Source organism: Bubalus kerabau, chromosome 9, assembly GCF_029407905.1.
Source record: "Bubalus kerabau isolate K-KA32 ecotype Philippines breed swamp buffalo chromosome 9, PCC_UOA_SB_1v2, whole genome shotgun sequence".
NCBI classification, from domain to species: domain Eukaryota; kingdom Metazoa; phylum Chordata; class Mammalia; order Artiodactyla; family Bovidae; genus Bubalus; species Bubalus kerabau.
The window spans coordinates 87,122,357-87,194,445 of NC_073632.1; the positions used below are offsets into that span (position 1 = coordinate 87,122,357).

At 36.5% G+C, this 72,089-nt stretch overlaps 1 long non-coding RNA gene across 1 annotated transcript; it reads right to left on the bottom strand.

The window, feature by feature from the left end:
* Positions 1 to 27,355: 27,355 nt before the first annotated feature.
* LOC129620085 (uncharacterized) lies at positions 27,356 to 30,385 on the bottom strand. The gene is made up of 3 exons (XR_008698368.1): positions 30,245 to 30,385; positions 28,889 to 28,949; positions 27,356 to 27,427 (listed from the first exon to the last, which is right to left on the bottom strand). It is a non-coding gene; the product is annotated as an uncharacterized LOC129620085 (long non-coding RNA).
* Positions 30,386 to 72,089: the final 41,704 nt, after the last annotated feature.

The following is a 72,089-nucleotide window of genomic DNA, read 5'->3' on the forward strand; positions in this document are numbered from 1 at the left end:
TTAAGTTGGTTTCTTCACAGAACATCATTTTGAATAGCACTAAATTGAAAAAAAAAAAACAGATGAAGGAATGTGCTTTCTCACGTATCACTAGGATCATATAAGATAGAAAAATAGTATAAAATTACTACATTCAGAAAAAAGTAGCAAGTATGAAGTCCATAAAAAATAGCATCTCTCTTTACAAAAGCTGTAATAGTGAATAAGAAGAGAAAAAAATATTTCTCAACTCTTTGTGAAATCAATTTCACTTTGATATCACAACTTGGCAAGTTCGTGATAATAAAAGTACAAAACACTTAGAAGCAAAAATTCAAAACAAATAGCCAATAAAACTCCATGATTTAAAGAGGCACTTACATCAAGAGCAAAGGAAGCATAATTTTAGGAATTCCAGAATGACTTACTATTTGAAAATTTATCAGTGCACTTCAATAATGTTGACATAATAATAAAAAATAATAATAAAATGATACAATTCATCAAAATATTCAGAAAAATAATTTTACATAGTCCAGTAGCCATTCATGGGCAATTTTTGGAAACTAGGAGTAGAGAATAACTTTATTAATATGATAACAAGACTTATAAAAGAGCCTCAAACTATATTACATATATATGTGAATCTAAAAATTCTGATTTATTCACATGGTATTCCATCTCCTTCAAAGTTGATATATTTTTGTTGTTGGGAACCACATTATACAATTAATTTTGTATTTGTCTTTGGCACTCTACTGGGAAACGTGTGTGTGTGTGTGTGTGTGTGTGTGTGGTGGTAGTTTAATCACTAAGTTGCCCCCAATGCTTCAAGTTCATGGATTGTAGCCCACCAGGCTCCTCTATCCATGGGATTTCCCAGCAAGAATACTGGAAAGGGTTGCCGTTTTCTTCTCCATGTGATCTTCCTGACCATGATATCACATCTCCTACATTGGCAAGTGGACTCTTTACCAACTGAACCACCAGGGAAGCCCAGCATATATATATGAAAATAAATATACATATATGTTTTTCCACTCAAAAATCAGCTTCTTAAACTTGGGTATATTTTCTAGAACCATTGCATTAAAATTAAGGCTGAATCTTCTGACTGATATATAAGTATCAACAATGTGGTATTTTTTTAATATTAACTTGCTTGTCACAGGTTTTCCCCTCAATCCTCGCTATTTATGAGAAAAAGCAATCTTTATATAGAAAAAAATAGATTCACTAAGAGAATAAATATTGAAAAAAAAGTCAGTGAATCTTCCATCTTAAACAATTAATTGGTAATATTTTATCATGATGGGCTAAGTTATACTGCAATAAGAAAGTCTCCACAAATCTCAGTAGTTTAATGGAACAAAATTTTTTGTTTGTTCTACATGTCATGTGTGAGCTAAAAATGAATTCTGCTTACTCCAGTTACCCTGGAAAGAATGCTGAGGGAGTCTCCATATTGACATATGCATCTAGTGTGACTTTGGTCGAGATAAACAGAATATGCTGAATTGCACACTAGCTTTAAAGGATCCAGCCAGAAGTGAGATAAATCACTTTTGCTCCCTTTACACTGATCAAAAGACGATAAGTGATCACGAAGAGTTTCAAGAAGACATGGAAGTGTAATCCCAGCATACACTTGAAAGTGGGAGAGCTAGAAACAGCCATAATGACCACGGTCTGTATTTCTGCAATCAAGTATTTATTCTTATTTTTCCATGCTATACAAATGTCAAGTTCTGTCCAAACCCAGAAATAAGTTAAAGTCCATTAATCCTGAGTGATCTGTGGTAATCAAAAAAGCAATACAAATAAACATTCTCTTGATAAAACAAGTTGAACATTCTCTTGATGACCTAAAATTAATTAACTAGGTAACAGGTAAATAAACACCTGATTTCTCACAAAAGTCTTGCATCTTTAAAAGGAATAGACACAGCAGACATTGATATGTAACAATTCTGAAATCTGCTAGGAAAATGCTTAGAATTCCTCTACTCAAAGTACAGGAGAATATTCCCTGACAATGGTCCAACTTTTTTTCCTTGGGATGAATTCTCTATTTCAATTTTCCCTGGGGCTATTGTTTTAGTCACTGGAAGATTCTTCTGTCTACACCGAACGTATTTAAGCCAGGTACTGGAGAACAAACTTTTATTGAGGAATGACCAATTTTTTTAAGCCTATTTCTACATATAAGCTTGGGATCCCAGGGATCTTTGTATTGAAGAGTTAAAGGTTTCTTTACATCAGGGATATACTTTGTTTGACAGCACAACTTTCCTAAAAACCCACTGGTTTCTTATTCATGGGATTCCAGTAATATCATAAGATAATAACTATAATTTCTTTCTAGACTTAATTCTCACAATCACTACATTTCTTATTCCCCCCCACCATGCCTGTTTTTCTCAATTTAATTGTGGGAATATTTCATAGGAGACTAACACCTTAGGCTCTGTTTCTAAAACCAGGAGTCAAAATGAAAAAAAAAAAAAAATGACTGAAACAATTTAAATCCATTCTGTAGTTTTAACATGTCTTTGACACTGAAAATATTTTTAAGTTTTATCTTTCACTGTTTAGGATTGAAAAGTAGTTGCCTCCTCTAATCCTAAATCTTGGAATTCTGTATCTCTCTATTACCCTTTATAACTGCTAGCAAACTAGTCAGTTCTTTCTTGAATTTTTCTCTCATATGTAATACTTTGCTTTGTGTAGCAAATACCAACAAATTCTTGCTAACTATTTTATTTTCTAAACTTTTAATTAAGGAATTCAAGTTCATAATATACAAGAACAGCCTTCCAAGTGATCTTAAGCTACAGTTTTAGCAAATGTTTTGCCTACTGCAGAACAGTGATCACTGTTTATTTAGACTTAAATAATAGACGCTTCACCACTCAGTACTCACTGTGTAAGCCAATGCCACTGCATCTTTCAGGGTTTGTTTCTGTTTTTGTTTTCTGTGTCTATTATAAAAGCAGCTCATTCTTGGTACCAAATTCTAAATTAATCATATTAGCCAAAGTTATGTTGTACTAATTAACAACTCCAAATCATAGTGGCATCACAAAATACAGTTTATTTTTCTTCCTTGCTACATTCAGAAGGGGTGTCTGCTTATTATACCTATTTACTTCAACCCTGTACACAAATGACACAATTTCTAATATGGCAAAAATATTAAATGGCCAGTGGCCACTTGAGAGCTCTTCTAAGCTCCAAAATAGCCCTGGCACACATCCCTTTCAATTAAAATCCTGTGGCCAAAATAGGTCACATTTTAACCTAAATTAAAAATATTAAGAATGTATCATTCTATCACATGCACCGAGTGGAAAAAAACAGAAAATTTTGGAGGATAGTACCCCAGCTAAAAAATTTAATGCTCTCTATTGTCTTTCTCTAGTGGGTTTATGTATTTATATGTACATATTCAAGTTATTTTGATATTTTGTTCTGTAAGAAAAACAATTTTAGGAAGAGCCTAGTAGCTACTGATCTACAGCCACTGGAAAGTGTTCTCCCATCAATTTCAAAATGAGTCCAATCACAATAATCATGTGTAGGCACCTAATAAAACTATAGACCTCTAGTCCTCTCAAAATAGATTCTGACTTAGCAACCAATACCTTATCTTCATCAAATATACCAGATGATATTCATGATCAGATAACTCTGAGAACATTTGTCTGCCATATAATGTGTGTAAAAGTACTTAGCCTTCCAGAGGAGATCTTGTATTTTTACCTTGTGATTTAACTTATTGTTATTTTTGAAATTACTTTTAAAATCTTATTTTCAAATATTAGACTTTATATGTTAAACAGGTTTAGATGTACAGAAAAAATGAGCAGAAAGTACAGAGTTCCCAAGTACCTCTTATGCCCCATCATTCCACCCCCATTACTAATATCTTGCATTAGTGAAATAATTTGTTATAATGAAAAAGCCAATACTGGTAAACAATTAACCCAATGTGTAGATTACAATATGGTTCAGTTTCTGTGTTGTACCTTCTATGGGTTTGACAAATATTTAATGACATGTATACAACATTAAAAGACGCTTACTCCCTGGAAGAAAAGTTATGACCAACCTAGATAGCATATTCAAAAGCAGAGACATTACTTTGCCAACAAAGGTCCATCTAGTCCAGGCTATGGTTTTTCCAATGGTCATGTATGGATGTGACAGTTGGACTGTGAAGAAAGCTGAACGCCGAAGAATTGATGCTTTTGAACTGTGGTGTTGGAGAAAACTTGCAAGGAGATCCAACCAGTCCATTCTAAAGGAGATCAGTCCTGGGTGTTCTTTGGAAGGAATGATGCTAAAGCTGAAACTCCATTACTTTGGCCACCTCATGCAAAGAGTTGACTCATTGGAAAAGACTCTGATGCTAGGAGGGATTGGGGGCAGGAGGAGAGGAGAATGACAGAGGATGAGATGGTTGGATGGCATCACCGACTCAATGGACATGAGTTTGGGTGAACTCCAGGAATTGGTGATGGACAGTGAGGCCTGGTGTGCTGCAATTCATGGGGTCACAAAGAGTCAGACATGACTGAGCGACTGAACTGAACTGAACTTATACAATATTAGGATATCATACAGAATTGTTCCAGTGCTTGCAAATTTCCCTGTGCTCTACCTATTCATTTCTCTCCTTTCCCTTCCTAAACCCCTGGAAACTACTCATCTTTATACTGTCCCCACAGTTCTGTCCTTTCTTGACAACATGTAGTTGAAATAACAGTTTGTAGCCATTTAAGATGGGCTTTCTTCCACTTGACAGTGTGCATTTAATGTTCCTCTATGTCTTTTGTGGCCTGATGACTTATACATTTTTTATTGTTGAATAATATTCCATTGCACAGTTTTACCATAGTTTCTTTATTTACCCACCATTTGGAAGACATCTTGGTTGCTTCCAAGTTTGGGCAGTTTTGGACAAGATTGCTATAAACATTCATTGCTGGCCTTTTAAAAGCTAAGTTTTCAGCACATTTGTGCAAATTCTAAGGCATATGATAGCTAGATCATAAAACTATATTTAGCATTGTTAGAAAACTGCCAAGCTGTCTTAAAAAGTAGCTGCACCATTTGTATCCCTTATGATTATACAGTGGAAGTGACAGGTTCAAGGTTTTAGACCTGATAGAGTGCCTGAAGAACTATAGACAGGGATTTGGAACACTGTACAGGAGGCCATGACCAAAACCATCCCCAAGAAAAAAGAAGTGCAACAAGACAAAATGGTTGTCTGAGGAGCCCTTAAAAATAGCTGAGAAAAGAAGATAAGCAAAAGGCAAAGGAGAAAGGGAAAGACAAACAATGTTAATGCAGGGTTCCACAGAATAGCAAAAAGAGATAAGAAAGCCTTCTTAAGTGAACAATTTAAAGATAAAAAGGAAAACAATATAAAGAGAAAGACTAAAGATTGCTCCAAAAAAATTAGAGATACCAAGGGACTATTTCATGAAAGATGGGTACAATAAAGGACAGAAATGGTAGGAACCAACAGAGGTAGAAGAGATTAAGAAGAGGTGATAAGAATACATAGAAGAACTGTACAAAAACGTCTTAATTACCTAGATAACCACGATGGTGTGGTCACTCACCTCAAGCCAGATATCCTTAAGTGTGAAGTCAAGTGGGCCTTAGGAAACATTATTACAAACAAAGCTAATAGAGGTGATAGCATTCCAGTTGAGCTATTTCAAATCCTGAAAGATGATGCTGTTAAAGTGCTGTACTCAATATGCCAGCAAATTTGGAAAACTTATCCGTGGCCAAAGGACTGGAAAAGGTCAGTTTTCATTCAAATCCCAAAGAAAGACAATGCCAAAGAATATTCAAACTACCACACAATTGTGCTTACTTAACATGCTAGTAAGGTAATGGTTAAAATCCTTCAAACTAGGCTTCAATAGTATGTGAACCAAGAACTTCCAGGTGTACAAGCTGGATTAGAAAAGGCTGAGGAACCAGAGATCAAATTGCCAATGTCTGTGGGATCATAGGAAAAACATGAGAATTCCAGTAAAACATCTACTTCTGCTTCAGTGACTATGCTAAAGCCTTTGTGTGGATCACAACACACTGCAGAAATTTTTTAAAGAGTTGGGAATACCAGACCACCTTACTTGCCTCCTGAGAAACCTGTATGCAGGTCAAGTAGCAATAGTTATAACCAGACATGGAATAATTGGCTGTTTCAAAACTGAGAAAGGAGTACATCAAGGCTGTATCTTCTCACCCTGCTTATTTAACTTATATGCAGAGTACCTCAAGCGAAATGGGTAGCTGGCCGAATCACAAGCTGGGATGAAGATTTCCATGAGAAAAATGAAAAATTTCAATAATGAAATGACACAACACTAATGGCAGAAAGTTAAGAGGAACTAAAGAGCTTCTTTATGAAGGTGAAAGAAGAGAGTGAAAAAGCTGGTTTAAATCTCAACATTCAAAAGATTAAGATCATGGCATCCAGTCCCATTACTTCATGACAAATAGATGGGAAAATAATGGAAACAGCATCAGATTTTATTTTCTTCGGCTCCAAAATCACTGCGGACAGGGACTGCAGTCATGAAATTAAAAGATGCTTGCTCCTTGGAAGGAAAGCTATGACAAATTGAGACAGCATATTCAAAACAGAGATGTCACTTTGCTGACAAATGTCCATATAGTCAAAACTATCATCTTTCCAGTAGTCATGTATGGATGTGAGAGTTGGACCATAGAGAAGACTGAGAGCCAAAGAATTGATGCCTTCCAACTGTAGTGTTGGAGAAGACTCTTGAGAGGCTTTTGGACAGCAAGGAGATCAAACAAGTCAATTCTAAAGACAGTCAACCTCAAATAGTCATTGGAAGGACTGACACTAAAGCTGAAGCTGCAACACTGACCACCTGATACGAAGAGCCAACTCATTGGAAAAGACCCTGATGCTGGGAAAGATCGAAGGCAAGAGGAGAATTGGGTGGCAGAAGATGAGATGGTTGGGTGGCATCACTGAAACAATGGACATGAGTTTGAGCAAACTCCAGGAGATGGTGAAGGACAGAGAAGACTGTTGTGCTGCAGTCCACAGGGTAGTAAAGAGTCGGATAGGACTGAGCAACTGAACAAAAACAATGTTACTTTGCACTTCTAGAATGATGGAAAATATTAGTTTCAATATGGTACACTAATTTCTAAAAGAATAATGATAATATTACAGTATTGAGCCACTATTTTGTACTTAACAGTTTCATCTCAATAATGATAACATGGTTGTTGTCATCATCATCATTGTTGCTGCTCCTGTTGCTATTGTGATCTGGGTGGGTTGCTTCTCCAATCACAATCATCTATCCTAAGGGAATCACATTTTTGTTCAAATATCGAATATTTTTCCATGAAATTGATGTGAATTAGGGTACACTTACTCTATCCAAACTTAATAGAAGCTATTTCAGTCTATGGTTGGGAACAGTTGAAGGTGATGCCTTATTGGACATAAACAATGATGCATCTTGTTCCAGTAGTTGTCAGGAATTATGGTACCATGATGAAAGACGGCCTACAAAAAGGATGGCAAGTCATGAAAAAATCAGAGAAATGAAGCTTGAATATTAAATCATGCAATTAACCTGCAGCATCTGAGCTTTCAGTAATATAATAAATTTCCATAATTTGTGCTGGCTTTTCTACTTGCATATGAAAGCAAGTTAGTTGATAAATATATGAAAGTAATATCCTTCTATTCTAAAACTACATGGATGTCATTCAGTAGAGTAATTAAATAAGTTTTGAAAAATAATGACTCATTATTAAGGATAAGCAAAAATAATTAAGGTAGGGTCATATACTATTGTGGAAAAACCATGGACAGAAGAAAAAATACTTTTACTATTAAAATCTAAAAGATACTAATTCTTTTAGTAAATAATTGAATTTAGTTTTCAAATTTTATTTATGCTTTCCTTATTTGGTTAAAAAAGTAAAATTGGTTTATAAATATTTCTATATTTTTTATTACTCAATCTGTTTTTTTTGTTTTGTTAATAGCTATTTTGTTTACATAAAATGAACAGACAATTGTATATCACTTTACCATATTTTGGAGGATGCTTAATTCTCAATTTAAACAAAATTGTAGTACACGTTCCTTTAGAATTTGAAAGAACTTTGACTAAAACCACAATGCCCTGAAAGTTTTACCTGAAGGAAGAAATTGATAAAATTTGTTAATAAAATTTTCCCAAGTATACTCCTCTAACGCCTTATCCTTTGTGGTCAGTTGATTAAAATAGGTTTATTGAGCCTCTATTTCACAGCATTCTGGATCTCAACAAAAATTGGCAATAACCTAAGAACCTATCAGGTTGATTTATTTTAACATCTGACTTCTATAGGTTTATTATTTTAATTTTTAATTGAATAAATTCAAGATATTTTCTTTAATAATAAGAGTCATAAGTATTTAGATACAATTTTGGTGTCAAAATGCTTTCTTTTTTCCCATTTTAAAACATGTTAAAGTTTTTCATTGTGAATTCTCTGTGGAAAAAAAGTTCTTAGAGAGTTTTAAATGCTTATTTTATAAATATCTTAAGGAAATTATATATTTCTTCTCATTTTAATTCTATTTAACACCATATGGGCAGTTAAGTTTAAATATAGATTGTGCAAATCCTCAATCGAAAGGAAACCTATATTTATTGTTGTTCAATTAGAAAAAGCAATTCATCGAACCTGGACTGGTGATTCATTTCATATATGATATTATACATGTTTCAATGCCATTCTCCCGAATCATCCCACCCTCACCCTCTCCCACAGAGTCCAAAAGACTGTTCTATACATCTGTGTCTTTTTTGCTATCTCGCATACAGGGTTATCATTACCATCTTTCTAAATTCCATATATATGTCTTAGTATACTGTATTGGTGTTTTTCTTTCTGGCTTACTTCACTCTGTATAATAGGCTCCAGTTTCATCCACCTCATTAGAACTGATTCAAATGTATTCTTTTTAATGGCTGAGTAATACTCTATTGTGTATATGTACCACGGCTTTCTTATCCATTCATCTGCTGATGGACATCTAGGTTGCTTCCATGTCCTGGCTATTATAAACAGTGCTGCGATGAACATTGGGGTACACGTATCTCTTTCAATTCTGGTTTCCTCAGTGTGTATGCCCAGTGGGATTGCTGGGTCATAAGGCAGTTCTATTTCCAGTTTTTTATGGAGTCTTCGCATTGTTCTCCATAGTGGCTGTATAGTTTGCATTCCCACCAACAGTGTAAGAGGGTTCTCTTTTCTCCACACCCTCTCCAGCATTTATTGCTTGTAGACTTTTGGATAGCAGCCATTCTGACTGGCATGAAATGGTACCTCATTGTGGTTTTGATTTGCATTTCTCTGATAATGAGTGATGTTGGGCATCTTTTCATGTGTTTGTTAGCCATCTGTATGTCTCCTTTGGAGAAATGTCTGTTTAGTTCTTTGGCCCATTTTTTGATTGGGTCGTTGATACAGGATGCTTGGGGCTGGTGCACTGGGATGACCCAGTGGGTATGGGGAAGGAGGTGGGAGCGGGGTTCAGGATGCGGAACACATGTACACCTGTGGCGGATTCATGTTGATGTATGGCAAAACCAATACAACATTGTAAAGTAATTAACCTCCAATTAAAATAAATTTATATTAAAAAAAAAGAAAAAGCAATTCAGTTCAATTCAGTCCCTCAGTCGTGTCCGACTCTTTGTGACCCCATGAACCGCAGCACGCCAGGTCTCCCTGTCTATCACCAACTCCCAGAGTCCACCCAAACTCATGTCCATTGTGTCGGTGATGCCATCCAACCATCTTATCTTCTGTCGTCCCCTTCTCCACCTACCCTCAATCTTTCCCAGTATCAGAGTCTTTTCAAAGGAGTCAGCTCTCCACATCTGGTGGCCAAAGTACTGGAGTTTCACTCTCAACATCAGTCCTTCCAATGAACACCCTGGACTGATCTCTTTTAGGATGGACTGGTTGCAAGTCCTTGCAGTCCAAGGGACTCTCAAGCGTCTTCTCCAACACCACAGTTCAAAAGCATCAATTCTTCAGTGCTCAGCTTTCTTTATAGTCCAATTCATACATCCATACCTGACTACTGGAAAAACCATAGCCTTGACTAGAGGAACATTTGTTGGCAAAGTAATGTCTGTGCTTTTGAATATGCTGTCTAGGTTGGTCATAAATTTCCTTCCAAGGAGCAAGCATCTTTTAATTTCATGGCTGCTATCACCACCCACAGTGATTTTGGAGCCCAGAAAAATAAAGTCAGCCACTGTTTCCCCATCTATTTGCCATTAAGTCCTACCTAATAATGTTACACTGTTTATTTTAAATTTAGATTTTTTAAAATAGAGGATACCCATAAGGAATTCTACCTACTAAGGAATACAATCATTTTGAAAATTCTGTTAAGAATTGATTGAAATGCTATTGACCTAAGAAACCATTCATCCATAAATAAATCAAAGAAAGGAAGATTTGCTATTTTCATGTCTGAAAATTAAGCTTTGGTCCACAACTAAATTAATGTCCTCTTGGAACACCTTCTCTTAACTTTCTAAAAATTATTTCTGAGGAATAGATTGTAGCATCAAGGTTCACTATTTTTATAATGACAGAAAAAAAAGAGTACTTTTTATTACCCTCATTGGATATAATTTTATCAAATATCATGTATACCTGGATTCTAGAGATAATGTAAATTTTGTGCATATTTGTAATTCAGGAGTACAGCAAAATATTTAAAATGTTCATCATTTTACTCAGTTGAATTTGAATACAATAAAGTCAGAATAATGGAAGTAGCATGAGGACAGGAAGAGGAAAGGAAGGAACACTGGCACTTTGTACAGCAAAAGCTGGTCTTAGTAAGATGGAATAGTCAAGACAGTACAATTACAGTATGCTACCAAATATTCAATCATTCATTCATCTCCTTTCATTTATCTATTAATTCAACACTTAAATAATGAGCATGTACTATGTGGTGGTCATTGTAATGACTATCACGTATGTAACGATAAGTAAAAAAACAAACAAACAAACACAAAAAGACAGTGCTTTCATGGAGATTATAGTATTGGAAGTGTTCAAAAGTTAACAAAATTCTCCATTAAAATGTGAGTCATGAAAGTGTTATATGTGTTATAAAGGAGTAATATTATGCTTTTAAGAGCTTATTTAATCTTGTTGGAAAAATAGAGAAGAGTTTCTGAAGAATTAAATTATTAATTCCTAACATTGTATGCCATGTTTATTATAGATCATAAATTCTTCTAGTCATTAGGATGAATTATCAATATCTTATGTTGCCCTTACAACAACCATAATAGCTATATACTTTTTTATGTTTAATTTTTGATATACAATTTTAAATGCTGTCTTTGCCCTAAAGATAAATGGTTCATAAAGAAATTATATGTGGCCCTAAAGGGAGTGAAGGAGGCTAATACACACCGACACACAGAAAAGATCTTGCCCTACCACAAAATTTTCTGACTTAAAGCAACTGAGCTATATACTTTTACCATCTTCCTTTTATTAGTACCTGTGAAGACCTAAGTCTCAGGCAGATTAAATAACTTGCTGAAGGTTGCACAACTGGTGAATGATACAGCCAGGAGTAAGATCCATGAATACTAGTGCTAGAGCCTGCAGTTTTAACCCCTGTAATGCACTCCAGTGAGAACCTAAGTATAATATCGAGAGGTGGAGTTTATTAGCAAGCCTCATCATGTAGATCAAGCAGCAGTCATCAAGAGAACAGTAAAAATAATTCAGGAGAGAAGAATAATTATAATAATTATAAATCGAATATGCAGCAACCTCATGAATTAGGAAAGGCAGCATATAAAGAATATATACATACATATATTTATATAAAAAACTAGGCTTGAATCTACCTGATGAAAACAATCAGTAGTTTTCTTATATCAGTTTGCATAGGAGTCAACATAAACTCAAATTACAGAATGAAGATCAATCGTATAACAGAAAGAACACTACTCTATGACAGAACACTGTGTCTACTCCTAACCTTACCACATAAAACTGAAGTGCCTTAAGGAGGTCATTTTATTAAAACTTTATTTTTTTTAACAATTGTAACAGAAATTGAACCACTTTTTTCAATTCACAGATACACAGTGTTCTGAAATTGAATTTTTTAAGTTAACACACACACTTATATTTGCTTCTGTTTTGTAAATATCTATTGTTAAATCAAATCTAAATCTTAAAAAGTAATTTTCCATTTATTTATTCAACAAAAATTTATAAATCCTTATTAAAGATAGTAGACAGAAGCAGTGAAAACATAGAGAAGGGCAAAATATTGGAGCTCATTTTCAAGAGCAGGTGACAAAATTAGCAACTAAACAAAACTGTGAAGTGAAAGTCACTTAGTCGTGTCTGACTCTGCAACCCCGTGAACTATACAATCTATGGGATTCTCTAGGCCAGAGTACTGGAGTGGGTAACCTTTCCCTTTTCAAGGGGATCTTCCCAAGCCAGGTATCGAACCCAGGCATTGTAGGCAGATATTTTACCACGGGGCCACAAGGGAAACCTAAGAATACTGTAGTGGGTAGCCTACCCCTTATCCAGCAGATTTTCCCACCAGGGATGGAACCACAGTCTCCTGCATTTCAGGCATATTCTTTACCAACTGAGCTATCAGGTAAGCCAAACAAAATTGTATACAAATATAGTTTAACTTAATAATTGAATATGAAACTTACAGAGCCATTATCAAATAACTCTGGTATAGGTAAAAATTGTTGTTGTTGTTGAATCGCTGTTATGTCTGACTCTTTTGTGACTTCATGGACTCCTCTGTCCATGGGATTTTCCAGGCAAGAATACCAGAGTGGATTGCCATTTCCTTCTCCAAGGGATCTTCCTGATTCACCCAGGGATCAAGCCTGAACCCATGTCTCCTGAATGTGTCTCCAACATTGCAGGCAGATTGTTTACCACTAAACCCACCAGGGAGATTGTTTACCACTAAGCCATCCTGTCAGCTACCTTCATCCAATTCCCAAACAGCTCTTTTAAATATATCAATGGGATGTCTGCATTTATAAAGGAATATATAAATATTCTTAATAGAAATATAAATTATGGGGTAAATACTCTGCTAACAGGTTTCACTTTCTTTTTTTTTTTTTTTTTAATTTAACAGGTTTCACTTTCTGAAAGCCACACACTGAAGAAAAATTACATTTAAAAAACAAATTCCTATATTTTACACAATCTTCTGCTGGATATTTACCATATTTGTATGATAAATATTCAATAAGCTACTCTATTGTATTAGAGTTTCTACAGAAGCAAAGCTAATAGATATTATAAATCCTATTTAAAAGTTTGATTTTCCTTAAGAAAAACAATTTCAATATCTTTTGTGAAAACTCATTTTTTTTTCAGTAAATATATTTGAGACAAATTTGTACTTCTAGTATTTTCTATTTCTTTTCTTCACTGAAAATGTATCACTTCAATCTATCAAGGGGATCAAAGTTATTAAGTGAATGAAACATCCAGTATCTCAGTAATCTCAAGTAAATGCAACATTTTCTAGGGCTTATACAGTATTTCTCATAACCACTCATTACAAAATAATGTTTTACAAATTCTCTTTACTTCTCAAAATTTCCCTTTATTCATTTTTTAGAAGTCCTTGTCCTGCTTTTCACTGGAAAAGTCAACTATTTTTCAGGTGTTAAGTTAAATATTAACTCTTAAGAATCCATGAAGATTTTTCTCTTTTATAGTATACCAATGCTTTCCTTTATGAATGAAACACATTTTAAAGTATTGTTTGAGTTTTCAACTATTCAGTATGCACTTTCTCTACCAATTATATGGTATATAATTGTGATCTCTTATATGGTATATATTGTGATCTCAATGACCATGTGTGCTTTGTCCACCCTTATCTACCAAAGGCCTATTGCAGTGCCTTGTACAGGATATAAATGGATGAACTTTGGGGGTTGAAATAATGGGAGGAAACCTACCCTTCATTTGTTACTTTCTTTTGCATAGGAAATGCTCAGAATTATGTCACTCACTTAAGTTCCAATATTTATACTTATTTGTGCCAGTGCTTAGTTCTTCCAGTTGCAAAAGACAAAGATGCCTGTGTTTGACAGAACAATTTGTTATGACTCTATTTCCTCCAGCAGTCTCATGGTGCAAATACAAAATACAGCAGAGATTGACAACCAATTTTTATCTTCTTAATCTACCATTTTCCTGTCCTTGTGGATTAATTTTAGTGCCCAAAATTTAGATAAATATGTCTACTGAGATTTTCCTTCCTCCAATTTTACTTTATCTAATTTTATGAGCTCAAGAGACTTCACTGTGCTTAATTAATTTCAATGGTCAAATTTCTAATCTTTCCAGTTTCCCTAAGTAGGTCTTTAAGGGAATAATTTTAATAAGCAGCAGATAATTTTTTCTTTGTTTCAGTATATCCTTCTATGCCTACAAAAAGATGCAGTAAATGTTTGGAAAAAAATAACATGAGTACTAATCAAGAATATTACTCATGCATGATGAGTTCACATGCAATTTAATAATTATTCTATTTTACTGTGTCTAAGCTTGTATTACCACCTCCACCACCCAGAAAACAAAAACAAACAAACAAAAAGGTCTATAACAAGGGAACTGGAGTCAGAGAACTAAAAAGAGTGAGGTACATAGGAAAAAAAGCCAATCCAAAAGTAATTTTTGAACGAGTTACCACTCTTATATACAAGGGGTTGATCTTTCTATAGACTATAGACACAGCATAGAATATACACTGTGATAGAATAGAATATGATAGAACAGAACAGAATAGAATAGAGCAGGTAGAATACACTTGAGAAATTTCTGCCTGAAACATGGAAGATAGGAGTTTTATGTCCATCATACCCTGACCCTTATCAGTTAAGTGTGGGTTAGGCTGTGTGCTGTGTCAGCACAGCCAAGCAAGCTTGGCAGACTCCCCATGCACAGTATAAAAGCCCTGAGAAAGAAAGCAAGCTCAGGTTGAGGTGCTGAGGGTACTGCTTATCCTTGCATGTAGCTGGATGCCATAGGAATAGCCAAAGATCAAAGAGGATCTCAGATATTGTGATATGTGATGTAAAATTCCAGTCCACATTATGACTACAAGAGTAATTTTTTTTTCTTTAAATTTTCTTTCTTTCTTGGCTGTGCTAGGTCTTCGTTGTTGTGCAGGTTTTTGTTTAGTTGTGGCAAGCAGGGGCTACTCTCTAGTTATGGTGTGCAGTGTTTTCATTGTGGTGACTTCTCTTATTGCTGAGCACAGGCTCAAGGGCATGCACACTTGAGTAGGTGCAGTGCAAGGTTCTCTATAGTTGTTTTCTTGGACTCTAGAGCACAGGCTAAATAGTTGTGGCACAAGGGCTTAGTTGCTCCACAGCGTGTGGGATCTTCCCAGACCAGGTATTGAACCCAGGTTTCCTGAACTGGCAGGTGGATTCTTTACCACTCAGCCACCAGGGAAGACTGTAATATATTTTAATTGTTCATTATTAAGCTATAAAAATAATTAAAAGAGATAAGAAGGAAAATAAAAAGCACTGATGATACCACCAGTCAGATAAATAACATCTGTAACTGGAACATTCCACAGAATATCTGATCAATATTCTTCCAAACCACTAAAGTTGTGGGGAAACAAACAAACGAACAAAAAAGCAAAAACAAAGCCTTAGAAATTGTCATGGATCAAAGAAGACAAAGGAGAAACAATGACTAAATGCAATGTGATTTCCTGGATTGGATCTTGGAAAAGAAAAAGACATTAGTAAAAAAAAAAAAAAAAAAAAAAAAAAAAAAACTGGTAAAATTCAAATAAAATCTGTCATCTAGTTAACAATAATATACCAATATTACTTTCTTGCATGTGTGTTCAGCCACTAAGTTGTGTCCAACTCTGCGACCCCATGGACTACAGCATGCCAGGCTTCCCTGTCCTCCACTATCTCCCTGAATTTGCTCAAATTCATGTCCGTTGAGTCAGTGATATTATCTAATCATCTCATCCTGTGTTGCCTTCTTCTGCTTTTGCCTTAAGTCTTTGCCAGCTTCAGGGTTACTTTCTTAGTTTCAACAAATATATCACTGTTATGTAAGAAGTTAATATTAGGGAAACTTGGTGAAGAGGATATGGAAACTCTTTGACCATTTTTGCAAGGTTCCTCCAAATATAAAATTGTTGCTGTCTCAGTCCAGTTGGGTTAGTATGACAAAAAAAGGACAGATTTGGTGAGCTTATAACAACAGAAATTTATTCCTCACAACTCTGGAGGCTGAAAAATCCAAGATCAGAGTGCAAACATGGTCATGTTCTATGTTTGGTGAGTACTAGCTTCCTGGCTCATAATTAACTGTCTTCTAGCTATAACTTCACATGACCAAAGCAACAAGGGAGCTTTTACTATTCTCCTTCATAAGGACACTAATTCTATTCATGAAGGTCCTACCTTCCTGACCTAACATCTCCCCAGAGGTGCCACGTCCTAATACTATCTCTTTGAGCACTAGATTTCAACACATAAATTTTGGAGAAAAAAAGCATTCAGTTTGCATACAAGTCTGAAGGACATTCCTGGTGGCTCAGATGGTAAAGCATCTGCCTACAATGCAGGAGACCCGAGTTCAATCCCTGGATAGAGAAGATCTCCTGGAGAAGGAAATGGCAACCCACTCCAGTATCTTGCCTGGAAAATCCCATGGGAGGAGGAGTCTGGTAGGGTACAGCCCATGGGGTCACAAAGAGTCAGACACGACTGAGTGACTTCACTTTCTTTTTACAAGCATTCAGGTCATAGCAATTCTGAATAAAAATTTATCTAAAGAATCAGATATGCATATGGCATGTTTCTTTTGCATCACTTTTACAAATATATACTAATACAGAAAGTATTTTGCATAGGGTTTCCCTGGTGGCTCAGTGGTAAAAGAATCCGCCTACCAACGCAAGAAACATGGGTTTGATCCCTGGGCCTCCTTTGTAGCTCAGTTGGTAAAGAGTCCTCCTATAATGCAGGAGACCTGGTTTTGATTCCTGGGTTGGGAAGGTCCCTGGAGAAGGAAATGACAACCAACTCCAGTATTCTTGCCTGGAGAATCCCATGGGTGGTAGCCTGCCAGTCTCCTCTATCCATGGGATCGCAAGAGTCGGACATGACTTAGTGACTAAACCACCACCACCACCACCACCAGGAAGATCTTACATGACTCGAAGCAACTAAGCCCATGTGGGGAAATGAACAAGATGGTGCCAGTCAGGCTATCTCACCCTCTAGCACCATGTTCTATAAACAATGACTTTGCATTGTTATGTAATAGCTGAAATCACTTATAGCACTGTGCATATACCTCACAGGGTACTCACTTGGTTGCGGGCTACTCCGTGTGGTGTGCCTGTGTGAGCTTCACCACTAAAGTTCTGGCTGCTGCTGCCTTGGGGCTACATTAGAACAATATCATGGTTATGTTATGTGAGGTTATGCTATGGATGGTTATGTTATGTTATGACTGCTGCTACAGCTGCTGCATTAACCAGGAGAGAGGCTGTGTTACGGCTGTGATGCCAGCCAGGAGAGAATAAATGTGTCTGCAGTTCCTGCGCTCCTCGAATTTCCTTCCACCTCTCAGCTCACATCTTGCCTACCCTGGGTTCAGCAAACAGTGTGCACAGTGAGATACACTGAGACAACAGGCTCTGTGAGCAGGATCAGCAAGACAGCTCATGTGTCACAACTATAGAACCTATGATCTAAAGTTTGGAAACCGCAACTACTGAGCCCATATTCTGCAACTACTGAAGCCCACATGCCCTAGAACCTGTGCTCCACAACAAGGGAAGCCACTCCAATGAGAAGCCCAAGCACTGCAATGAAGAGTAGTCTCCACTCGATGCAACTAGAGGAGAGCAGATACAGCAATGAAAACCCAGCAGAGGTAAAAATAAAACAAAATAAATTTACGAATTAATTAATTTTAATATGTGCATATGTGTTTACTAATCATTCAGTTCAGTCAGTTCAGTTCAGTCGCTCAGTCATGTCCGACTCTTTCCGACCCCGACTCTTTCCGACCCCATGAATTGCAGCACGCCAGGCCTCCCTGTCGATCACCAACTCCTGGAGTTCACCCAAACTCATATCCTTAGAGTTGGTGATGCCATCCAGCCATCTCATCCTCTGTCGTCCCCTTCTCCTCCTGCCCTCAATCCCTCTCAGCATCAGAGTCTTTTCCAAGGAGTCAACTCTTCACATGAGGTGGCCAAAGTATTGGAGTTTCGGCTTTAGCATCAGTTCTTCCAATGAACACCCAGGACTGATCTCCTTTAGAATGGACTGGTTGGATCTCCTTGCAGTCCAAGGGACTCTCAAGAGTCTTCTCCAATACCACAGTTCAAAAGCATCAGTTTTTCAGTGCTCAGCTTTCTTCACAGTCCAACTCTCACATCCATATATGACCACTGGAAAAACCATAGCCTTGACTAGACGGACCTTTGTTGATAAAGTAATGTCTCTGCTTTTGAATATGCTATCTAGGTTGGTCATAACTTTCCTTCCAAGGAGTAAGCGTCTTTTAATTTCATGGCTGCAGTCACCATCTGCAGTGATTTTAGAGCCCCCAAAAATGAAGTCTGATACTGTTTCCACTCTTTCCCCATCTATTTCCCATGAAGTGATGGGACTGGAGGCCATGATCTTCGTTTTCTGAATGTTGAGCTTTAAGCCAACTTTTTCACTCTCCACTTTCACTTATCAAGAGGCTTTTGAGTTCCTCTTCACTTTCTGCCATAAGGGTGGTGTCATCTGCATATCTGAGGTTATTGATATTTCTCCCGGCAAGCTTGATTCCAGCTTGTGTTTCTTTCAGTCCAGCATTTCTCATGATGGACTCTGCATATAAGTTAAATAAGCAGGGTGACAATATACATCCTTGACGTACTCCTTTTCCTATTTGGAACCAGTCTGTTGTTCCATGTCCAGTTCTAACTGTTGCTTCCTGACCTGCATACAGATTTCTCAAGGGGCAGATCAGGTGGTCTGGTATTCCCATCTCTTTCAGAATTTTCCACAGTTTCTTGTGATCCACACAGTCAAAGGCTTTGGCATAGTCAATAAAGCAGAAATAGATGTTTTTCTGGAACTCTCTTGCTTTTTCCATGATCCAGCAGATGTTGGCAGTTTGATCTCTGGTTCCTCTGCCTTTTCTAAAACCAGCTTGAACATCAGGAAGTAGGAATTTGATTTAGGTCATACCTGAATGGTCTAGTGGTTTTCCCCAAATTTAAGTCTGAATTTGGCAATAAGGCGTTCATGATCTGAGCCACAGTTAGCTCCCAGTCTTGTTTTTGCTGACTGTACAGAGCTTCTCCATCTTTGGCTGCAAAGAATATAATCAATCTGATTTCGGTGTTGACCATCTGGTGATGTTCATGTGTAGAGTCTTTTCTTGTGTTGTTGGAAGAGGGTGTTTGGTATGACCAGTGCGTTCTCTTGGAAAAACTCTATTAGCCTTTCCCCTGCTTCATTCCATATTCTAAGGCCAAATTTGCCTGTTACCCGAGGTGTTCCTTGACTGCCTACTTTTGCATTCCAGTCCCCTATAATGAAAAGGACATCTTGTTTGGGTGTTAATTCTAAAAGGTCTTGTAGGTCTTCATAGAACCATTCAACTTCAGCTTCTTCAGCATTACTGGTTGGGATATAGACTTGGATTACTGTGATATTGAATGGTTTGCCTTGGAAATGAACAGAGATCATACTAATCATTAACCTGGTATAAATACAGATACATGAGTGTAACATACACAATTGTAAATATACACTCATATATGTGTGTGTCTATGTGTTGCTGACCTGTTTAGAAGTTTATAGTGATAAAGAATTGATATAAATTAACAACAGTTTTTTATACAAATTAAAAGAGTAAAAGCTAAATTTAAAATGGCTTCTTTGGTATGATTAAAATTTATTCTTCTATTTTAGTCCTAGATTAGCCCTGTCTTTCAATAAAATAAATATTTGGCATTTAGACCACAGGGTTCTGATTTCATTTCATTAAGCTTCATATGTTTATCCTAAAAATCTCAAGTGCTTTTGAAGGGAATGCCTAGAGCTTGAGTAGGTCATCAACTCAGTCAACCAGATCATCACAGCTGACACCCAGCTAGTGCTGGCTGTGTCAAACACTCCTCCTAGGAGGTTTATATGTACTAATTCATTTAACCCTCATGAGAACCATGTGAAGCAGTTGCCAATGAGAAAATTGAAGAATAAAAATGTGCTCAATGTTATACAGCTAATAAGTGGTGGGTCTAGGATATGAAACAAGCTAACCTAGCTCCCAAATTCAGTTTACAATGACTCACCCACAAAAGTAGGTTTCTATATCAATTGTAAATAAAGTCACTACTTTATCAGGAACAACTAAAATAGTCCCTAGAAAATTCTGAGTTTTTGCTCAAGAATATAACTAGGCAATTTGATAGTTGTTGTTGTTGTTCACACTCAGTTGTGTCCAACTCCATGTGACCCCAAGTACTACCCCATGCCAGGCTTCCCTGTTCTTCACTATCTCCTGGAGTTTGCTCAAACCTATATCCATTGAGTTGATGATGCCACTCAACCATCTCATCCTCTGTTGCCTCGTTCTCCTCCTGCCCTCAATCTTTCCCAACATCAAATTTGATAGTAGTTAAAGCCTAATAAAAAGTCCACCTCAAGTGTATGAACAATCATAGGAGCCACTGATATTTTTAAAACACATTTGTAACACTGAAAGGCACAATTTTTTCCTTTACTTGTTGCTTATCGTGACATATTTTGCATATTGGAGCATAGTCCCAAGGAGATGACTCTTTTTGAAGAGAAATTTAGCTGAGATTAATTAAACAATTAGTTTGGTAATTAATTATTACCTCTCATTAATTATTATTATTAATGAGAGGTAATAATTAATGAGAGGTAATTAATTATTGCCTCTCATTAATATATTAAAAATATCAAATGGATCATAGACTTATCATGGGTTAATCAGAAAGGATTCAAATTTTTATATTTTCTGGATATATGCCCAGGAGTGGATTGCCATATCATACGTTAGCTCTACTTTTAGTTTTTTAAGAAACCTCCATACTGTTTTCCATAACAGTTATACCAGTTATATTCCCTGAACAGTATAGGAGGGTTCCCTTTTTTTCACACCCTGTTGAGCATTTATTATTTGTAGACATTTTGATGATAGCCATTCTGACTGGTGTGAAGTCATATTTCATTGTAGTTTTGATTTGCATTTCTCTAATAATTAGCTATGTTAAGTATCTTTTCACATGCCTCTTGGCCATCTGTATGTCTTCTCTGAAGAAATGTCAATTTAGATTTTCTGTCAATTTTTAATTGGGCTTTTTTTTATATTGAGATATATAAGCTGCTTGGATATTTTGGAAATTAACCACTTGTCAATCACATCACTTGTAAATATTTTCCCCCAGCCTTTGGTTGGCTTTTTCTTTTGTTTATTGTTTCCTTTGTGCAAAAGTTTTTAAGTTTGATTAGGTCTCATTTGTTTATTTTTTATTTTATTTCTTTTGCTTTGGGAGACTGACCTAAGTAAACATTGCTATGATTTATGTCAGAGAATGTTTTGCCTATGTTCTCTTTTAGGAGTTTTATGGTGTCATTTTGACTTTATTTTTGTGTACAGTGTGAGGGAATGTTATAACTTCATTGACTTACATGAGGTTGTCCAGGTTTGCAAATACCATTTGCTGAAGATATTGTCTTTTCTCCATTGTATATTCTTGCCTCATTTGTCAAAAATTAAATGATCTTAGGTGTGCAGGTTTATTTTAGGGCTCTCTATTCTGTTCCATTGATCTGTGTGTCTGCTTTTTGTGCCAATACCAAGCTGTTTTGATTACTGTAGCTTTGTGGTATTGTATCCAGCTTTCTTCTTTTTCTTCAGAATTTCTTTGGTAATTTGGAGTCATTTGCGGGTCCATATAAATTGTAGGATTGTTCTAGTTCTACAAAAACATGGCATAGGTAATTTGATAGGGGTTGGATAAAATCTCCAGTTTGCTTTGGGTAGTATGGCCATTTTAATAAAATTAATTCTTCCAAACCAAGAGGATGGAACATGTTTCCATTTCTTTGAATCATCTTCAATTTCCTTTATCAATGTTTTTTTCCTCACAGCATATAGGTCTTCCAACTCCTTGGATAGGTTTATTCCTGGTTATTTTTATGTGCTTTTAAAATGGATGTTTAAAAACATTTTATGTTATTTCACTGTTACTATAAAGACATGCAATATACTTCTTTATATTAATCTCATATATTGCCACCTTGCTGAGCTCATTTATCAGCTCTGAGAGTTTTTATGTGGAGTCCGACTCTTTTTGACCCATAGACCATAAAGTTCAAGGAATTCTCCAGGCCAGAATGAGTCCAGAAAGAGTCCACCTGCAATGTGGGAGACCTGTGTCTCCCACATTGCAGGTGGACTCTTTACCAGCTGAGCCACAAGGGAAGCCCAAGAATACTGGAGTGGGCAGCCTATCCCTTCTCCAGTGGATCATCCCAACCCAGGAATTGAACTGGCATCTCCTACATTGCTGGTGGATTCTTTACCAACTGAGCTATCAGGGAAGCCCAAATTTGAAAAGATACATGCACCCTAATGTTCACAGCAGCACTATCTGTGATAGTCAGGACATGGAAGCAACCAAAGTGTCCATTAACAGATGAATGGATAAAGATGTGCCATGCATATACAATACACTATTATTTGGCCATAATAAAAAAATGAAATATTGCCACTGTCAGCAATACAAATGGACCTAGAGATTATTATGGCCTTCTTGGGTGACTCAGAATGAAAAGAATCTGATTGCAATGTGGGAGACCTGGTTCAATCCCTGGGTAGGGAAGATACCCCGGAGATGGGAATGGCTACCCAATCCATTATTTTTTCCTAGAGAATTTCATGGGTAGAGAATTCTGGTAGGCTATAGTCCATGGGGTCACAAAAGGTCAGACGCTGAGTGACTAAAACTTTCATTTTCTTCAGAGATTGTGGCTCAGAGGTTAAAGCGTCTGCCTGCAATGAAAGAGACCTGGGTTTGATCCCTGGGTTGGGAAGATCCCCTGGAGAAGGAAATGGCAACCCACTCCAGTATTCTTGCCTGGAGAATCCCATGGATGGAGGAGCCTGGTGAGCTACAGTCCACGGGGTCACAAAGAGTTGGACACGGCTGACCGACTTCACTTTCACTTTCACTTTATCATACTGAGTGAAGTAAACCACAGAGCAAAAGACAAATATTATATGCTATCACTTATATCTGGAATCTATAAAATAATGGAAACAAACTTATTTAAAGTTGAAGGATATAAAATTAACAGACAGAAATACCTTGCATTCCTATACACTAACAATGAGAAAACAGAAATTAAGGAAACAATTCCATTCACCATTGCATGGGAAAGAATAAAATACTTAGGAATATACCTACCTAAAGAAACAAAAGACCTATATATAGAAAACTATAAAACACTGGTGAAAGAAATCAAAGAGGACACAAATATATGGAGAAATATACCATGTTCATGGATTGGAAGAATCAATATAGTGAAAATGAGTATACTACCCAAAGCAATCTATAGATTCAATGCAATCCCTATCAAGCTACCACCAGTACTTTTCATAGAACTAGAACAAATAATTTCACAATTTGTATGGAAATACAAAAAAACCTCGAATAGCCAAAGCTCTTGAGAAAGAAGAATGGAACTGGAGGAAATAACCTGCCTGACTTCAGGCTCTACTACAAAGCCACAGTCATCAAGACAGTATGGTTCTGGCACAAAGACAGAAATATAGATCAACGGAACAAAATAGAAAGCCCAGAGATAAATCCACACACCTATGGATGGACACCTATCTTTGAAAAGGAGGCAAGAATATACAATGGAGAAAAGACAATCTCTTTAACAAGTGGTGCTGGGAAACTGGTCATCTACTTGTAAAAGAATGAAACTAGAACTCTTTCTAACACCATACACAAAAATAAACTCAAAATGGATTAAAGATCTAAATGTAAGACCAGAAACTATAAAACTCCTAGAGGAAAATATAGGCAAAACACTCTCCAACATAAATCACAGCAAGATCCTCTATGACCTGCCTCCCAGAATATTTGAAATAAAAGCAAAAATAAACAAATGGGACCTAATTAAAATTAAAAGCTTTTGCACAATGAAGGAAACTATAAGCAAGGTGAAAAGACAGCCTTCAGAACATGAGAAAATAATATCAAATGAAGCAATTGACAAAGAATTAATCTCAAAAATATACAAGCAGTTCCTACAGCTCAATTCCATAAAAATAAATGACCCAATCAAAAAATGGGCCAAAGAACTAAACAGATATTTCTCCAAAGAAGCTATACAGATGGCTAACAAACACATGAAAGGATGCTCAACATCACTCATTATCAGAGAAATGCAAAAACAAAAAAACAAAAAAACACAATGAGGTACTATTTCACACCAGAGTGGCTGCTATCCAAAAGTCTACAAGCAATTAATGCTGGAGACGGTGTGGAGAAAAGGGAACCCTCTTACACTATTGGTGGAACGCAAACTAGTACAGCCACTATGGAGAACAATGTGGAGATCCCTTAAAAATCTGGAAACAGAACTGCCATATGACCCAGAAATCCCACTGCTGGCCATACACACTGAGGAAACTGGAAATGAAAGAGACACGTGTACCCCAATGTTCATTGCAGCACTCTTTACAATAGCCAGGACATGAAAGCAACCTAGATGTCCATCAGCAGACAAATGGATAAGAAAGCTGTGGTACATATACACAATGGAATATTACTCAGCCATTAAAAAAATACATTTTTAATCAGTTCTAATGAGGTGGATGAAACTGGAGCCTATTATACAGAGTGAAGTAAGCCAGAAAGAAAAACACCAATACAGTATACTAATGCATATATGGAGAAGGCAATGGCACTACACTCCAGTACTCTTGCCTGGAAAATGCCATGGGCAGCGGAGCCTGGTAGGCTGCAGTCCATGGGGTCGTTAAGAGTCGGATACGGTGGAGCGCCTTCACTTTCACTTTTCACTTTCATGCATTGGAGAAGGAAATGGCAACCCACTCCAGTACTCTTGCCTGGAGAATCCCAGAGATGGGGGGAGCCTGGTTGGCTTGCATCTATGGGATTACACAGAGTCGGACATGACTGAAGCAACTTAGCAGCAGCAGCAGCAGCAGCAATGCATATATATGGAATTTAGAAAGATGGAAAATACATGAACCGTGAAATTCCAGATGTTCAAGCTGGTTTTAGAAAAGGCACAAGAACCAGAGATCAAATTGCCAACATCCGCTGGATCATTGAAAAGGCAAGAGAGTTCCAGAAAAACATCTATTTCTGCTTTATTGACTATGCCAAAGCCTTTGTGTGGATCACAATAAACTGTGGAAAATTCTGAAAGAGATGGGAATACCAGACCACCTGACCTGAAAAGGAGTACGTCAGGCTGTATATTGTCACCCTGCTTATTTAACTTCTATGCAGAGTACATCATGACACCACCCTTATGGCAGAAAGTGAAGAGGAACTAAAAAGCCTCTTGATGCAGATGAAAGAGGAGAATGAAAAAGTTGGCTTAAAACCCAATATTCAGAAAACGAAGATCATGGCATCTGGTCCTATCACTTCATGGGAAATAGATGGGGAAACAGTGTCAGACTTTACATTTTTGGGCTCCAAAATCACTGCAGATGGTGACTGCCACCATGAAATTAAAAGACACTTGCTCCTTGGAAGAAAAGTTATGACCAACCTAGATAGCATATTCAAAAGCAGAGATATTACTTTGCCAACAAAGGTTTGTCTAGTCAAGGCTATGGTTTTCCCTGTGGTCATGCATGGATTTGAGAGTTGGACTGTGAAGAAAGCTGAGCCCCGAAGAATTGATGCTTTTGAACTGTGGTGTTGGAGAAGACTCTTGAGAGTCCCTTGGACTGCAAGGAGATCCAACCAGTCCATTCTGAAGGAGATCAGCCCTGGGATTTCTTTGGAAGGAATGATGCTAACGCTGAAACTCCAGTACATTGGCCACCTCATGCAGAGAGTTGACTCATTGGAAAAGACTCTGATGCTGGGAGGGATTGGGGGCAGGAGGAGAAGGGGACGACAGAGGATGAGATGGCTGGATGGCATCACTGACTCGATGGACGTGAATCTGAGTGAACTCCAGGAGTTGGTGATGGACAGGGAGGCCTGGCATGCTGTGATTCATGGGGTCACAAAGAGTCGGACATGACTAAACATCTGAACTGAACTGAACACCTATATGTGAGACAGTAAAAGAGACACAGATGTATAGAACAGTCTTTTGGACTCTTTGGAGAGGCAAAGGTGGGAAGATTTGGGAAATGGCATTGAAACATGTATATTATCATATGTGAAACAAGTCACCAGTCCAGGTTCGATGCATGAGATAGGGTGCTCGGGGTTGGTGCACTGGGATAACCCAGAGGGATGGGATGGGGAGTAAGGTGGGAGGGGGGTTCAGGATGGGTAACACATGTACACCCGTGGTGGATTCATGTCAATGTATGGCAAAGTCACTACAATATTGTAAGTAACCTCCAATTAAAAATAAAATAAAACTGTAGAAACAGACTCACAGACATAGAAAACAAACTTATGGGTACTAAAGAGGAGAGGGAAAATAAATTAGGAGTATGAGATTAACAGATACACATCATCATATATAAAATAGGTAAACGATAAGGATTTGCTGTATAGTACAGGGAACTATATTCAATATCTTGCAATAATAGCCCATAATTGAAAAGAAACCTAAAAAGAATATATATATATATATATATATATATATATATATATATAGAGAGAGAGAGAGAGAGAGAGAGAGAGAGAGATAAACAGAATCATTTTGCTGTATACCTGAAACTATCACAGTACTGTAAATCAACTACACTTCAGTCAAAAATAACAATAAAGAAAAGATTTGAGGCAGATTTCCTTAGTTCAGTTCAGTTCAGTCGCTCAGTCGTGTCCGACTTTTTGTGACCCCATGAATTGCAGCACACCAGGCCCCCCTACCCATTCACTCAAACTCACGTCCATCGAGTTGGTGATGCCATCCAGCCATCTCTGTTTTTGAACATGCTATCTAGGTTGGTCATAACTTTCCTTCCAAGGAGTATGTGTCTTTTAATTTCATGGCTGCAATCACCATCTGCAGTCCTTAGGTGACTTAAAAAATAGAGATTCTGCCTATGTGTGAAATAGAAAATCAGAAGTTTCAAATGCCCTTTAAATTTACATAAGCTAACAGGATTGTTACCTTTGAAAACAGTAACACAGAACAAAAGTTATTCTTCCGAAACACCTGCACAATTGGGGCAGGATAATATTCCAATATTTTTCAAAACAGTTCAGAAGGAATGTATTATCATTATTATATTATTGTTTCTTCAAAATGAGTTTAAAATTAGTATATAAAAAATTGTTGAATTTTTCCTTTACAATATGATAGGAATAAGCAGCAATAGAATAGACAGCTCATTTAAATTTTGCCAAGCCAGTCTGTCTTACTATCTAAATTTAACTCCCCTGACAACTTCAACGAATAGCTTAAAATATAATTAAGGGTTCAGTGATATTTTTCAATAATTTGAGAATTATGTTCATCAAATAACTTTTCTGATAGTTTGCACTTCTTTTTATAAAAAGTCAAACCAGAATTCCCTTGATACAGGTTAAAGCAGGGTTATTATACATACTATGTCCTTTCTGCAAAATCATCTTGGCAGTTAGTTATCATTCACACTTCTGTATGATTTAGGAATGTCAGCTTTTTCCAGGAAAAATCCTATTGAGAGGCTAACTGGAATTCTATTTAATTTATAGCTATTTTTAGAATAGCTATACTTCTAGTACTGATTCTGACTTTATAAAAATCATACTTTCTTTTTATTTATGACCTTTTAAAGGTCTTCAATAATGTTTCATCATTTTCTTTATACGAGATTTGAAATATATTTATCTCCCTATTCTTGTGCTTTATCACTGAAATGTATTTGCACACACTACTTCACTTCCTAATTTGTTTTAATTTTATGAATATTCAACAGTAATAGTTCACATAGAAACTTTGCTGAAATGATCAGTTCTACTCCATTTTTAATGGATTTTTATGGGGATAATATACACCATACTCATAGGCAATGAGTTTTACTTTCTTTTTGGTGAGAAGAGTCTCACTGTATGATTTAATTTCAAACACTAAGCATGGCTCCAAACACCTATCTAAAATAGAAGAATTATTTTTTGCCATTGTTCTACTGAATCCAAACTTCCTACCACTCTACCTGCTTCCAAACTTAGGAATCAGAAGATTAGAGAGCAGCATCACTCACTGCTTTGTGTTTCTTCTCATTTAGTTCCAATGGGTTCTCTTGTGTTTGAACAGGATATGCTTTTCTTAATATTTTTTATTTATGCATATTTGTTTTCATGAGTTTTATGAAGATAAATATTTGATGCATCAGTTCACAAAACTAAAATGAATAAAAGTTTCCATGAAATGTGTTATCACTTACATATTATTCAATAACTATCAAATCTTCCCAAGGTTCTAAAATCTGTAGTATAAGAGGCTAAATTTAGCACCCTAATACAATGGAAAGAGCACTGGTTCAAATCTCAGTTTAAATCACTAATTAGATATATTACCTTATAAATCTCAGTCTGTCCTTTGTTAAAATTAATACCTTTCAGGCATTCAGTTTCCTATCTGTGAAATAAGAGTAAAAATGATCTGATCTTGCAATCATTAAATGTTTTATTTAAATTATCTAAAACATAATCTCTTAACATTTATTCCTTTTTTAAGGGTACATCAATTGAATATCTGGAAAAACAAGTTGACTAGGAAGACAAGAAAAGCTTGATTTAGGTGACATTGCTGCAAAGGTGCCCTCTCCACTCTGACCAACATCGAGGTTTATACTGACAGCCTAGGTCATTAAGTATGGCATCCTACAAGGCTATCTGAAGGGAAGAACTGAGGCATTGTTTACTGCTGTCTTTATCAATATAAGGGACTAAGTCCATGAGAAATAGATAACAGGAGTATGTTTATATTGTTATTTAAAATATTTAAACAAGATCCAAGAATTATTCAAGACTGATTCCTATCAACCTAAAATAAACAACAATGAGATGATCAGCCTTTGAAAAATAACATTAATAAATGAGAGACCTGAAAGATCCATGCACAATAACAATTATATAGCACATTTTATTGATTCATGTTAAATGGATACTTAGAATCTAGATTCCATGAAAACTGAGTTATTTTTAAAATGGAATCTTTTCTAAAAGATTTTATAAATGTATTCATCTATTTTGAAATGATTTTAGAAATATAAATACAATATCAAGTAATCAACTAAAATATCAACAATTTACTGAACCAACGTTTTGGGGAAATTGCAAGAACAATAAAAAATCAAGAAATAGATCTGTTATCAAAGTCCAAGAGAATTAAAGACCAGTTTCTTTTTTCTTTTGTAATTTACACCTCCAACATTAAATTGAAAAGCAGCATTACAGACACCTGCTTCAGTAGAGTCATTGTTTCCATGGTGCCACTTTCCATCACCTATTTTTAATAGTTTACACAACAAGATCAAGGGTGTCCCAGCTGTTACTGCCACTGTTGCTAAGCAACGTTTAAATCGGAGTTCAAGAAGACAAAGAATCATGCTTGAAAAATATCTCAAGTGTCTGTTTTATGCACCCCCACCCCCGCTTTCTTCATTTTGCACCATTTTCAATGTTTATACTCAGATGATTAGGGTCTTTTCTTTAATTCAATATTACATATATATACATGAATCCACCATTCCAAGTGCTACTACAATCAACTAAGTGTTTTTGTTCATTTTCAAATGTAATATATATGTTAAACTACAGGCTGTCTCTAACATAAAATAAGCAGATTCAAAGTATTAACTTCATCTTCATCAGAATCTGAAGTCATTTTAGGTCTTTGTAATCTATTGCTAGACTATAGCATCGCTGTACCTCAGTCTTGCAAAATGACACAAACATCAGTGGCTAGAGATTTGCTGCCTGCAGAGAATTACAATACCCTCTTGTGTATTCTGAAATCTAAATATCATCACCTGCAAAAGACAGAGAAGTCAAAATTCTGTAAGACACGGAAACAAAACAGAAGTGAATAAGTTAGGCAACTCTGAACTTGGAATTTCTAGCTGATACAAATTGCTAGTAATTAGAAAGACAGTATTTTTCAAACATTTCTGTAAACAATGAAGTTTTTCCTACAAAAGTAATTATTCAAAAACCAATGGCTCATCTCCCTAGTTTAATAGGTTAGTAAATATAAATCAGCAGTGTGGAAAGTAAATATTTAGGGGAGAAAACATCTTAATTTTGGAATATACAATTTATAATAAGATAAGGATTTTAAGAGCTCTGAAATCATATCAAATATCCCTGAATAATCCATATGACAAAAGGAATATTATGGTATGATTTACAACTAGACATCTAATGAATCTGCACCTGTGTGTAATGATGTCCAGCTTTCAAATCAGTTGATGCAGATGGCACTTAACCCATGGCTAAGACTGAGGGTTCTGGTCCACACAGTACTAACCCATGCAGAAATGGTCCAGGGTGACCCAAATACTCAAATTCTCAGAATTTTTTTTTTACCCTCTTTTAAGAAAACACAAAGCTATAGCATTTTCTTTCTAAAATATTTCATATTCTTTGCTTATATTTGGCTATTATTTTCTGGCTCTCTTCTAAAATCTGCTAACAGCTAGAAATCTGTTTGTTGTTATAGTGGTGCTAGTTTAAGAACTGCTAACGTTCACTGAATTTATTTCAATTATCCACTTTCTGTTTTTCCTTCTGCTTTCTTATTACTTCACACTCCTGTTGTTAACTTTAGATTTTTAAAAAATCTTCTCCTGCAAATATATATAACTGTTAAAAATTTCAGTTCAGTATTATTGATCATATTTCTGACTTAAAGATACATATGCAATAATAATGTACTTGAGTTTGAAGTAACCGAGGGGGTCTTCAGTGAGAAAAGTAATTCCCCTGTAGATACATCCATATGCATGTTAGAAAGTCTAGAGTCCAAACTCATTGAGTAAGTTGTTAAGTGTTGGAAATAAACCTGAGACATACACTGAAATTTAGTCTGTGTATTGACATGGATGTTAACTACCCTTGCTAAAAAATCGTCATGATAAGAATGAATAAACAAGTTCTCCAGTTTCTATTACTACCTCACTAATCTACCATGAGACACATTCCTCTACTTCCTGTCTTTGCTACAAAAATTGCCTCCATTTGTACACTGCTTTATTCATCTTCCTTCTTCTAGGTTTTCCTCATACCCTGAAAACATACTATGTTAGCTTGCTAAAGCTGAAAAACAAAGTACCCTAGACTGCTGCTGCTGCTAAGTTGCTTCAGTCATGTCCAACTCTGTGCGACCCCATGGACTGCAGCCTACCAGGCTTCTCCGTCCATGGGATTCTCCAGGCAAGAACACTGGAGTGAGTTGCCATTTCCTTCTCCAATGCATGAAAATGGAAAGTGAAAGTGAAGTCGCTCAGTCGTGTCCGACTCTTAGCAACCCCATGGACTGCAGCCTACCAGGCTCCTCCATCCATGGGATTTTCCAGGCAAGAGTATTGGAGTGGGGTGCCATTGCCTTCTCCCATACCCTATACTGAGTGACTTAAACAGCAGAAATGTATTTCCTCTCACTCTGGAGGCTGATAGTTCAAGATCAAGGTGTCAGTAGTGTTGATTTCTCCTGAGGGCCTCCCTCCTTGGCATGTACATGGCCATCTTCTCCCCATGTTTCATGTGATCTTCCCTCTGTTCATGTATTGTATCCTAATCTCTTCATCTTAAAAAGACATCAGTCATATTGCTTTAGGGCCCTCTCTAATGACCTCCTTTAACTTTAATTATCACTTTAAAGAGTCTATCTCCCAATACAGTCACATGCTGAATCACATATTGCAGGTTAAGAATTCATTATGTGAATCTTAGAGGGACACAATTCAGCCTATAATACATGCCTATACATCATCCTAATAATTTTTTTTCCATGGAAATTCCCTCTACCCCTCCTCTAGTAAAATGATTTCACCATTCTCTTTCTTAAACTTAAGAGAGTATTCCATATTCAATCTTTGTGCATAAGCACCATCTATTTAACTCTTAACTCACTGGTTTTTAATGTTTATGCTGAGAAAATTCATTCTGAACACTACCTAAAGATGGCTTCAGTTTTACAAATTATTCTGATAACTATTTTTTTCTATAACTATATACAATAGTATCTATTTTCTGTAGAGTTGTGCTTCATGCCTCAAATTTTATAACTTTTAAATGTTTTTCTCTTTCAGTTTTATTGAGATATAATTGACATACAACACTGTATAAGTTTAAGTTGTAGCACAGTGATTTGTGTTTCCCAGGTGGTGCTAATGGTAAAGAACCCACCTGCCAATGCAGGGCATGTAAGAGGTGTGGGTTCAATCCCTGGGTTGAGACGATCCCCTGGAAGAGGGCATGGCAACCCATTCCAGTATTCTTGCTTGGAGAATCCCATGAACAAAGGAGCCTGGTGGTTACAGTCCATAAGTTCTCAAAGAGTTGGATATGACTGAGGTGACAGCATGCATGCACATAATGCTTTGAGTTACACATATCGTGCAATCATCACAATTAATTTAGTGAATATACACCATCACCAACCTAGATAGCATATTGAAAAGCAGAGACATGACTTTGCCAACAAAGGTCCGTCTAGTCAAGGCTATGGTTTTTCCAGTGGTCATGTATGGATATGAGAGTTGGACTGTGAAGAAAGCTAAGTGCTGAAGAAGTGATGCTTTTGAACTGTGATGTTGGAGAAGGCTCTTGAGAGTCCCTTGGATTGCAAGGAGATCCAACCAATCCATTCTGAAGGATATCAGCCCTGGGATTTCTTTGGAAGGAATGATGCTAAAGCTGAAACTCCAGTACTTTGGCCACCTCATGCGAAGAGTTGGCTCATTGGAAAAGACTCTGATGCTGGGAGGGATTGGGGGCAGGAGGAGAAGGGGACGACAGAGGATGAGATGGCTGGATGGCATCACTGACTCGAGGGACATGAGTCTGAGTGAACTCCGGGAGTTGGTGATGGACAGGGAGGCCTGGCGTGCTGTGATTCATGGGGTCTCAAAGAGTCGGACATGACTGAGCGACTGAACTGAACTGAACCTAAGGATACAACATTAAAGAAATAGGAAAAAAAGTTTTTTATGATGAAAATTCTTAGAATTTACTCTCTTAGCAACTTTCATCTATAATGCACAGCAATATTAATTATATTTATTATGCTGTACATTACACCCCTACTATTTATTTATCTCATAATTGGACGTGTGTATCTCCTGACTACTTTCATCCAATTCCCCCTCTTCCCACCCTCCCCATGAGTCCTCTTTTCTCATGAATTTATTTATTTGTTTTTCAAGTATAACTGGCCTACAACATAACAGGGTGTTACATAACAGGGTGGTTTAGTCACTAAATTGCCTCCAAGTCTTGCATCACCATGGACTGTAATCCACCAGGCTCCTCTGTCCATGAGATTTCCCAGGAAAGAATACTGGGGTGAGTGGCCATTTTCTTCTAAAGGAGATCTTCCTGATCCAGCAATCAAACCACATCTCTTGCATTGCAGATGGACTCTTTACTGCTGAGCCACCAAGGATTGTTATCTGTTTCAAAATGATCACCAAAGTAAGTCACCAGTTGGCATCTGTCACTATAAAAAAGCATTATGTAATTATCGACTATATTCTCTACACTGTATATTTCATAGCTATAACTGATTTATTTTGTAACTGTAAGTCTGTACCTCTTAATCTCCCTCATTCATTTTCTCTTCTCTCTATCTTCTTCCCCTCTAGCAGTGATCTCTTCTAATATCCGTATCCATGACTCAGTTTCTTTTTAGCCATGTTTATTCATTTCATTTTTAGATTAAAAAAATATATGCACCCCTATGTCCACTGCAGCATTATTTACAATAGCCAAGATATGAATGCAACCTAAATGCCCATCAATAGACAAATGGATAAAGAAGATATGACATATGTATCCAATCGAACATTATTCAGTCATTAAAAAGAATGAAACCTTGCCATTTATGATAACATGGATGTATCTAGAGGGATCATGCTAAGTGAAATAAGTCAGAGAAAGAAAAATAGTGTATGATTTCACTTAAATGTACTTTTTCCTACAAAATTCAAACTATCACATATATGACCGGTAGAATCTAGGACACCCTGACACTATTTTTTTCAGGAATTCAAATTTTAATTGAAGTATCTATAGACCAGAATTTCTAATATATCTTAGGTAAAGATTGTTTGTCTGTTTATTAGTTTTGGGGTTGTTGTTTTTGTTCTTGGGGATTTTGTGTTTGTTCCTTTCCCTATTTTTAATAGATTGTAGGATTTCCTCATTGATCTATTCTTACATATCCAGAGAGAAAGTAAAATTTTCTGGATAAGCAAAACAGGATATAAGCATGAACTGACATAATACAGAAATACTTATAAATACCTGTATATACTATCAGGAATACTGCAAATGCTGGATACTGAGCAGTGAGCAAAGCAGACAAGGTCCCTGTTTTCATGGAATACATAATCTACTGGAGAGAAAATGACAAACCCCAAATAAATACAAATATATATTATTATGATGGGGAAGAGTTATCAAGACAAAAAAAGAAAAAACAAATCAGGAGGACATGGACTGATGCAGGACACCTTGGATAAAATGGCTTTAGAGTGGGGAACTAAATATAGAGAAGGAAAGAGTAATGCTCTTGGGGAAGAATATTCCAGGAAGTACAAGTAGCATGTGCTAATCTTGGAATATCAAAAATAGTAGCAAAAGGTCAAAATAGTTGAAACTCAATGAAGAGTGAAGTGGAGATGAATTCTAGAGTACTAGATCTGAGCAGTTAAGATCATATAGGGAACTCATGCTTTGGTAATAACTTGACTTTAAGTGTGATGTGAATGTTTTGAACAGAGGGCTGATGGAATATATATATTTTTAAATGATTATGCTAACACTTCTGACCACATTAGAACTGCTTGCACCAGACAAATAGTCTAAGCAAGAACCATAAAAAAAGTGGAAAAAATGAAAAAAAAAAAAAAAGAGAGAGAGAGAGAGACATAAAGGAACTGATGAGTTTCACAGAACTTGAGGAATCGGGATTCCAGATATAGAGGAATAACAGAGAGATGAACTGACATTTTACATCTGCTTCTTCTCTAAGCAGATTTGCTGATTCTTCAACAAATCTGCTGCAAAAGGCAAATGCTAAGAGTCACAGAGTCAGAAAAATTTTTGGATATTTCAGATGACTAAATAGGCAATACTGGAGGTAATAGCTGCCAATAAAGATAGGACAGGAATGAGGAGGCAGGAGCCAAGATGGCGGAGGAGTAGGATGGGGAGAACACTTTCTCCCCCACAAATTCATCAAAAGAGCATTTAAACATCGAGTAAATTCCACAAAACAACTTCCGAATGCCGGCAGAGGACATCAGGCACCCAGAAAAGCAACCCAACTCTTCAAAAGGAGGTAGGAAAAAATATAAAAGACAAAAAAAGAGACAAAAGAGGGAGGGACAGAGTTCCGTCCCGGGAAGGGGTCTTAAAAAGAGAGAAGTTTCCAAACACCAGGAAACCTTCTCACTGCCGAATCTGTGCCGAGCTTTGGAAGCACAGAGGGCAACATAAAAGGGAGAAAAAAAATAAATAAACAATTAAAAATCGCAGATTGTGAGCCCTACGGTAACTCCCCCAGTGGAGAAGCAGCGCAGACTCCTGCACATGGCATTAGCAAGCGGGGGCTGGGCAGGGAAGCGCGGCGCGGGCTGTGTCCCTTAGAGTAAGAATCGGCCCAAATGTTCTGAGTGCTATCTGAGCGAAATAATTTGGGCTAGCAAACCAGACTGTGGGATATCTACCACGCGAAAAGCCAGCCCTAACTTAAGACACCGCCAGGCCCGCGCACAGAACAAAGGACTGAACAGAGATAGCCGGCTGCAGACCTTCCCCCTCCGGTGACAGGCAGCCAGAGCCGGAAGGGGGCAATCGCAGCCCCAGAGAGACACTATCTATAAAACTGTAAGCAGGCTTATTTGCTAACTAAAACTTCTTGGGGGTCTGGACGGTCAACATCTGCCTGAGAAGGTGCGCCAGTTTTACACCCAGATAACCGAGTGGCGGGGAGGCGATAAGTCGCAGCATTGGCGCCCGCCAAACACATCACCTGAGCTGCTCGGATCTGGGAAGAGCACAAAACGCAGGCCCAAACGAATCTGCGCCTCTGAGGACTACCCGAGTGCCTGAACCTGAGCGGCCTGGACCTGGGAGCTCAGCCCAGGGCCGGCCTCTGATTGTTCCCGGTGGAACAACCTAGAGCCCGAGCAGTGTGGGCAGGGAGGCTACACACGCCGCGAGCGGGGGCAGACCCAGTGTGGCTGAGGCACTGCGAGCGCACGCCAGTGTTATCTGTTTGCAGCATCCCTCCCTCCCTCCCCACAGCGCGGCTGAACAAGTGAGCCTAAATAAAATTAAAAAAATAGTGTCCTCCACCGTCCCCTTTGTGTCAGGGCGGGAACCAGACACTGAAGAGACCAGCAAACAGAAGAAGCTATAACAGAGGGAAACGCCTTGGAAGCTACAGGCCATAGATTAAAACCCTGTGGTTACTATGGACTACATAGGAAGGGGCCTATAGATCTTGAGAAATATAAGTCAGACCAAGGAACTAGCCAAAAATGAACTGAACCCACAATACTCACAACAAAACCAGAGAAAGACCTAGATATATTTTTACTTTTTTTATGATCAATCTTTCTTTCTTTTTTTTTTTAATTTAAAAAAAAATTTTTAAGTCCTCTATTGTCCTTTAATTTTCACTTTTATAACTATTACTTTGCAAAAAAAAAAAAAAAAAAACCCTGTTTTTTTTTCTTCTTCAGCAAACTTCAAATATATATTTTATAATTTTTTGACCGTGTTATGTTTTGTTTTGTTTTTTTCTTTTTCTTCTTTTCTTTAACATTGTATTTTTGAAATTCCAAAACCTACTCTAGATTTTTAATTTTAGCCTTCTGGTATATGTTATCAATTTTGTACCTATAGTTTTTTTCATAATTTCTGTGACTTTTTTTTTCCCTCTGTTTCTTTCTCTTTTGTATAACATCGTATATCTGCAATTCCAAACTCTACTCAAGATTTTTAATTCATGCTTTTTGGTATTTGATATCAATTTTGTACCTGTATTTTCTTTATAATTTTTGTGACATTGTTTTTGTTGGTTTGTTTGTTTTCTCTTTTTATTTTTCTTCTTCTTTTTTTTAACATTGTATTTTTGAAATTCCAAACTCTACTCTAAATTTTTAACTTTTGCTTTTTGGTATTAGTTATCAATTTTGTACCTGTAGTTTCTTTATAATTTTCGCGACCTTGTTTGTTTTTCTTTGTTCATTTTTTCTCTCTTTCTTTTCCTTCTTCTTTTCTTTAACATCGTATTTTTGAAATTCCAAACTGTACTCTAGATTTTTAATTTTAACTTTTGGTATATGTTATCAATTTTGTACATATAGTTTTTTTTTTTATAATTTCTGTGACTTTTTTTTTTCTTCTTTTTTTTCCCCTCTGTTTCTTTCTCTTCTTCTTTTATATAACATCGTATATCTGCAATTCCAAACTCGACTCAAGATTTTTAATTTATGCTTTTTGGTATTTGATATCAATTTTGTACCTGTATTTTCTTTATAATTTTTGCGACAGTGTTTTTGTTGGTTTGTTTGCTTTCTCTCTTTATTTTTCTTCTTCTTTTTTTTTTTTAACATTGTATTTTTGAAATTCCAAACTCTGCTCTAGATTTTTAATTTTTGCTTTTTGCTATTAGTTATCAATTTTGTACCTGTAGTTTCTTTATAATTTTTGCAACCTTGTTTGTTTTTCTTTGTTCGTTTTTTCTCTCTTTCTTTTCCTTCTTCTTTTCATTAACATCGCATTTTTGAAATTCCAAACTCTACTCTAGATTTTTAATTTTTGCTTTTATGTATTTGTTACCAATTTTGTACCTTTAAGAACCCAATCTTCAGGACCCATTTTTTACTAGGGAATGAGATTACTGGCTTGACTGCTCTCTCTCCCTTTGGACTCTCCGTTTTCTCCACCAGGTCGCCTGTATCTCCTCCCTAACCCCTCTCTACTCTACCCAACTCTGTGAATTTCTGTGTGTTCCAGACGGTGGAGAACACTTAAGGAACTGATTACTGGCTGGATCTGTCTCCCTCCTTTTCATTTCCCCCTTGTATCCTTCTGGCCACCTCTGTCTCCTGCCTCCTTCTTCTCTTCTCTGTATAACTCCGTGAACATCTCTGAGCAGTCCAGTTGTGGAGTGCACATAAGGAAGTGACTACTGGCTAGCCCACTCTCTCCACTATTGATTCCACCTCATCTCATTTGGGTCACGTCTAACTCCCTCCTCCCACTTCTCTTCTCCATGTAACGCTGTGAACCTCTCTGAGTGACCCTCACAGTAGAGAAACTTTTCATCTTTAACGTACATGTTTTATCAATGGTGCTGTATAGAAGGAGAAGTTTTGAAACTACTGTAAAAATAAGACCGATAACTGGAAGTAGGAGGCTTAAGTCCAAACCCTGACTCCAGGGAACTCCTGACTCCAAGGAACATTAATTGACAGGAGCTCATCAAATGCCTCCATGCTGACACTGAAACCAAGCACCACACAAGGGCCAACAAGTTCCAGGGCAAGACATACCAAGCAAATTCTCCAGCAACAAAGGAACACAGCCCTGAGCTTAAACATACAGGCTGCCCAAAGTCACCCCAAAACCATAGACATCTCATAACTCATTACTGAACATCTCATTACACTCCAGAGAGAAGAAATACAGCTCCATCCACCAGAACATCGACACAAGCTTCCCTCACCAGGAAACCATGACAAGCCACCTGTACAAAACCACACACAGTGAGGAAACACCACAATAAAGAGAACTCCACAAACTGCCAGAATACAGAAAGGACACCCCAAACTCAGCAATTTAAACAAGATGAAGAGACAGAGGAATACCCAGCAGATAAAGGAACAGGATAAATACCCACCAAACCAAACAAAAGAGGAAGAGATAGGGAATCTACCTGATAAAGAATTCCGAATAATGATAGTGAAATTGATCCAAAATCTTGAAATTAAAATGGAATCACAGATAAATAGCCTGGAGGCAAGAATTGAGAAGATGCAAGAAAGGTTTAACAAGGACTTAGAAGAAATAAAAAAGAGTCAATATATAATGAATAATGCAATAAGTGAAATTAAAAACACTCTGGAGGCAACAAATAGTAGAATAACAGAGGCAGAAGATAGGATTAGTGAATTAGAAGATAGGATGGTAGAAATAAATGAATCAGAGAGGATAAAAGAAAAACGAATTAAAAGAAATGAGGACAATCTCAGAGACCTCCAGGACAATATTAAACGCTACAACATTCGAATCATAGGGGTCCCAGAAGAAGAAGACAAAAAGAACGACCATGAGAAAATACTTGAGGAGATAATAGTTGAAAACTTCCCTAAAATGGGGAAGGAAATAATCACCCAAGTCCAAGAAACCCAGAGAGTCCCAAACAGGATAAACCCAAGGCGAAACACCCCAAGACATATATTAATCAAATTAACAAAGATCAAACACAAAGAACAAATATTAAAAGCAGCAAAGGAAAAACAACAAATAACACACAAGGGAATACCCATAAGGATAACAGCTGATCTTTCAATAGAAACTCTTCAAGCCAGGAGGGAATGGCAAGACATACTTAAAATGATGAAAGAAAATAACCTACAGCCCAGATTATTGTACCCAGCAAGGATCTCATTCAAGTATGAAGGAGAAATCAAAAGCTTTTCAGACAAGCAAAAGCTGAAAGAATTCTGCACCACCAAACCAGCTCTCCAACAAATAATAAAGGATATTCTCTAGACAGGAAACACAAAAACGGTGTATAAATTCGAACCCAAAACAGTAAAGTAAATGGCAACGGGATCATACTTATCAGTAATTACCTTAAACGTAAATGGGTTGAATGCCCCGACCAAAAGACAAAGACTGGCTGAATGGATACAAAAACAAGACCCCTACATATGTTGTCTACAAGAGACCCACCTCAAAACAGGGGACACATACAGACTGAAAGTGAAGGGCTGGAAAAAGATTTTCCATGCAAATAGGGACCAAAAGAAAGCAGGAGTAGCAATACTTTAAAACAAAGACTGTGAAAAGAGACAAAGAAGGTCACTACATAATGATCAAAGGATCAATCCAAGAAGAAGATATAACAATTATAAATATATATGCACCCAACACGGGAGCACCACAGTATGTAAGACAAATGCTAACAAGTATGAAAGGAGAAATTAACAATAACACAATAATAGTGGGAGACTTTAATACCCCACTCACACCTATGGATAGATCAACTAAACAGAAAATTAACAAGGAAACACAAACTTTAATTGATACAATAGACCAGTTAGACCTAATTGATATCTATAGGACATTTCATCCCAAAACAATGAATTTCACCTTTTTCTCAAGCGCACATGGAACCTTCTCCAGGATAGATCACGTCCTGGGCCATAAAGCTAGCCTTGGTAAATTCAAAAAAATAGAAATCATTCCAAGCATCTTTTCTGACCACAATGCAGTAAGATTAGATCTCAATTACAAGAGAAAAACTATTAAAAATTCCAACATATGGAGGCTGAACAACACGCTGCTGAATAACCAACAAATCACAGAAGAAATCAAAATTTGCATAGAAACGAATGAAAATGAAAACACAACAACCCAAAACCTGTGGGACACGGTAAAAGCAGTCCTAAGGGGAAAGTTCATAGCAATACAGGCACACCTCAAGAAACAAGAAAAGAATCAAATAAATAACCTAACTCTACACCTAAAGCAACTAGAAAAGGAAGAAATGAAGAACCCCAGGGTTAGTAGAAGGAAAGAAATCTTAAAACTTAGAGCAGAAATAAATGCAAAAGAAACAAAAGAGATCATAGCAAAAATCAACAAAACCAAAAGCTGGTTTTTTGAAAGGATAAATAAAATTGACAAACCATTAGCCAGACTCATCAAGAAACAAAGGGAGAAAAATCAAATCAATAAAATTACAAATGAAAACGGAGAGATCACAACAGACAACACAGAAATACAAAGGATCATAAGAGAGTACTATCAACAATTATATGCCAATAAAATGGACAACGTGGAAGAAATGCACACATTCTTAGAAAAGTACAACTTTCCAAAACTGGACCAGGAAGAAATAGAAAATCTTAACAGACCCATCACAAGCACGGAAATTGAAACTGTAATAAAAAATCTTCCAGCAAACAAAAGCCCAGGTCCAGACGGCTTCACAGCTGAATTCTACCAAAAATTTAGAGAGGAGCTAACACCTATCCTGCTCGAACTCTTCCAGAAAATTGCAGAGGAAGGTAAACTTCCAAACTCATTCTATGAGGCCACCATCACCCTAATACCAAAACCTGACAAAGATGCCACAAAAAAAGAAAACTACAGGCCAATATCACTGATGAACATAGATGCAAAAATCCTTAACAAAATTCTAGCAATCAGAATCCAACATATTAAAAAGATCATACACCATGACCAAGTGGGCTTTATCCCAGGGATGCAAGGATTCTTCAATATCTGCAAATCAATCAATGTAATACACCACATTAACAAATTGAAAAATAAAAACCATATGATTATCTCAATAGATGCAGAGAAAGCCTTTGACAAAATTCAACATCCATTTATGATCAAAACTCTCCAGAAAGCAGGAATAGAAGGAACATACCTCAACATAATCAAAGCTATATATGACAAACCCACAGCAAACATTATCCTCAATGGTGAAAAATTGAAAGCATTTCCTCTAAAGTCAGGAACAAGACAAGGGTGCCCACTTTCACCATTACTATTCAACATAGTTTTGGAAGTTTTGGCCACAGCAATCAGAGAAGAAAAAGAAATAAAAGGAATCCAAATTGGAAAAGAAGAGGTAAAGCTCTCACTGTTTGCAGATGATATGATCCTCTACATAGAAAACCCTAAAGACTCCACCAGAAAATTACTAAAACTAATCAATGACTATAGTACAGTTGCAGGATATAAAATCAACACACAGAAATCACTTGCATTCCTATACACTAATAATGAGAAAATAGAAAGAGAAATTAAGGAAACAATTCCATTCACCATTGCGACGGAAAGAATAAAATACTTAGGAATATATCTACCTAAAGAAACTAAAGACCTATATATAGAAAACTATAAAACACTGGTGAAAGAAATCAAAGAGGACACTAACAGATGGAGAAATATACCATGTTCATGGATTGGAAGAATCAATATAGTGAAAATGAGTATACTACCCAAAGCAATCTATAGATTCAATGCAATCCCTATCAAGCTACCAACAGCATTCTTCACAGAGCTAGAACAAATAATTTCACAATTTGTATGGAAATACAGAAAACCTCGAATAGCCAAAGCGATCTTGAGAAAGAAGAATGGAACTGGAGGAATCAACCTACCTGACTTCAAGGTCTACTATAAAGCCACAGTTATCAACACAGTATGGTACTGGCACAAAGACAGAAATATAGATCAATGGAACAAAATAGAAAGCGCAGAGATAAATCCACGCACCTATGGACACCTTATCTTTGACAAAGGAGGCAAGAATATACAATGGACTAAAGACAATCTCTTTAACAAGTGGTGCTGGGAAATCTGGTCAACCACTTGTAAAAGAATGAAACTAGAACACTTTCTAACACCATACACAAAAATAAACTCAAAATGGATGAAAGATCTAAACGTAAGACCAGAAAGTATAAAACTCCTAGAGGAGAACATAGGCAAAACACTCTCTGACATACATCACAGCAGGATCCTCTATGATCCACCTCCCAGAATATTGGAAATAAAAGCAAAAATAAACAAATGGGACCTAATTAACCTTAAAAGCTTCTGCACATCAAAGGAAACTATTAGCAAGGTGAAAAGACAGCCTTCAGAATGGGAGAAGATAATAGCAAATGAAGCAACTGACAAACAACTAATCTCGAGAATATACAAGCAACTCCTACAGCTCAACTCCAGAAAAATAAATGACCCAATCAAAAAATGGGCCAAAGAACTAAATAGACATTTCTCCAAAGAAGACATACAGATGGCTAACAAACACATGAAAAGATGCTCAACATCACTCATTATCAGAGAAATGCAAATCAAAACCACTATGAGGTACCATTTCACACCAGTCAGAATGGCTGCGATCCAAAAGTCTACAAGTAATAAATGCTGGAGAGAAGGTGGAGAAAAGGGAACCCTCTTACACTGTTGGTGGGAATGCAAACTAGTACAGCCACTATGGAGAACAGTGTGGAGATTCCTTAAAAAACTGGAAATAGAACTGCCTTATGACCCAGCAATCCCACTGCTGGGCATACACACTGAGGAAACCAGGAGGGAAAGAGACACGTGTACCCCAGTGTTCATCGCAGCACTGTTTATAATAGCCAGGACATGGAAGCAACCTAGATGTCCATCAGCAGATGAATGGATAAGAAAGTGGTGGTACATATACACAATGGAGTATTACTCAGCCATTAAAAAGAATACATTTGAATCAGTTCTAATGAGGTGGATGAAACTGGAGCCTATTATACAGAGTGAAGTAAGCCAGAAAGAAAAACACCAATACAGTATACTAATGCATATATATGGAATTTAGAAAATGGTAACAATAACCCTGTGTACGAGACAGCAAAAGAGACACTAATGTATAGAACAGTCTTATGGACTCTGTGGGAGAGGGAGAGGGTGGGAAGATTTGGGAGAATGGCATTGAAACATGTAAAATATCATGTATGAAACGAGTTGCCAGTCCAGGTTCGATGCACGATACTGGATGCTTGGGGCTGGTGCACTGGGACGACCCAGAGGGAGGGAATGGCGAGGGAGGAGGGTTCAGGATGGGGAACACATGTATACCTGTGGCGGATTCATTTTGATATTTGGCAAAACTAATACAATTATGTAAAGTTTAAAAATAAAATAAAATTAAAAAAAAAAAAAAGGAATGAGGAGGCAAAGAAAAGTAAGCTTAAACTCTGCACACCACAGAATTTCCACTTGAGCTCAAAAAGTCTGAAGGTAAATGACAGTACAAGTACTAATCTAGCAAAATCTATATTAATATCAAACACAGTAACTTCAAGTGAAAAAGTATTATAGAAAGATACTTCAATAACAGTTATAGTTAATTCACCAGGAATATTAACAATTCTAAATTTCTATGCACATGAGAACATAGTTTCACAGTTGTTAAATAGACAAATCTATAATTATACTGGGAAACTTATGACATACTTCTCAATGAGTATCTTAGTCTGTGTGAACAAAAAGTATGACAGTGTGGCTTATAAACAACGTAAATTTATTTCTCACAGTTCTTCATATTGAGAAGTCTAAGATCAAGCCACTGGGATATTGAGGTTCTGCTGAGGGCCTGCTACCTGGTTCAGAGACATCTGTCTTCTCACTGTGCCCTCACATGGCAGAAGGGATATGGAAGCTCTCTGAGGTCACTTTTATAAGGGCATGAATTCCCTTTATAAAAAATTCCCTTTTATTCCATTTATGAGGGCTCTATTCTCATGACCTAATCATTTGGTTTTATTGGAGAATGACTTCATATTTAAAGGTAGAAGTAACAGCAATCTTAAGTAAACTTCATAAATCAGAGAAGAAAGACTTTAAAGTCATTGTTTGAAATAATCTGTTGCTCAAATATGAAAGATGTTAAAAAGAAGAATTTGAAACAAATATCCCTATAAATGCAAAAGTCTTAAATATTAGTACATCAAATCCAGTAACCTATAAAAAGAAAATACATTTACTTGTATTTCAAAATATAAGATTTGCATAAAAAGCTGGAATTCACTCAATGCTGCAACTGTTCTTACTCAAAAAATAAGTTTTGAAGTCATTTTACCATCTGAATTGCTACACAAAAAGTTGTTTGATGAAATTCAACATGAATTCTTCTTATACTTATTAGAAATCAATCAATAGAATTTTTAATACTCCATTTAAATATAATAAGAGAAAGCTAATTTTAAATATTATACTTAATAATGAAAACTTTAAGCATTACCCTGAACTCAGAAATGAAATCCTGAAAGATGCTGAGGCTAAAGAGCTGCACTCAATATGCCAGTAAATTTGGAAAACTCAGCAGTGGACATGGGACTGGAAAAGGTCAGTTTTCATTCCAATCCCAAATAAAGGCAATGCAAAAGAATGTTCAAATTATCATATAGTTGAACTCATTTCGTATACTAACAAGACTGTGCATAAAATTCTTCAAGCCAGGCTTCAGCAGTATGTGAACCAAAAACCTCCAGATGTACAAATGGATTTAGAAAAGGGAGAGGAATTCAGAGATCAAATTGCCAACAACTGTTGTATCATTGAAAAAAGCAAGAGAGTTCCAGAAAAACATCTACTTCTGCTTCATTGACTATGCTAAAGCTTCACAACAAACTGTGGAAAGTTCTTCAAGAGATGGAAATACCAGACCACCATACCTGCCTCTTGAGAAATCTGTATGCAGGTCAATAAGCAACAGTTAGAACCAGACATGAAACAATCGACTGGTTCCAAATTGGGAAAGGAGTATATCAAGACTGTATTGTCATCCTGCTTATTTAACTTATATGCAGAGTACATGATGCGAAATGCCAGGCTAGATGAAGCACAAAATGGAATCAAGATTGGTGGAAGAAATATCAACAACCTTAGATATGGTGATGATACCACCCTAATGGCAAAAAGCAAAGAAGTACTAAAGAGCTTCCTGATGAAGGTGAAAGAGGAGACTGAAAAAGTTGGCTTAAAACTCAACGTTCAAAAAATTAAGATCATGGCATCTGGTTCCATCACTACACAACAAATAGATGGGGAAAACTTGGAAACTGTGACAAATTTTATTTTTTCAGGTTCCAAAATCACTATAGACAGTGACTGAAGCCATGAAATTAAAAGATTTTCCTCCTTGGAAGAAAAGCTATGACAAACCTAGAAGTGAAGTGAAGTGAAGTCACTCAGTCATGTCTGATTCTTTGCGACCCCATGGACTGTAGCCTACTGCACTCCTCCATCCATGGTATTTTCCAGGCAAGAGTACTGGAGTGGGTTGCCATTTCCTTCTTCAGAGGATCTTCCTGACTCAGGGATCAAACCCAGATCTCCCGCACTGTAGGCAGACACTTTACCATCTGAGCCACCAGTTCAGTTCTGTTCAGTTCAGTTGCTCAGTCGTATACGATTCTTTGTGACTCCATGATTCGCAGCACGCCAGGCCTCCCTGTCCATCACCAACTCCCGGAGTTCACTCAAACTCATGTCCATCAAGTCAGTGATGCCATCCAGCCATTTCATCCTCTGTCGTCCCCTTCTCCTCCTGCCCCCAATCCCTCCCAGCATCAGAGTCTTTTCCAATGAGTCAACTCTTCGCATGAGGTGGCCAAAGTACTGGAGATTGAGCTTTAGCATCATTCCTTCCAAAGAAATCCCAGGGCTGATTTCCTTCAGAATGGATTGGTTGGATCTCCTTGCAGTCCAAGACACTCTCAAGAGTCTTCTCCAACACCACAGTTCAAAAGCATCAGTTCTTCCGGTGCTCAGCTTTCTTCACAGTACAACTCTTACATCCATACATGACCACTGGAAAAACCATAGCCTTGACTAGACGAACCTTTGTTGGCAAAGTAATGTCGTTGCTTTTCAATATGCTTTCTAGGTTGGTCATAACTTTCCTTCCAAGGAGTAAACATATTTTAATTTCATGGCTGCAATCACCGTCTGCAGTGATTTTGGAGCCCAAAATAATAAAGTCTGACACTGTTTCCACTGTTTCCCATCTATTTCCCATGAAGTCATGGGACTGGTTGCCATGATCTTCATTTTCTGAATGTTGAGCTTTAAGCCAACATTTTCACTCTCTTCATTCACTTTCATCAAAAGGCTTTTTAGTTCCTCTTCACTTTCTGCCATAAGGGTGATGTCATCTGCATATCTGAGGTTATTGATATTTCTCCTGGCAATCTTGATTCCAGCTTGTGCTTCTTCCAGTCCAGCATTTCTCATGATGTACTCTGCATAGAAGTTAAATAAGCAGGGTGATAATATACAGCCTTGACGTACTCCTTTTCCTATTTGGAACCAGTCTGTTGTTCCATGTCCAGTTCTAACTGTTGCTTCCTGACCTGCATATAGCCACCAGACAGCATATTAAAAAGCAAAGACATCAGTTTGCTGACTAAGGTCCAGATGGTCAAAGCTATGGTTTTTCCAGTAGTCTTGTACAGATGTGAGACTTGTGCCATAAAGATGGCTCAGCACCAAAGTATTGATGCTTTTGAACTGTGGTGCTGGAGAAGACTCTTGAGAGTCCTTTGGATGGCAAGGAGATCAAGCCAGTCAATCTTACAGGAAATCAACACAGAATATTCATTAGAAAGACTGATGTTGAAGCTCCAATACTTTGGCCACCTGATGTGAAGAGCCAAATCACTGGAAAAGAACCTGATGCTGGGAAAGATTTAGGGCAAGAGCAGAAGCAGACAACAGAGGGTTAGATGATTGGGTGGCATCACTGACTCTAGGGATGTGAATTTGAGCAAACTCTGGGAGATGGTGAAGAACAGGGAAGCCTGATATACTGAAGTTCATGGGGTCGCAAAGAGGCGGACACGACCTAGTGACTGAACAACAACTCCCTATAACCATTTCCAGGTACCATTGTACAAGTCCTTGTTAGTATAATAAGTCAACAAAAATAAATAAGCTGTATAAAATTTGAGGATAAAAAAAATTTTTTACAAAGGATATGGTCATAAATATCAGATCAGATCAGATCAGTTGCTCAGTTGTGTCTGACTCTTTGCGACCCCATGAATCACAGCACGCCAGGCCTCCCTGTCCATCGCCAACTCCCGGAGTTCACCCAGACTCACGTCCATCAAGTCAGTGATGCCATGCAGCCATCTCATCCTCTGTCGTCCCCTTCTCCTCCTGCCCCCAATCCCTCCCAGCATCAGAGTCTTTTCCAATGAGTCAACTCTTCGCATGAGGTGGCCAAAGTACTGGAGTTTCAGCTTTAGCATCATTCCTTCCAAAGAAATCCCAGGGCTGATGTCCTTCAGAATGGACTGGTTGGATCTCCTTGCAGTCCAAGACACTCTCAAGAGTCTTCTCCAACACCCCAGTTCAAAAGCATCAATTCTTTGGCGCTCAGCCTTCTTCACAGTCCAACTCTCACATCCATACATGACCACTGGGAAAACCATAGCCTTGACAGGATGGTCCTTTGTTGGCAAACTAATGTCTCTGCTTTTGAATATGCTATCTAGGTTGGTCATAACTTTCCTTCCAAGGAGTAAGTGTCTTTTAATTTCATGGCTGCAGTCACCATCTGCAGTGATTTTGGGGCCCTAAAAATAAAGTCTGACACTGTTTCCACTGTTTCCCCATCTATTTCCCATGAAGTAATGGGACCGGATGCCATGATCTTCATTTTCTGAATGTTGAGCTTTAAGCCAGCTTTTTCACTCTCCACTTTCACTTTCATCAAGAGGCTCTTTAGTTCCTCTTCACTTTCTGCCATAAGGGTGGTGTCATCTGCATATCTGAGGTGATTGATATTTCTCCCGGCAATCTTGATTCCAGCTTGTGCTTCTTCCAGTCCAGCGTTTCTCATGATGTACTCTGCATATAAGTTAAATAAACAGGGTGACAATATACAGCCTTGACAAACTCCTTTTCCTATTTGGAACCAGTCTGTTGTTCCATACTAAAATGTTACCAATTATTAGTATTTTGCAAGTTGTTAGTTATCTAGCAAGCTGTTAGACAGAAGGCTTATTTAAAAGAATTATCCATACCAACAAAAAGAAACTAAATGTGCAAATGAATTAATTCATAAAAAGCCTGCCAGCCATTAAATATCTAGTAATAAATTTAATGAAAGATGAAAAAATATATATACAGAGATCACAAAATACTGAGCTAAATTAAAGACCCAAATAAAAGGAATAGAAAATGTTCATGGATTTGAAGACAATATATTTTGCCAATATTTCCACTGTTCTTAAATTGATATATATAATCATCATAACACTAATCAAAAGTAATTTGTATTAAACCCTATTCTCAATCTCTACACAAAATAATTACTTCTAACTAAATGGATTATAAATCTAAATATAAAAGTTAAAACAGCAAAACTGATAGACAAAAATATAGGCAAATCATATTTTGACTTTATATTACAAAATACTGACAGTTTCAAAACTGTTAATCCTATAGAACTTGGAAAAATACAGTCACTTAAAGTAAAGTGTACCAAATAGCCAATGGACACATGTAAAGATACACAAATTCAATAATGATGAAAGCAATGTCCGTAAAATGACAACTAAACACTTCTAATTACCATTGCTAAGAGCAAAAGAAAGAAGACAAAGTACCAAGTATTGGTTATAAAATACCTTAGGTGAAGACCTCATACTCGGCTGATGTGTGTATATATTTGCACAGCACTTTCAGAAACCTTTTGGCTCTTATCTACTGAAATTGATCTCACACATTCCCTTCAATTCTACTTTTAGATCTATACCTAAGATAAAAACATATATATTTTCCAAATATGCACAAAAGTTGTTCATACTAGCATTATTTATATGAGCCCCAAACCTGGAACAATGCCAAATAGTTGGATATAAAAATATGGTATAATTATACATTATAATACTGTAAAACAATGAGAACTTTTAACTCTTCAGAAGGTAGAGACTTAGGAAAAGAAAGTTTAATTTTAGACATGGTAACATTAACTATTAGACTATTAGACATCCAAGTAAACATTATTTGACTATAAGAAGCTGAATTTCAGGGGGAAAATTGGTAATTGAGGTATAAATTTTGAAGACATCACTTTTTGTATGATAGTAAAATCTTGGGACTGGACAAAATCAGCTAGAAGATAAAAGTGGAGAGAGAAAATGGCCAAGAATTGAGCCTAGGCTTTCCTAAATTTATATTCAATAAGATAAAGAAAAAACAGAAAAGAAGGTTTAGAAGGAATGATAAATCAAGAAAAAGTGATGTCAGATACATCACATGAATAAAGCATTTCAAGAAGGGGTGAGCTTATCTCTTGTATCAAGTTTATATTTTAAGTCTCTAGTACAGATATTAAGAACTGAGTTTCAAATTTGGCAATTTAGATATCACTGGTGATTTTAACAAGTGTTGTTGATATTGAGTTGTGAAAATAAAATCTGAATTTTAGACAGGACTAAAAAAAGTGGGACAAGAGGAAGTTGAGAAAATGAGTAAAACAATTTTGACATATATAAAAGCTAAGAATAAGGGTTGAATGTGGGGGAGGGATATATGCTGCTGCTAAGTCGCTTCAGTCATGTCCGACTCTGTGCGACCCCATAGATGGCAGCCAACCAGGCTCCCCCATCTCTGGGATTCTCCAGGCAAGAATACTAGAGTGGGTTGCCATTTCCTTCTCCAATGCATGAAAGTGAAAAGTGAAAGTGAAGTTGCTCAGTCGTGTCCGACTATTAGCGACCCCATGGACTGAAGCCTACCAGGCTCCTCCATCCATGGGATTTTCCAGGCAAGAGTACTGGAGTGGGGTGCCATTGCCTTCTCCGGAGGGATATATAATGAGGCTTATTTTTAATTTTTTAAGATTGTAAAAGTTTATAAACTACAAAAGAGGTATTTAGTAGACAGGAGAACTTGATGATGGAGTGAGAAAGATTAATTGCAAGAACAATAATCTTGACTATATTCTTAGAGGAAATCCAGAGTACTGGTAGAGGTTTTAGCCTTAGATGTGATCAGAAATATTTTAACTTATGTAATAGAAAAGAGAACAGAATATATAACTATGGATGCAGGAATTGGATATAGACCAGGTGAGTTATGTAGAAGGTACAATTAATTCAACATCCTTATTTCTCATTGTCATTACTTTGCATTCTCTATATTACATGGAGAGTTTAAATTAAAAAATTGGAACATAGTATATATCACTATTCATTTCAAGTTTGTTTTAGCCACATGGTTTCCCAAACAAATAATAGATAATTATCTGCTGAATGCATATGTAGAAAAAAAAATCCAACCTGTTTGAAAATTATATTCACCCTTACTGAGAAAATTCCCATAAGGTTTTTGATGACATTCTGTACCAAATTTCTGTACTTACTTATATATGTAATTCTTCTTTCCAAGTCAGTTACATATGCTATTTTTATGACCTTGTGAAAACAGATTTTATTAATCCAGCAATGAGCTTCAAAGAGAGATGTGGCCCTGAATATGGAATTTCAGAGAATAATTATCCCCTTTCAGCATAAAATCACATCTTCGGTTAGCAAAGAATATAAAATAGAAACTTCTTCAGATGGAGAAGAAAGATATTCGGAGGTTAGGGGATGTCTTTCCAAATTGTTTGCATATTCTAAGATATTCCCAAAATAACGGACTCAGTGTATTCTAACCAACACCCAAGCTTTTATATAACAAATCTGACTGAATTGTGTACTAGTCCAATTCTGAAAATTTTCAGGAATATTTAGAATCAATCTTTGAACGTGGATTTTATCCCTCTTCTTACTCTTATTGGCAAAACAGTCAGCTTTTGGCTTTGTTTTAGTTTCGTTTTGGGGGAGGTTTTGCCCTGCTTAGAGTCCAACTTAAGTTTCATATCATTATTTGAAGGAAGAATTGGGGTTCTTATATTTTATGTTAAATATTCCATTGTATCTGAAGCAACTAGCCCTTCCCACAGATTTGCCATTTCTTCAGCTCAATTCAGCCACTCAGTCATGTCCAACTCCTTGTGACTCCATGGACTGTAGCATGCCAGGCCTCCCTGTCCATCACCAACTCCCAGACCTTGCTCAAACTCATGTTCATCTAGTCCGTGATGCCATCCAACCATCTCATTCTCTGTTGTCCCCTTCTCCTTCCTTCAATCTTTCCCAGCATCAGGGTCTTTTCAAATGAGTCAGTTCTTTGCATCAGTTGGCCAAAGTATCAGAGGTTCACCTTCAACATCAGTCCTTCTAGTGAATTTTCAGGACTGATTTCCTTTATGATTGGATGGTTTTATATCCTTGCAGTCCAAGGGACTCTCAAGAGTCTTCTCCAACATCACAGTTCAAAAGCATCAATTCTTCAGCACTCAGCTTTCTTTATAGCCCAACTCTCACATCCATACATGACTACTGGAAAAACCACAGCTTTGACTAGACAGACTTTTGTCAGCAATGTCTCTGCTTTTTAATACGTTGTCTAGGTTGGTTATAGCTTTTCTTCCAGGGAGCAAGCATCTTTTAATTTCATGTCTTCAGTCATCATCTGCAGTGATTTGGAGCCCCTCAAAACAAAGTCTCTCATTGTTTCCATTGTTTTCCCATCTATTTGCCATGAAGTTATGGAATTAGATGCCATGATCTTAGTTTTTTGAATGTTGAGTTTTAAGCCAACATTTTCACTCTCCTCTTTCACTTTCATCAAGAGGCTCTTTAGTTCTTCTTCACTTTCTGCCACAAGGGTGGTGTCATCTGCATATCTGAGGTTATTGATGTTTCTCATGGGAATCTTGATTCCAGCTTGTGCTTCATCCAACCTGGCATTTCACCTGATGTACTCTGCATGTAATTTAAATAAGCAGGGTAGAAGTACTTTACGTATTTCTTTCCCAATTTGGAACCATTCCATTGTTCCATGTCTGGTTCTAACTGTTGCTTCTTGACCTGCACACAGATTTCTCAAGAGGTAGGTAAGGTTGTCTGTTATTCCCATCTCTTTAAGAATTTTCCAGTTTGTTGTGATCCACACAGTCAAAGGCTTTGGCATAGTCAACAAAGCAGAAATAGATGTTTTTCTGGAACTCTCTTGCTTTTTCTATGATCCAGCAGATGTTGGCAATTTGATCTCTGGTTCCTCTGCCTTTTCTTTTTCTTTTTTCAATTAATTTATTTTTTTATTGAAGGATAATTGCTTTACAGAATTTTGCTGTTTTCTATCAAACCTCAACATGAATCAACCATAGGTATACATATATCCCCACCCTTTTGAACCTTCCTTCCACCTCCCTCCCTTCCCACCCCTCTAGGTTGATATAGATCCCCTGTTTGAGTTTCCTGAGCCATACAGCAAATTCTTCTGCCTTTTCTAAATCCAGTTTGAATATCAGGAAGATCTCAGTTCATGTACTGTTGAAACCTTGCTTGGAGAATTTTGAGCATTGTCATTGCTTATATCCTATAAAAACTAGCCTATGCAAGCACTTACCTTTCCACAGAGCTTCTGTCAGTGGAAGATACTCTCAGAAGATTAGGAATAAAGATCTTATTAGGTATTTTACCATTGCCAGATATGACTACTGCATTACCATCCAGGAGGTATTACTTTCCTTATTGCCCTCCTTCAGTCTAAGGAATTCCAAAACCACATTTATTACTCAAGAACAGTTGCCTGTGACCTACTCTCAGGTACTAACTTTTGTATTATTTTAATTTATTGATTGATTGATTTAATGTATTTGAGTGTCATGTACCACAAACCAACTAAATAAAATCAGGGAGATAGCTGAGTGATAGAACTTCCTAGACAAGTTTTTCAGTTAATCATGAAATGAGAAAAAGCTGAAGAAACAGTTCTTGGGAAGAGCAAGGAAAGGGGAAGATTTGGGAATTTCAGCAGCAGGAGTTTGATGTTATGAAACCATTAAGGTTGTCATAAGTTAACTCCAACTTAATTCTAACGGCCTTCACTCTCTGTATGTTACTCCATAATTTTCAAAATTCCTAATAGATAACTATAATTGACACAGCCTCTGCCAGATGCCTGCATTTGTGGCCAGATGAAAAGATATTTTATCAGATATATGACCAGGGTGGTGGGTGACAGGCTTCTGGTAGCATGGAGAAAGTATGTGATATGTACTAATACATACTATATGATAATTTAGTAGCTGCCATCCTGGAAAATGTAGAGAAGTTGTCATACTTTTTTCTGTTGTCTTTCTCCTTCACTTAAATTGGTTGTCTGTTTTCCCAGAATGTATATATAATTACACCACCTAAGTAGCTTTCAGTTACATCACCTCCTCCTACAGTTCTGGGATGACGTGTCATCTTTCTTCTCTTATTTCATTTTTCTATCCAACTTCCATTGACTTTCTTGCACAAAGTCTAAAACTATAAAACTGTATGTGTGAAATTTTACTCTTAAAAATAAAACTTAAAATCAGTCAACCATCTTTTGGATGTGTCTGTGTTTTAATTACCCATATTGTACCCCAAACTGTGAAGCATTGTATAAAAGGTGGACAGATAATCATACAGGACAGTGCCTTCTAAAATTTTATTTAAAAATCGTATAATACCTTAATCATTTGAAAAACAGATTTCAGCTTAAAATGTATAATATTTATTACCCATAGCATATTAATTATGCAAGTGGTTTTCAAATTTTAGTTCCCAGTCAATAATTTAGACTGCTTCATAAAAATACAGAGTTCTTTTTCTTATAATTTGTTACTTTGGCCCATAATATCTTTTGGGGGGCCCAGAAAATAGTATGTAACAAACACCACACAGAATCTGGAGCAGGCTCTCTGAAGATTAAAAAGCTAAGAAAAATTTAACTATAATTTCAACCTTATGTGTCAATCATAAGCATAAATAGACATTATGAAATCAGTTATCACTACTGGCTATTGGTTGCTAATCATGCAGTTTTGAAAAGCTGAGGAATCCTTTTCCTCTAGGACTTCAGATTTTTGCAAATGTTAATTACTGTATTAGTGTATTTTGTATCATAATTATTAGGAAGAGAAAGAGCACATATTCACTTATGTATTATCATCTTTCTCTTAAAAACAAATGTAGGGGAAACTAAAATTAAGGCATGGTCCCAAGATTACACAGCAACTGAGACTCAATTCTTACTTACTATTCATTTTACTTTCTTCCACTGTCACTACATTAGCTTTCAAAGAATGTTCTACAAAAAAAATAAGCATTAAAAAATAAGTAAAAGGTTAATTTCACCAAATAATGTAAGTACTTTTTGTCTTTTTTTATCAGCTGGAAGCAGCAGAGGAGTGTTATTCCTCCTGGTATTTCTCAACCAGACTCTTTTGCATGATAAAACAATTTTACTCTCATTGGCCTATTGTAGCATTTAAGTTCATTTCCCATCCATCTACATTCCAGTTGGGCACCATAGAGGTTTAGTTTTCCATCCATCTGTTGAAGCAATCAATCCCTTCCTGTCTATGCTAATGATAGAAGAAGGAGATATATATATATATATATTTTTTTTTTTTTTTTCTTTTAAAAGGGCCCTGTGGTTGTTCTAGTTTAGTTTTATTTTGCAATGCAGAGGCATTTGGACCAGCAGGTCAATGAATTCTGGGAACTGCCTCTTTTTGACACATGAGACCTTTGAGGAAAGAATCAAAGTTAAATCCCATGAATAAATGCTAGTGTTTAATAACCATTCCACTTATGGAAGCTTTATTGTGAATTTATAAAAGCAAGGACAACATTTCCTTGCTAGTCTACAAATCATCATCATAAGTATTGAATAAATTGAGCTGGACTATGTAGCCTGCTTGGCAGTTGAGAGTTTTTAAATATGGATGGGAGAAGCAGACACTGGAGAAGCTGTCCTGAAGCAAGCAAATGACAGCTCTCACAAATAAAGGGAAAAATGTTAAAACAATAAACGAAAGAGAAACAATTACTTGCTCATTACAAACATGTCATATTGCATTCTTTATTCTGATTGTGGAAAATTAGCCATTGACTACCAGGAACAATTGATTTTCCTTCACAGCTGTTTTCTAATTACATCTGAACACTGAAAATTCTAGTGCAGCCATTCAGCTGTACAAAGAGAATTTTCTTTTCTTATTGTTGCTTTTGCTGCAAGCTATACCCAGCAGCATGACTGGAGTGAGATGTTCTATACTGTATGTCTGTGGTGTTTGGATTGAATGCCATGCTTTTCAAGGATGTTATAAGAACTCAAATATTTTAAATTACACAGGGCTAGACTTAGTGAACAAGCTGTTTGGCCAGATGCTATTACATAGCTTTCTCTTTCTTTTCAGCACCATTATCAAAACAAGAAAAAAAAGAGTAAGATAGCTTCAATCCCAACATCCACTTCTTAGTCACTGTATAATTGTCAATGGATCTATTTTTGTCATTGTGGTTTCTGATGAGTGCTTTGGCACAGTCTTTCGGGGTGGGGGGTGGTGATAGGCAGTTTCCTGTCAGTTGATTTTGTGTGTAAATTCTAAGCAAAGAGCATGGAGATTATTAACAGGCAGGATTCCAAGGTTTCAGAGAAGCAATTGAAATTTTGGATGCTTTCTCTAAGCTCTTCAGAATTTCTCCCAAAAATGATTTCAGTCTTAAACGAGGCCAGAAATGTGAAATTTGCCCTTGGGAGTTTTCTAGGACTTGTGGTTAGTAAATTCTGGAAAAAGAGTTAAGCTACTTCCTTCAGAGCTTCGGGTTTCTAACCAACCCTTGCCATAATTTAGGTAAAATCAGCAATGTTAACAACTCTAATAAACTGAAACCTCAAAATAAGCTTATTTCTTCTCAATGACATAGTTTAAAAAAAAAAAAAAAAAAAACTTTTAGCTTTTTAATGCTATTGTACCAAGATCTGGTTTCTTTGCTGTCATTTATTAAATATTTGCCCTCCAACTAAGAAGTAATCTTAACCGCAAGCCTGTTCACTAGATTGAGATTTTTTTTTTCTAGTTTTGAATGTGATAGCTAACCTCTGTAGTTCCTGAAGCAATGCAATATAACTTGACATTTGCTATTTCACTTGGAAGCCTCAAAGAGTCTTCCACAGTACAGTCTATTTTAATATCTCTTTTGCCAAGATTAAGAAGATTGGGTTGATACTTTATCTCATATCTTTCAATGTTTTTTATTCCAATTTTGGATAAACTTCATTTGCAACATATATAATATAAATAAATCTTAACAAGAAATAGAACAATATAAAAGTAAATAAGAAAAATCAGAGCCAGATTGTGGATGAAGCAGAAACAAACAGATTTTACAAAGGAATTATTACAATAGAGGAAAAGAGAACCTCAGTATATATTGATCTCATTTCCAAATACAACATGGACAAGTTGAGATTTATATCAAAGGGGCAGTTTGAGAGGGTCAGTGGATGGAAACCTCAGGGGTAAGTGGCAATTCTGGCTTAGAAGATTCAACACAATTCTTACTAAATCAGACCAGGGTTATCACCTAACCCTTGTGAGTAGTGGAAGATGAAGAACTTGATCAGATATCCAGAGTGGTAAATTCTCACTTAACAGGATTCGTGCGTTTAAGCAAGAATCTTGAGGACATGCCTCAGGAAGCCAGGCTCAAGGAGCCAGTCAATAGTCTGGTCAAGGAGACAGTCTTTGTCATAATGTACTGATACTAACTTTATTTTATTACATATTTTCTCCATTTTTGATATTATAAATTGTGAAAACCATTAGCATCAAGTTTTTTAATCTCTCAAGAAGAATTTTTGAAATAATTAAGAAAAACAGAGCTTTGGGTATGATGGAGACACATAATCAATCTAATAAAATCAATTTTAAAAGATTCTGGGGTTTTCCTCACATCTAAACATAAAACTATTAATAAAACAAAAAGAATTTGCTATCAACATCAAAGAATGCCAAATATACACTACCCAATAGTCAGGATTTGGTTATCAAAATCATTGCAAATATTTCATATCTAAAAGAGTTTAATATATAGAATTAGAGGCCAATACAATTATTGGGAGGTGAGGAATGAAGATCAAAAGGGCTGATTTCAGTGAATTCTTAAGTAAAGGAATCTTAGGAAGTCATTCATGATTTCAGTTGCCTACCATTGCTCTGAGAGTAACCATCAACAAGATAGCCCAAGATCTCTGGGAAAAAAAACCCACATCTGCCATCTGCCAAAATCTGCCCATTTACCCTCCACTATCACATGAGAACACTGGCTTCTAATCCTACACAACCTCATGAGATAGCCTCTCACCAGCTTAGTATAATCAAACCACAATGGCAAGGATGGTAAGCACTTATAATTTCCAGTCTTTATGCCCCTAAGGAATAGGAAGTGTCTTAGAAAGTCAGAGATGATCATATTACAAAAATATCTAGAAGAACTACATTTGAATACAATAGGAATCCAATCCCTGAAAGTACTAAAGGAATAGCAACAATAATGATACCTCATGTATAGCTAGCTCTTCAATGAGACAATCATTGAATTTTTCTTTACCAATGGGCTTCCCAGTTAACGCTAGTGGTAAAAACAAAACAAACAAACAAAAAACTGCCTGCCAATGCAAGAGACGTGGGTTAGATTCTTTGAGTCAGGAAGATACCCTGGAGGAGGGCATGCAACCCACTCCAGTATTCTTGCTTGAAGAATCCTATGGACAGAGGAGCCTGATGGGCTATAGTCCATGGGGTCACAAAGATAAAATTAAGGCAACTTAGCATGTACATATGATATAAATTTTTCTCCAGACTTAACTCTATGTCAACTATTCAATGATAGCAGCAGCATCCTCCTCTTCTTTCTTTTAGCAAAAAAAACCACCACCACAACATAACTTTCATTTTGAAACAGGTATGTCTGATATTGCATAAAATGAGAAAAAGTGTCTACACTATGTTAACTCTCTTTATGAGAAAATCATAGGAAAAATACATATTAATTGACAGCCAATATACATATCACAGTATTCTGTTTGAGCACCTGATTTGTTCTAGGGTTAGGTGAACGTGAAGATGAATTATATGAAATGTGAAAGCAAAGAACATGTATGTTCAGCGTGTTCCAGATGGCAGATATAGGTCTAATGTGTGAATAATATAAGAATACTTATTACAGGCCAATATTAAGAAGAATTTTTTTAAATATTCAAGTAAACATAATGCATTGCTTCCTGTGTCTAAGAGTATGATTTTGGCAAGAACACATGGAAGTAAATTATGTTGGGTATTTACTGTGGATAATTTCAAAGTTTTATCCCAAACCTTATATTCTATATGATTACAGTTTGTAATAAGTTCTTTTTTTTTTTTGTAATAAGTTCTTAGAAACCAAAAATAAACATTGAAAAACAATTTATTTGTGTATAATTTCAAAGCCTCTTAGTAATTAATGAGAGACCATTTCATTATAACTTATCGGACTAAATGTCTGTATCCCCTAAAATTTGTATGTTGAAGCCCCAAGCCCCATTGTGACCAAGGATAGAACATCTTAGGAGGTAATTAAGGTTAAAGGAGATCATAAGGGTGGAAGTGTTAGTCACTCAGTTGTGTATGCCTCTTTGAGACCCTGCAACATATAGCCCACAAGGTTCCTCTGTCCATGGAATTCGCCAGGCAATACCACTGGAGTGGGTGTTGCCATTCTCTTCTTCAGGGGATCCTTCCAACTCAGGGATCAAACCAGGGTCTCCTGCATTGCAGGCAGAGGCTTTACCCCCATCTGAGCCACAAGGGAAGCCCTGATAAGGGTAGAACTGTGATCTGATAGCATTAGTGTCCTTGTAAGAAGAGTCAGTAGAGAGCTCCTATCACCACCCTCTTGCTCTTTTTCCCTCTCAGAGCATGCACAAAGAAGAGATCAGGTAAACACAAAGCAAAAGGTAGCTGTCTGAAATCACAAGGGAGGGCTCTCACCAAAGGATAACTCAGCTGGAACCTTGATCTTGGACTTCTAGTCACCACAATTGTGATAAAATAAACCTCTGTTGCTTAACAACCAGAGAAGAAAGATCCAGACACACAAGTCAGGGTCTGGCAGCAGGTCAGGAGCTGTTTACAGAAGCAGTAGGTGAACTCAGGCAAGCAAAGGGACATGGGTCAAGCATCAACAGCATCTACTAAATCTTTATGCACTGAATAAATCTTTATGTATATATATAAGAGTTTCTCTAGGATACATGCATGTGTAGGGATGCTTTCACTGAGTTATGCTAAACTGCATCTTTGACTTCATCAGATGGTACCAAACTATTCCTCAATGTGGCAATGGTCAAAGACAATTCTGCAAAAAAAAATATAAAAAGTTCCAATGGTTTGCCTTTTCACCAATATTTGCTATTAGGAGAATATTAAATTTCTTGTCAATTTGATATTGAAGTAATGTTTTACTATATGTTAACTTGTAATTAATTCCTTGATTATTGGTAAGCTGACCATCTTTTCACATGTTTAACTGCCCATTTGTACTTTTTTTTCCTTTCCTGATTTGCTATTTGTACGTTTTCCACTTTGCAGTTGTTTTCCTTTTTTCTTATCAATTTGTTAATGGTTTATATACATTCAATCTTTAGTGTCTTTCCAATTTTTTGTCCTTATTTATGGCTGGTGGGAATGTAAAATTGTAGAGCCCCTCTGAATGAAAACCTGCACATTAAAATTTACAATATTACTCAGCAATCATGCTTCTGGGCATTTATCCTAGAGATATAAAAACTTGCATCCACACAAAAAGCTGTATGTGATTTTTCATAGTAGCTTTATTCATCATAATCAAATGTAAATAATCCAAATGCCCTACAATGTATGTATGGCTTAACAAATGGCTAAATCTATATGGTGTGTACATGCATGTTAAATCGCTTTTGTTGTGTCTGACTCTTTATGACTCTATGGATCCTATCCTGCCAGGCTCCTCTGTCCATGGGATTCTCTGGGCAAGAATACTGGAGTGGGTTGCCATGCCCTCCTACAGGGCATCTTCCCGACCCAGGGATCAAACCCACATCTCTCATGTCTCCTACATTAGCAGGCCGGTTCTTAATGACTAGCACTACCTGGGAAGCCCAAATCCATACCATGAAATAATAAACAGTAATAAAAAAAGAACAAATTATTTATACATGCAATAATCTGGATTGATCTCAAGGCCATTATGCTGAGTGAAAAAATATCTTGCATCACAAAAATATAGAGCTGAGTGACACAAATATGGAAATTGAGAACAAAATGGTTTTCAAGAGTTAGGGTTATTGGAGAGAAAGTTGTGAAATCCCTGTGGATGAAATAGCTTTCTATCATGGTTCTGGGTGATAGTTATGGCTCTACACATTATAAAGTGAAACAGATTTATATACACATCTTGTATGTTTGGATATGATACTATAGGCAGGTAAGACATAACCACTTAAGGTAACTGTGAAAGACACACACAGAACTTCCCAGACTATCCTTTATCTTTGTACCTTCTTATTAAAATATATTATCCCAAAACAGAACTTTTTTTAATTAAGTCAGTCAGTTCTAAAGGAAATCAGTCCTGAATATTCATTGGAAGGGCTAATACTGAAGCTGAAGCCTGATACTTTGGCCACCTGATGTGAAGAGCTGACTCATTGGAAAAGACCCTGATGTTTGGAAAGATTGAAGGCAAAAGGAGAAGGGGGCAGCAGAGAATGAGATGGTTAGATAGCATCACATACTCAATGGACAGGAATCTGAGCAAGCTTCAGAAAATAGTGTAGGACAGAGAAGCCAGGCATGTTGCAGTCTTTAGGGTCGCAAAGAGTTGGACACAACTGAGTGATTGAACAACATCAAGAAAACAGAAAAGGAACCTGCCAGACTAACTGAAAATGTGCTTGAGTCATTTTATACTCTTGCCAAAAATAAATGAGTTTTTATTTCAGCACATTAGAAATATCACTCCATTATATTTTTTCCTGATGCTCTTAGGTGAGAGGTGTGTTATATTCTTAATTTGCTTCTCTTTAATCAGTATGTCCCTTTTATCTATTTGTCTTTAATTTTTTCTCTTTATCATATTTGCAGTTTGAATGTAATATACATTGGTTTTTGCTGTTTTGTTTAGTGTGAACTGCTAAATACTTTCTGATTTCTGAGAATACTGGGTATTTTGGTTGATATATGTCACTAATTTGGGCTTCCCTGGTGGCTCAGCTGGTAAAGAATCTGCCTGCAATGTGGGAGACCTGGGTTCAATCCCTGGGTTGGGAAGATCCCCCGAAGAAGGAAAAGGCTACCCACTCCAGTATTCTGGCCTGGAGAATGGACTATACAGTCCAAGGGGTCGCAAAGAGTGTGACATGACTGAGCAACTTTCACTTTCACTAACAATTACTCCATGAAGTATATTTTCATCCTAATTGCATCTTTCTTCTCCTGCTTCTCCTGAGGTTTCAGCTAGATTTACATTAGATTGCATGACAATAATATTGTTCCTCAAGTCATAGATCTCCTGGACTAGCTTTTTTTCCCACTTTTTTCCCCTTTAAATTTAGTTTTCCTCCTCTCTTTGGAAATTCTATTGACCTGTCTTCAAACTGTCCAAATCTTTCCTAGGCTGTTTTCCTAGTCTATTCAAAGTCTACTGATAAGCCCATCTAACATATTCTTAATCTTTATTTACGTGTTTTTTTTTTAATTTTTATCATCTCAATTTAATTATTTATTTTAGCTTTCATATTGCCTACCTATTCCCATTAGAACTTTTAACATACTAATCATAGTTATTTCAAAATGCCTTTCTGAGAGGTCTAAAATGTTTATCACATCTAACTATGGCTCTGATCATTGTTTTGCCTCTTCAGAGAGAGAGAGAGAGGGATGGACAGAATGCCTTCCTTTCAGGCTTTAGGTTTTTTCTTGTGTAGTGTTGTTTCACCAGACAAAAGTACATCATGCTTTGCAATGTGCTAGATTTTGAGTGTCGTGTTCTAACCGGTTCTTCTCTTTGTGCTGCTTCTCAGAGACTCTCTTACCACTATCCGAGCTGCATTATCATACTATGTGTTCCCAACACTTGTAGTGGTAGTTGTCCCTTTCAGGATAGAGGGCAAGAAGAGAGTTCTCTAGTGTTCTGAATGTGGGTCTCAGGGATACAGCCTTTAGAAATGTTCCTGCCTCTCCTCCAGATATATATAGGCTCTGATATGTATGCCATTCCCTCCCCCAGCTTTTGAGTCTTGTTTTGTTTTGTTTTTTAACCCTTGTTCTTCAATTCCCAGCTGCAGTTGGTTACCACCAGTACCCTCACTCTACAATTTTGTTGTTTATCACACTGAAGATTATTTTGTTCCATAGGGAAGTTAGGGAGATGGTTTCCTGGACAAATTTGATAGTGGCTGCTATTCTTATTCCCGAGGTAGCTCCATGAGGCAAGCTTTCCTGTGGTTTTCCCGAATAGTCCTTTGAGCTTGTAGTATCCCCGGAGGAAAAGCTTACAAAAATGAAGTACATTCTCCTCCATCTGTGGGTTCCCTCTGGCCTTTAGCAATATAAGGACATCTAGCTCTGTCTCTGCACTGGCTTGGTGACCATGGATAGTGTCAAACAGGCACATATTCGGGTTCTGTCTCTCCCTGCAGAGCTCTCCTTAGATTTCAGGTTAGCAGTTCATCCTCTAATCTCAGTATCTTATGGATTCAAAAAGTAATTAATTTTCAGTTTTTTCACTTTTATAAATGTGAGAATTACTGCCTTTTTATCTCTCTACAAGGCTGAGCTGAAACTAGAGTACTAATCATTATTTGAAAAAAACAAATTATTAAGATATTATATTGGGTCCAATTTTTATCATTTACCAGTGAGAAAACTAATTCATATACAAAAAATAATTAGCTAGTTATTTGGAAAACAAGGGTTTTGAATCCCAATATAATATAATTCATAGCAAACAAGATTGTATGTCATTTTCCCTTTACTCTTTCTATTAATTATGGCATTTTATAAGACAAATAAATATGGAAATCACTGAAGCAAGTCTTTAATTTTGTACTTATATTAAAAAGAGATGTGACATTTAGGAAATATGTACAATTTTAGTGGAATATCTAAGACTACTAAAATTCACTGTTAATGATGCTGTGACATCATATTTCCTTGGTAAGAAAAAATAAATAGCCCTCATATATTTTAAAGACTTTTATGCAGATTATTTTTAAGAAGTATGACTTAAATTCTGAAGAGCTTATAAAATCAAAGTGATATTTATATTTAATATAAATCTTTCACAATGAACCACTACAGTCATTATATTTTTGCATTTTGTAACTCGATAAAAATACAAATGAACCAAACATTTGTTATCACTTAACTGTATATTTTCAGTTATTAAAATGTGCTAAATGATTGTTAATTTCCCCTCCACACATTTAAGGGAAAAATTCCCTAGTTTATGCAGACACTTCCAAATAAGCATTGCAGATATTTACTGAAAATATAAGTTGTTTCTTTCTTTCTTTCTTTTTTAGTTTTGGTTTGCTTTAAGAAGAAAGCACTACTGCAGTAATATTAATATCTAGGGAGCATTTCATATTTTTAAAGTAATCTCCAACATGGTTTTAGAGTATAGGAGACTCAAATGGATCAGTGGGAACAGATTATAGAATCCAAATGAGGCGTATCTGGTCAACTTATTTTCCAAAAAGAGTAATGTGAGGTCTTTACAAAAAGTGAAAAAAGAGAAAAGGATAATCTTTATCAAAAAAAGGAAAATAAAATGTTCTGAAAAATTAATTATTTTTATCTAAAAGAATGAACTGCATCCCATAGCTCACTCTTTGACAAACACTAACTCAAAATGAACTATGGCAGTGAAGTAAGAGGTCAAATTATAAAATTTCTAGAAGAGAAAAGAAAAAAAAAAATACTCGGTCCTTGGCATAGCAAAGGACGATAGGATATAAAATTTAGATTTCATAAACATTTAACTTCCACTCTTCAAAACAAACTGCTAAGAAAATACAAAACTACTTCTGAGACTGGGATAAAATACTTGCAAACCATATATCTGATAAAAGGTTTCTATTCAAAATATATATAGAAATCTCAATAACAATATTAATAGTTCTTATTAACTGAATAAACAGTAAAAAAAGACAAAATATTCTATTGCATATTTTATTGGAAAAGATTTAATTGTATTAAAACGGTACCCAGCACCATTAGTCATTGCTGCTGCTGCTGCTAAGTCGCTTCAGTCGTGTCCGACTCTGTGCAGCCCCATAGACGGCAGCCCATCAGGCTCCACCGTCCCTGGGATTCTCCAGGCAACAACACTGGAGTGGGTTGCCATTTCCTTCTCCAGTGCATGAAAGTGAAAAGTGAAAGTGAAGTCGCTCAGTTGTGTCCGACTCTTAGCGACCCCATGGACTGCAGCCTACCAGGCTCCTCCGTCCATGGGATTTTCCAGGCAAGAGTACTGGAGTGGGAGGTACATACAAATTAAAGCCACAGAAAGATACTTCTATCTACCTAGTGGAATAGCTAAAACTAAAGAGTCTGAAGGTATCAAGAGTAGGTGAGAATGGGGAGCTACTGAAACTCTCATACACTGTTAGTGAAAATGTAAAAATGCAATTACTATTTCTCACAGTTATGTATTTACTTATCATGTGAAGTATATGTTCAAAGAAAGATCTGTCAAGTATTTATAGTAGACATATACAATAAAGCCCCAAACTATAACCAATTCACCCAACTCAAATGAATATTGAAAGAATTACTCTAATTGAAAAGACATACAAGAAAGATAATATTTAATTCCTTTTATATGGAATTTACAAAAAGTCAAATCTATACTGATAGAAAATCAAATCACTGATTGCCATAGACTGGTACTTGGGTATGAGATTAACAACAAAAAAGCCCCAGGGAACTGGTTCAAGTGATGAAGATAATCTCCATTATAATTATGATGGTAGGTCCACACTGTAATCATATGTCAAAGGGCATCTAATATTACACTTAAAACTGATCAAATTCACCACATAAAAATCATGCCTAAATAAAACTGATTTTTAAAAAGTATACTACACAGAGTTAGTAAATGGAGAAAATACAGTCTTTTAAATAACAGTACTAAAATAACTAGACATCCACATGCAAACAGCAGATTCTTGACACAGACATTTTACTCTTCATAAAAATTGAATTATAATGGAATATATATCTAAATGTAAAATGCAAGAAGATAACAGAAGAACTTCAAGACAAACTTGAATACAGAGAAGACATTTTTGATGGATCATGGATCATGGATTTCTTCCATTGATCATGCCTTACAACATGTAAGTGGCAGTGCCTTTTATGGACTGGTCCCTAAAGACAAACATTGTTTCTTCCAATTAATTCTATTTTTTAGAAGCAAGTCTTTAAATTCAACCCACAAAAAAAAAAAAAAATGTATGGGATTAGGCTCTCTGGTTTTCTCTTAGTTTCTGTTTTTGTGCACATTGCTCTTGAAATCTAAAGAGAAAAATAATGCAATTTTCTACTTAATGGTCTGGGTGAGATAAACAGAAAATACATTTTATTGGTACTTAGAATTGCTTAATAGAAATTGACTCTAATGTAGAGAAGATGGTAGAGCATATGGTGATCATTTTCTAATATATACAAATATCGAACCATTGTGTTGTACACCTGAAAGTAATATAATGTTATGTCAATTCTCTCTCTATATATATATAAAACTGGCACTTAGTATTGGTTAGTATAAATTGACTCTAATGCAGAGAAGCTACAGGATTCTGCCAGAACTTGACTCAAGAAAGAAGCATAAAGCCAAATCAAAATGGACCTCCTGATGACTTAGTCCCTGTTGTCTCCCCCTTTCTTGCATTTCTCAAGGGCTAGAGGATTAATTAAGAGGGGAGACACTCCATAAAAGCAGATAAATAGAACTGATGAGCAGTTCACATTTTTTGGAGTGAAATGTCAGTGCACCAGCTGTCTGTCCTTGATGACTTTCAACTTAGCTATTAAATTCAAATTTTGGGGCTTCTGACCCCATTTCTGTATTCTATTTTCTGTATGCTAATCCTCTAAAGCATAAAAGGTTATGATATACAGAAAAATGAAATATTCAGAAAAAGGGAAGCAAAACTACTATAAAAACTGTTAACATGAAAATGAGAAAATTATAAAACAAAACCAAATGGAAATCACTTTCATAAAAATAAAATACTTGTATTAGAAATAAAGAATTCAAAAAAAAAAAAAAAGAAATAAAGAATTCAGTAGAAGGATTTTATAATGGAATAATACAGCCAAAAAATGCTCTTATTGAACTAGTATATTAAGCTTAAAAAACCTTTCAGAAATCATCAGAAAATAATAAAAAAAGATGGACGAGATAAGAACTTTAGGTATCTATTGGATAGAAACAGACATGAAGTTCCCTAAAATAAGAGTATTAGAAGGAGTTAAAATATATATGAAGCAGAGAAGATATTGAAGCAGGAAGGTTTGAACAGATCCAAATATTAGAGGAAGATTAAATATCTCATTAAATTATCTCATAGTATAAAGAAAAAAATCTCTTAAAAAGCCAAAACCAGACACATAGTAGTGAAACTAAGATTTTATAGAACAATGAAAAATCTAATTAACTCTTTATTAGATTTATAAGCAACACCAAAGGCACACAGTGGAAAATTGTTTTCAAAATGAAAAAGATAAAGAATTGTACCATACTATTATTTTTATGGCAAACTAAATCGATATATTAAATAAATATGTAATTTAAGATACCTCAGGGATTTTATCATACACAAATATTTATTGGAGGATAGCCTATTGAATTAATATCAACAACTTAGGGAAATGCTTAATTAAAAATGTAAAACAAGGATTAGTAAAAATTTAATAAAAGTTATTATCATATAAAAACAGCAAGAATAAAAATGGAAAAGAAGTGAAAATGTTATCCCTTTATGGTAGACTAAAACCACAGAAGATATTAATACAATGAGAGGGAGAGGTGTCAGGGACTAGAGAGACTCTTAATGTCTATTCTGGCCCAAGAGAAAAATAAAATAATCAATGACTTAAAAACTGCAAGGGAATCCGAACCAAATAGAGTTTTACTAAATTACAACCAACCACCAGATTTTTGAAATACGCAGTATTTTTAAATCAGAAGAAATTGATCTGTTCTTAAAATGAGAAAAAATAAATTCATCAAATACAAAATATGACATAAATCTAAATATAGCCATGATTATAAAAATGTAAATCAATTAAATTTAATGATGCAAAAGGTGAGGGCTTTACCTACACAGAGCGTCACCATGTGGCCTTGATTTTTTAACAACATATATTGCATGGTTGCTCATGTCTATAAAAGCAAGTGTTCCAATGATCAGATGGAGACCATATTACCTTTTATGGTCTATACTTGGATTTACCATTGTCTTATTATTGCTACACACTAACAAGCCTGCAGGGATTAAAAGGAATAGAACATAGACCTCAGTTCTCACTGGAAGGAAAAGCTGTCAAAACACATTGTAAGAAGAACATATGGCAGAGGAGATATTATTGTACAATCCATCTGCCTTCTAACTAAAAGAGTCCATTTTTCTCTCACACAGAAAGTATAACAACATCTGCCCTCTAAAGCCCCTAAGCCTTCTACCATAGCAATATCTGTCCATCAAAGTTCAAGATCTCAGGTAAATCGGGTTCAGCTACAACTGAAGCTCTTCAGCTCCTGCACCTTGTGCAGATCACTTTGAATACAATTTCTCTCAAACTGATGACATGTGAACTAAAGGCACATTATATGTTTCCCACATAGGCAGCATACAGTGATAGGACAGGCATAGAATAGCCAATATAGACACCCCCCTTCAAAAACAGGAGATACAACAGTTAACTGGTCCATATAAAATGTTCAGAATCCAGCCAGGTACATGTAGCCAATTAATTATTTAGTACTACAGACTGGTTCCAAATAGGGAGAGGAGTATGTCAAGGCTGTATATTGTCACTCTACTTATTTAACTTATATGCATAGTACATCATGAGAAACGCTGTGTTGGAAGAAGCACAAGCTGGAATCAAGATTGCTGGGAGAAATCTCAATAACCTCAGATATGCAGATGACACCACCCTTATGGCAGAAAGTGAAGAGGAACTAAAAAGTCTCTTGATGAAAGTGAAAGAGGAGAGTGAAACTGTTGGCTTAAAGCTCAACATTCAGAAAATGAAGATCATGGAATCTGGCCCCATCACTTCATGGCAAATAGATGGGGAAACACTGGAAACAGTGTTAGACTTTATTTTGGGGGGCTCCAAAATCACTGAAGATGGTGATTGCAGCCATGACATTAAAGGATGCTTACTCCTTGGAAGAAAGGTTATGACCAACCTAGATAGTATATTGAAAAGCAGAGATATTACTTTGCCAACAAAGGTCCATCTAGTCAAGGCTATGGTTTTTCCTGTGGTCATGTATGGATGTGAGAGTTGGACTGTGAAGAAAGCTGAGTGCTGAAGAATTGCTGCTTTTGAACTGTGGTGTTGGAGAAGACTCTTGAGAGTCCCTTGGTCTGCAAGGAGATCCAACCAGTCCATTCTAAAGGAGATCAGTCCTAGGTGTTCTTTGGAAGGAATGATGCTAAAGCTGAAACTCCAGTACTTTGGCCACCTCATGCGAAGAGTTGACTCATTGGAAAAGACTCTAATGCTGGGAGGGATTGGGAGCAGGAGGAAAAGGGGACGACAGAGGATGAGATGGCTGGATGGCATCACCGACTTGATGGACATGAGTTTGAATGAACTCTGGGAGATGGTGATGGACAGGGAGGCCTGGCGTGCTGCGATCCATGGGGTCACAAAGAGTCAGATATGACTGAGCAACTGAACTGAACTGAAATCCTCATGACAGATTTTTTGGTGCCCTAGGCTCTGTACTCTGAGATCTTGGTTTTGCCTTCGGAAGGGTCCTCCCTTTTCCTTAAGAAATTATTTGTGATTGTAAATGAGTAGTTTTCTCAGCCTGCTTCTTGCCTGTATTACTTGAAGGAGTGTGAAAACCTTATTTTATTTTATATAGTCTCTCCTGGCTTCAACTCAATATGATAGCATTTTTAAAAAAGCCTAGGTTTTGGGGGTATTCATTTATTTTGTTTGTTTTTGTGTATCAACATTCCCATTTTATTTTATTTTTAAGTTTATTTATTTATTTTAATTGGAAGCTAGTTATTTTGCAATATTGTAGTGGGTTTTGGTATACATCGACATGAATCAGCCACAGGTGCAAATGTGTTCCCCATCCAGAACTGCCCTCCCACCTCCCATCCAATCCCATCCCCCAGGGTCATCCCAGTGCACCAGCCCTGAACACCCTGTCTCATGCATTGAACCTGAACTGGTGATCCACTTCACATATGATAATATACACGTTTCAATGTTACCCTCTCAAAGCATCCCACCCTCGCCTTCTCCCACCGAGTTCAAAAGAATGTTCTTTACATCTGTGTCTCTTTTGCTATCTCGCATATAGGGTCATCGTTACCATCTTTCTAAATCCCATATATATGTGTTAGTATACTGTATTGGTGTTTTTCTTTCTGATTTACGTGGCTCTGTATAATAGGCTTCAGTTTCATCCACCTCATTAGAACTGATTCAAATGCATTCTTTTTAATGGCAGAGTAATATTCCATTGTGTATATGTACCACAGCTTTCTTATCCATTTGTCTATCAGTGGGCATCTAGGTTGCTTCCATGTCCTGGCTATTGTAAACAGTGCTGTGATGAACAAGGGGGTTCATGTTTCTCTTTCAACTCTGGTTTCCTCGGTGTGTATGCCCAGCAGTGGGATTGCTGTGTCGTATGGCAGTTCTATTTCCAGTTTTTTAAGGAATCTCCATGCTGTTCTCCATACTGGCTGTACTAGTTTGCATTCCCACCAACAGTGTAAGAGGGTTCCCTTTTCTCCACACCCTCTCCAGCATTTATTGTTTGTAGACTCTTGGATAGCAGTCATTCTGACCTGCATGAGATGGTACCTCATTGTGGTTTTGATTTACATTTCTCTGATAATGAGTGATGTTGAGCATCTTTTCATGTGTTTATTAGCCATCTGTATGTCTTCTTTGGAGAAATGTCTGTTTAGTTCTTTGGCCCATTTGTTGATTTGGTTGTTTAGTTTTCTGGAATTGAGCTTCAAGAGCTGCTTGTATATTTTTGAGATTAATTCTTTGTCAGTTGCTTCATTTGCTATTATTTTCTCCCATTCTGAAGGCTGTCTTTTCACCTTGCTTATAGTTTCCTTCATAGTGCAAAAACTTTTAAGTTTAATTAGGTCCCATTTGCTTATTTTTGCTTTTATTTCTATTACTCTGGGAAGTGGGTCATAGAGGATCCTGCTATGAAATATGTCAAAGAGTGTTTTGCGTATGTTTTCCTCTAGGGGTGTTATAGTTTCTGGTCTTACATTTAGATCTTTCATTCATTTTGAGTTTATTTTTGTGTGTGGTGTTAGAAAGTGTTCTAGTTTCATTCTTTTACAAGTGGTTGACCAGTTTTCCCAGAACCACTTGTTAAAGAGATTGTCTTTTCTCCATTGTATATTCTTGCCTCCTTCATGGAAGATAAGGTGTCCATAGGTGCATGGATTTATCTCTGGGCTTTCTATTTTGTTCTATTGATCTATATTTCTGTCTTTGTGCAAGTACAATACTGTCTTGATGACTATGGCTTTGTAGTAG